General features: G+C 36.2%; 5 protein-coding genes and 1 pseudogene across 8 annotated transcripts; 5 read left to right on the top strand and 1 right to left on the bottom strand.

Moving 5' to 3' along the window:
• Positions 1–7,384: 7,384 nt before the first annotated feature.
• On the top strand, positions 7,385–9,166 carry LOC113302209. 2 transcript variants are annotated; one of them, XM_026551075.1, is made up of 2 exons: positions 7,385–8,557; positions 8,855–9,166. In XM_026551075.1, the coding sequence occupies exons 1-2, from the start codon at positions 7,603–7,605 to the stop codon at positions 8,890–8,892; spliced, it is 993 nt and encodes a 330-aa protein (XP_026406860.1). In that variant the 5' UTR covers positions 7,385–7,602; the 3' UTR covers positions 8,893–9,166. The 2 variants fall into 2 exon arrangements, with proteins under 2 accessions (XP_026406860.1, XP_026406859.1); XM_026551074.1 differs by having other exon boundaries at positions 7,385–8,581.
• Positions 9,167–15,031: 5,865 nt separating this feature from the next.
• LOC113302207 (chaperone protein dnaJ C76, chloroplastic-like) lies at positions 15,032–20,129 on the bottom strand. 2 transcript variants are annotated; one of them, XR_003336702.1, is made up of 9 exons: positions 19,813–20,129; positions 19,574–19,702; positions 19,224–19,353; positions 18,446–18,566; positions 17,570–17,651; positions 16,719–16,769; positions 16,523–16,561; positions 15,844–15,963; positions 15,032–15,323 (listed from the first exon to the last, which is right to left on the bottom strand). XR_003336702.1 is itself a non-coding variant. In XM_026551073.1 (9 exons), exons 1-9 carry the CDS (start codon positions 20,038–20,040, stop codon positions 15,199–15,201), a joined length of 1,005 nt encoding a protein of 334 aa, XP_026406858.1. In that variant the 5' UTR covers positions 20,041–20,127; the 3' UTR covers positions 15,032–15,198. The 2 variants fall into 2 exon arrangements, 1 of the variants encoding a protein (XP_026406858.1); XM_026551073.1 differs by having other exon boundaries at positions 15,844–15,943; positions 19,813–20,127.
• Positions 20,130–39,786: 19,657 nt separating this feature from the next.
• Positions 39,787–40,363, top strand: LOC113305818 (annotated as a pseudogene).
• A 431-nt stretch (positions 40,364–40,794) lies between these two features.
• Positions 40,795–41,744, top strand: LOC113306730 (probable endopeptidase p60). The gene is made up of 3 exons (XM_026555642.1): positions 40,795–41,130; positions 41,224–41,340; positions 41,432–41,744. The coding sequence occupies exons 1-3, from the start codon at positions 40,891–40,893 to the stop codon at positions 41,510–41,512; spliced, it is 438 nt and encodes a 145-aa protein (XP_026411427.1). The 5' UTR covers positions 40,795–40,890; the 3' UTR covers positions 41,513–41,744.
• Positions 41,745–42,128: 384 nt separating this feature from the next.
• On the top strand, positions 42,129–48,038 carry LOC113302206 (WD repeat-containing protein 53). Its single transcript, XM_026551072.1, is given in 12 exon segments — positions 42,129–42,311; positions 42,715–42,811; positions 43,059–43,120; positions 43,990–44,046; positions 44,644–44,703; positions 45,480–45,536; positions 45,831–45,873; positions 46,273–46,350; positions 46,744–46,848; positions 46,851–47,076; positions 47,148–47,326; positions 47,947–48,038. Coding segments are annotated over 12 exon segments (1,194 nt in total). The 5' UTR covers positions 42,129–42,173.
• Positions 48,039–54,454: 6,416 nt separating this feature from the next.
• Positions 54,455–59,858, top strand: LOC113302205 (cellulose synthase A catalytic subunit 8 [UDP-forming]). 2 transcript variants are annotated; one of them, XM_026551071.1, is made up of 13 exons: positions 54,467–54,870; positions 55,090–55,172; positions 55,273–55,324; positions 55,420–55,558; positions 55,656–55,922; positions 56,113–56,458; positions 56,626–56,763; positions 57,164–57,289; positions 57,381–57,593; positions 57,681–57,939; positions 58,024–58,223; positions 58,327–58,680; positions 58,907–59,488. In XM_026551071.1, exons 1-13 carry the CDS (start codon positions 54,678–54,680, stop codon positions 59,486–59,488), a joined length of 2,952 nt encoding a protein of 983 aa, XP_026406856.1. In that variant the 5' UTR covers positions 54,467–54,677. The 2 variants fall into 2 exon arrangements, with proteins under 2 accessions (XP_026406855.1, XP_026406856.1); XM_026551070.1 differs by having other exon boundaries at positions 54,455–54,870; positions 57,681–58,223; positions 58,907–59,858.
• Positions 59,859–72,089: the final 12,231 nt, after the last annotated feature.

Genomic DNA, 72,089 nt, shown 5'->3' with positions numbered 1-72,089 from the left:
GCACGTCCACAATCAACAGCCTTTTCCATATGTTTTTTATTTTTGTATTTTCCAAGGTCCACAGACACAAACCTAGGCTGTAGAAGAAAGAACACTTAAGAGGAATTTCATCAAACATAATCCATACACAAAACTTTGTTACACAGTCAAACCATTTTCCATGTGCAAAATGGCGGACTTTTGGAGTGGCAGGAAAAAAATCTATCGACTAAGAAGATGAAACAATTTAACTTCCCAAAATCTAACACTAATCTGATCATAATAATGGTAAATTAATAAACTGAAACTGAAACCGATTTGGGAGGTGATCAAAATCATCAAATGAATTGTTTCTTCCCTAGAATAAGCTTGGGGGATAAAATGAAATCAATGGGAGCTCGATTTGGCGAAATCAATGGAAATCGTACTTGAATTAATCAAAAAATACTGTATTGTTTTCGGAGAAAAAGAGATGAAAAAAACAAAAGAGGGGAACAAAAACTCGGAAAAGATTTTGCTCTAGCAGCGCTAGATCGTATTTGATCAAGCAGCACAGTAGCTGGGCATGTGGACACTTTGTGATGTCACTTAACCCATTATTTAACCACAATTATATTGTATATCCGGCCGTATTTGTAATAAGCTCTCAATTTTTTAGCTTGCTATCCAACTGTTTTTTGTTTTTCCTTTTTTTTCCGCCGGCTAACCCATTTTTCTCATTTTATTTCGCTCGATCTTCAAATGGGTATGTAGACTTAGATTTCCTTAATCAAGATGATTCATCGGTTTGAACTGCGTTTGGTCGAAAACATGTACAAATCATTACTGATTAAGCTATCCCTTACAGGTGTTTTATCATAGCTAATTAGTAATAGATAGCAGGACCTATTCCTGGGCTAAAGGGGACTAAAGTCCGGGGTGATCTTGCTAGTCCACAAGCCTAAATTTTTCTTTGTTTTTGCTTGACCAAGCTTCTAACCCGGATCTTAAAAAAAAATTTATACTTTCTGGGTCCGTTCCTGATAGATAGTATTGCATGTTCATATGAATTGCTCTGTATTCGCACTTGTGAATCAAAAGAAACATGATTACAGTTGTTCCAAATCATTATTTCATATCTTGGAGAACATGATAAAATTCTTTTACCGATAATAACACTGTAAAGAGGTATAAAGTCACTGCGTCTTGATGATCAAATTTTGATCAAACCAAAAGCTTTAACGATCAAACTGTATAAGAATATTCTACACTATTCTAGAATAAGAGTAATATGCTATGTTAGGAACATATATTAGTTTTCCTTTTACGTCTTAGTTCCCTTTTATGTCTCTGTTGGTCTGTATATATACTGGTCGTGTAGTTCGTTTCTTTATTCAATAAGATGCATAGAATTCTTCTTCACTAAAGCTATCATGGTATCAGCTACGTATAAGCCTTTGATGGGTCTAATTCAATGTTTTGTTTGCTTCCGTTGTTAGTGCAAGAGAAACGTGGTTAGCGCAAGGGCTAGATATTCTTGTTCTCCTTATAATCCTTTACTGTGGTCCCCCTAGTACTGCTTCCTGTTTTATCTTTACCTTCGAAACAAAAGAGTAAATCTGTGGTTTTTCTTCCTCGCGTTTTTAGGGGCCACTCAAAAGGATTTAGGGGCCAACAATAAAACAAGAAAGGTCATCCAAAGGGAAAATGTAGCCAGTCCTTATCTCGCGTAATTCGTAATGGCAAAATTACCCTTATATATTCGGAGGATATGATAACATTTTTATCCTCCGATTGCAATCGGAAGCCACCCAGACTTCCGATTGTAGTCGGTGCAGTATTAGAATGATTTCTGTTTCATTTTTTCCATTTCTTTTTCATTTTTGAGTTGTTAGAGTTATAGAGAAGAAGGTGAAAAAAAAAAAGGGAAAACCCATTTTATTACTACAAAAATGGATGGATATGAAGAAGAAGGTGAGAATCATGGCGAAGAACAAAATGTTGAGGGTTCACGACCGTTTAGAGAAGACGATTTGGGGTATATGTTGAATGATCCAAACTTTTGTGGAGAGGAAAACCTAGACGACCCTTTCATGGAAGAAAATGGAGAATCGCCTGATATTGAAGCTAACGATGCATGTAAAACACAGGTATTATGTTAAGAAACTCAAATACTCGATTTGCATGAGTTTGTGTGCTTTTGTAAACAAGAAAAACCGATTATTGCATGCATTGAATGCCATGAACTACCCAGATTCGGTAGATAATTTCTCGAATAAACTTACGAATATAACACACTGAGTATCAAATATGTATATTCGGTAGTTCCAAGATAGTACTTTACTGCCGAATATGAGAAAAAAACCCAAACTGGTTTTCCAAAAAAATCTACATTCGGTAGTTATGTAGAGTTATTTACCCCCGAATGGCCCCAAAAAAGAATTCCCCAAAAAAATTTCAAAACTCAGTATTCTTATCCTTTACGATCTGTAATAATTTAACATTATTTGACTGCCGAATATAACAGTGGCCTCAAAATAAAATTTCCGAAAACTTGAAAATCGGATGTTTATCGATTAAAGTTATCTCCCGGTTATTTATATTCGGTTGTTTTACTATACATTTTAGCTTCCGATTATATCATTTTTTGCACTCAGTAAACTGTGTACATTCATTTGCATAAATCGGGTGTTTTGGGTAACCGATAGGATTCCGAATATAGTATATTCGGCAGTTTGACTTATTTAATAACCTCCGATTATTGTATAATAATTTGTTTCTTTCATATGCAGGCCGTTGAAGAGTTTGTTGATGATTTCTATTTGAGGCCCGACACTTCCCTATACTATGCAAACGATTTAGTATACTCATTACTATTTTTTTTTTCAAAATTTATATGTTAAATGGTTATGCTTATTAGATTTGTTTTGTTTTATGCACGTTTAGACATTTGGAAGTAAGAAGGAGGCAAAGGAATGGCTTATGAACAAGGCAAAAGATAACATGTGCGTGGTAGTTCAAAATAATCATGTTAGTGACACTCGATTTGAAATGATTTGTGAGCGAGGTGGGACGCGAAAGAGTCACGAGGGAAAGAATAGTAAGTACGTACGGAAGACGAATAGGAAATACCGAAGCAATACCAAGAAGATAGGATGCCCATTTAAGATTGTCTTCTATAAGCCCGATGGTATTAAAGGTAAAGAGTATAAAATGTATAAAGTTGATAACGGTTGTCACAACCATGATGATCCGTTGGATTTAATTGGACATGTAATGGTTTCCAAGTTAAAATCACATCAAATGCAGACGGTGAGGTCTATGCGGATCCAAAAAGTGAGTGCGATCTTAAGTAAAATAAAGGCGGACGACCCCGACAACTTGTCTTCTTTGTCTACAATTAAGTCGGCCCTAGCTACGATCAAAAGGACTGAATGGGATGGTAGAACGGTCATGCAACAATCGGAGTGGTTAGCGGAGTTACACGGCTACACCTTGAGAAGGGAAGAAAAGGATGGTATAGTGGTTCGTATTTTCTTGGCACATCCCGAAATGATCCAATTGGCTCAATGCTTTCATCAAATTTTGTTGATAGATGCTACTTATAAGACAAACAAGTATAACATGCCGTTGTTGAACATTGCTTGCCATACTTCGGACAAAAACATGTTTACGATTGCATGGGGTTTAATGGATCATGAGAACAATGTGAGTTTCATTTGGATGTTGGAGACGTTGAGGTCCATTTATAACGGTGATAATTTTCCAAGGGTTATTGTAACAGATAACGATGAAGCCTTAATGCATGCAATAGCGGTAGTGTTTCCGGAAGCCCGAAACTTGCAATGTACGTGGCACATTCAATGCAATCTCAAAACCAATTGCCATCATCATTTCCAAGATAAAAGACCAAGGAAGGGTACCAAGAGGTCAAAGGAAGAGGATGAGTGCATTAGTAAATTAACCGTGGAAGAACGTAAGGAAGAGGATAGGTTATTTGAAGAAAAGTGGAAGGAGGATGGAATTATTTGGAAAATGTTCATGAAAGCATGGGACAAAATCGTTTGGTCGATGACCGAGGAAATTTATGAATGTAACTTGAAGAAATTTGAGGATGAATACGGCACGGACTACCCAAAACCGGTTGAGTATTGTAAAAAATAATGGTTAACGATTAAGGAGAGGTTTGTGTTTGCATGGACATATGAGTATCGTAACTTCAAGAACGAGGTGACAAGCATTGCGGAGGGGTGTCATGGTCGACTAAAGAAAATACTAATTGGTAGTCAATATATGGGTTGTCTAACCTTCTATATTGGCCCTTGGAACCACCTAGAGCCATGACATGGCTTGTTTTGAACTTGTAATATTCGGAGGATAATTTTTTTTTGTAAAGTCCCGAATGTACGATGGCCCAAAAATCAGAATTTGGGAAAAACTGATACTTTTCAAATTTTGAACTTGCAATAATCGGAAGTCAACTCAGTTACCCAAACTTCCGAATATGGGTTGTCTAACCTTCTATATTGGCCCTTGGAACTACCTAGAGCCACGACATGGTTTGTTTTGAACTTGTAATATTAGGAGGATAATTTTTTTTTGTAAAGTCTTGAATATACGATGGCCCAAAAATCAGAATTTGGGAAAAACTGATACTTTTCAAATTTTGAACTTGCAATAATCGGAAGTCAACTCAGTTACCCAAACTTCCGAATATGGGTTGTCTAACCTTCTATATTGGCCCTTGGAACCACCTAGAGCCATGGCATGGTTTGTTTTGAACTTGTAATATTCGGAGGATAAATTTTTTTTGTAAAGTCTCGAATGTACGATGGCCCAAAATCAGAATTTGGGAAAAACTGATACTTTTCAAATTTTGAACTTCCAATAATAGGAAGTCAACTCAGTTACCCAAAATTCCGAATATGGGTTGTCTAACCTTCTATATTGGCCCTTGGAACCACCTAGAGCCATGGCATGGTTTTTTTTGAACTTGTAATATTCGGAGGATAATTTTTTTTTGTAAAGTCCCGAATGTACGATGGCCCAAAAATCAGAATTTGGGAAAAACTGATACTTTTCAAATTTTGAACTTGCAATAATCGGAAGTCAACTCAGTTACCCAAACTTCCGAATATGGGTTGTCTAACCTTCTATATTGGCCCTTGGAACCACCTAGAGCCATGGCATGGTTTGTTTTGAACTTGTAATATTCGGAGGATAATTTTTTTTGTAAAGTCCCGAATGTACGATGGCCCAACTTAACTGCTTTGTGTAGTTAAACTTCACAGTCGTGCCTTGGTCGGGAAGGTTAAGAATCTGCACAACATCATCCTGGGTAATTGTCATCTCCCCAAACGGCATATGGAAAGTATCGGTCTCAGGATACATTCTCTCCACGAACGCCGATATGGCCACACGATCATGTTCCAACAATGAATTCTAGGCGGCATTAGCTAACGCCGAGTTGGCAACAATTGACTTGAACCTTTCACATTCACCGGATAAAGGCCACGCAAGCATTTTTGTTGGTGCGGCGGTAGGTTTGAGTAGACGGACCGCATCTTGATGATCCTATTAAAGTACATAAAAAAATCCTTAATACAAATATTACGATATAACACGTAGACAATACATTAATAAAAAATAGTAATTTTATTACCTCGGTTTCGTATATTTCTCTGGCCCATGAGTCTTTGTATCCAAATAACAATTTTCCTTCATCCGCCGGTAGCCCAAGGATTGTGCCTGCTGGAATACCCTTCTTCTTCAAGTGCTGAGGGACAAGATGTGATGCTTTCTTAGCAATATCCTTCTTTACACCATCTTTTCCTTTTTTGGCTTTTTGGGTACCACTTGGTTGTCCTTCTTCTTCTACTCTTGGCACTGGATCAACTGGTTCAATTTCATGGTGGGGTGTAACTTGTGGAGCAGTTGGTTCTTCACTTTGTTGAGCGGCTTTTTCAACACTTGGTTGCACCCCTTGTTCACTGCGTTGTTGTTCTACACTTTGTTCAGCACTTGGTTGCACTCCTTGTTGACTGCTTTGTTTTGTAAGCTTTGTTGAGCACTTGAATTATCTTTAGCACTCCTTTCCCTCCTAGCACTAGCTGTCACTTTCTTCCTCCTTTCTCGACTTTGTCTAAACAACAAAGAAAGGAACAATATTTACAAATTATACAATCGGAAGACAAAGTATGGAAATATAACCCGAATATACACATTCGTACGTAAGAAGACACATACTGTTCCCGAATACAAAACAATCGAAAGCTAACTAAACATATTTACAACCAAATATGCATCAATTGGAGTTCAGAAGCTCTAAATTTTTCATCCTACACAATCGGAAGACAAAGTACACAACTATAACCCGAATGAACAAATTCGGAAGTAAGAAGACACATATTTTTCCCGAATGAAAAACAATCGGAATATAACTAAACATGTTTACAACCGAATATTCATCAACTGGAGTTCAGAAACTCTAAAATTTTATCCTACACAATCGGAGGTATAAAACATTATATTGTCTTCCGAATAAATACTGGCCCCAAAATGGGATTTTTCCTATATCAGAAATTTTGAGATTTTTTCAATATATATATATATTCGGTAGTGAGTGTACTTCCGAATACTGTGTGTCTACTTAAATATATTCGGGAGCCAAAAAATTCATTAAACTACCGATTATTACCAGTTTGTATCCAGGAAGATATGGCCAACAATATTCGGCCGATAACCATCAAATATTTCTCCCGAATACTGTCGATGTTCTTGAGAAATGAAGAACACGACTATATTCGGAAGTAAATAAGCATGAATATCGCCCGAATCTGGATAAATAACCGAAAACCCTAGAATTTTTTTTTTCTCGATTCGTCGAATTAAAGCGAAATAAACCCCAAAAATGATAGATTCTTACCTAATTGGGTCCATTTGAAGTTGAAGAAGTGTTTGACTATCGGAATCGCAACCACCGACTACATCGACGGGTACTTCTTCTTCGCGTTCTTCTTCATTTGCAGCAACAATTTCTTTATTTCTTGCTAAAATCCCAATTTTTGGATCGATACCCCGAGCAACGTTTTTGGTTCTAGGTCTGTGGGTTTCATTTCCCTTATCCATTGTTTTATAAACGAATCGACGATGTTTTGATTTTATGATTCGCGACGATGTTTCGGTTGAACACAAGAACGAGGGAAAGTTTTTTTTTCTTTCACAATCGGAAGATAATATGAAACTGGAAGGAGAAGAGTTGAAATGAGTAGAATTTTTTTTGATTTGGTTTTTATACAGTTTTACCAGAAGGGCATTTATGTAACTTCAATATCATATAAGGTACCCCTTAACTAGAGTCTTTGGCTGGGTATAAATTGATGGCCCCTGAATCTTTTTGGATGGCCCCTAAAAACGCGAGGTTTTTCTTCTGTCTTCGGTATTTCTTCTCTGTCTGGGTTCTTCTTTCTGATCGGTGAAGTCTATTTCTCTTCTTTCTCTGCCGGCGTGAACTTATTATCGGTGTTGCTGACTAATTAGTGGTACCCCTTGTTTCAAATCCTCGTATTGATTCTCCAAAAGGTGATATCTAAACCTAATTTCTTCAATTGATTTCTGTTCTGCAATTAATTTCTCTTATATAACATGGCTACTGAACGTGATGACTCGTTGCAATCGATTAACGTTAGATTGAATAAGAGTAATTATACATATTGGGCTTATGTGATGAAAAACTTTTTGATTGGTAAAGATATGTGGGGATATGTTAGTGGTAATATTGTTATTCCTAATTCTAAAACTAAAGTTGAAGAATATGATAAATTACTTGCTACTTGGGAACGATGTAATGCTAAGATTATTACTTGGATCAATAATTCTGTTGATTTAAGCATTGACATGCATTTAGATAAATTTTCTACTGCTAAGGAGGTGTGGGATCACTTGGCAACACTGTTTTTTCAATCTAATTTTGCTAAACGTTATCAATTAGAGTCTGATATTAGAGAAGCAAAACAAGGTGACAGGGATGTACAAGAATTTTATTCAATAATGAATGGGTATTGGGATCAACTTGCTCTTACTGAACCTGCCGATCTTAAAACGGTTGCTCCATATGTAAAGTATCGTGAAGAGCAGCGTCTTGTTCAGTTCTTAATGGCTCTTCGTCATGATTTTGAAGCTCTAAGAGGTCAGATTTTGCATCGTAATCCATTACCTTCTCTGGATTCTGTTGTTAATGAGTTATTAGCCGAAGAAGTACGTTTAAAATCTCAAGCTGGCAGCAAAGGGATTCTTCCTCTCCCTACTGAAAGTGTATTAACAGTACCCTCAAAGCCTTATTTTAATTACCATAATAAACCACAAAGAACTGCTAGCGATGAATGCAATTTCTGCAAGAAGAAAGGTCACTGGAAGGCGCAATGTCCACAGATTTTGAAAAAACAACAGCAAGGAACCTTTCACAAGCAATACCATACTGCTGCAGCTGCTACTCCTAGAAATGAGGAACAATCTTCGCAGTCTCTTATCGAACGGTTGCAAAAGCTTTTGGTCTCACAGCAATCCCATTCTTTGAACCCAATGACTTCTTCTTTTACAGGTTTGTTTACATCTAATGCGTCAGGTATAAACTCCTCCATTTGGGTTTTTGATTTAGGTGCTTCGCACCATATGACTAAAGATTTCTCTAGTTTGTCCTCCTTATCTCCTATTTCTTTTTCCCAAACTGCTGATGGTACAATCTTGCCTCTAGCCGGTAGTGGCTCTGTTAAGACTCCGCAATTATCTCTCTCTGACATATTGCATTCCTAAATTAAAAATGAATTTAATATCTGTTAGCCAACTATGCGACTTGGGTTATAACGTTTTCTTTTCTCCTACATGTTGTCTTGTTCAGCATCCGCAGTCGAAGAGAGTGATTGGGATATGCCGTAGAGAAGGGGGATTATACGCTTTAGTGGAGTTGCGGATTCCTGATGTTGCTGCTTCTACAGTCGACTTATCATCTTTTCATCTCACTGCGAAATCCAGTAATTTTTATTTATGGCATTCTCGTCTAGGTCATGTTTCTGTTTCTCGTCTTAAATTCTTAGTTTCTAAAGGCTCTCTTGGACAAATAAAACCACATGATATCTCAGATTGTAGTGGTTGTCAACTTGCAAAATTTTCAGCATTACCATTCAATAAAAGTACTTCTTTTTCTGGTAAACCTTTTGATCTAGTACACTCTGATGTTTGGGGGGCAGCTCACATTCCTACCAAAGGAGGCTCTAGGTACTATGTATGTTTTATTGATGACTACTCCCGTTATTGCTGGATTATTCTTATGAAACATCGTTCTGAATATTTTGATATTTATCGTGCCTTTCATAAGTTTGTGCGTACTCAATTTTCTGCTGTTATAAAATGTTTCCGCTGTGACTTGGGTGGTGAGTACAGAAAAGGCTCATTTCTTGATTTTCTTTCTTCGGATGGTACTGTTTATCAAACTTCTTGTACTGACACACCACAACAAAATGGTGTGGCAGAACGAAATCATCGACATCTTCTTGAAACAGCTCGATCTTTGTATTTATCTGCTCATGTTCCTGCAACGTATTGGGGGGAAGCTGTTTTAACTGCTAATTATATTATTAATCGTATACCAACTTCTCTTACTGGTGGTGTTTCTTGTTTTGAAAAGTTATATGGTACAACTCCTGACTACTTTTCTCTTAAAGTGTTTGGATGTACTTGTTTTGTTCTCAAACCTCATAGGGAAAGAAACAAATTATCATCTAAGTCTGCTTTGTGTGTGTTTTTTGGGTATGGTGATGGTCAAAAGGGATATCATTGTTATGATGTTACAGGTCAAAAGATGTATGTTTCTGGGCATGTTGTGTTTCTTGAACATATTCCTTTCTTTTCTATTGCTTCTCGTGCTGATGTTATTGAAAAATCCGACTTAGTAAAATTGATCCATTTGGTGATTTGGATACTTTACTCTCTGATTCTTCATATAGCCCCACATCTGTTCCTACTTCTATAGATACTTGCAGCGATGTAAATGCTCCGGTTGAAGATATACCTTCTTCTTCGACTTCTTTTGTCCCTGAAGATATAATTGCAGAAGCTTCTCCTCCCTCTTCTCCGGCTGCCACATCACCTCTTGAAACTGTTGATCAAACTACACCAAGGTATCCTCCACGTACTCGTAATCCACCAAATAGATTTAGTTACTCTACCTCCCGGCAAACATGCAGTAGGTTCCAAATGGGTTTACAAGATCAAAACTAAATCTGATGGATTTGTTGAACGATGCAAGGCACGTCTCGTGGCAAAGGGATTTACTCAAGAATATGGAATTGACTATGAAGAAACTTTTGTACCAGCGGCAAAAATGACATATGTTCGTGCTCTTATTGTTATAGCCTCTTTTAGGAATTGGAAGATATCTCAAATGGATGTGAAAAATGCTTTTCTCAATGGCGATCTTTCTGAAGAAGTCTATATGGTTCCCCCTCCTGGTGTGCCTCATAAATCTGGCGAAGTTTGCAAGCTCCGAAAAGCATTGTACGGACTGAAACAAGCACCTCGTGCATAGTTTGACAAGTTCTCCTCTACTGTCACTTCTCTTGGTTTTCAGTCAAGTCCTTATGATTCAGCATTATTTGTTCGAAACAGTTCTACAGGTCGAATATTATTGCTTCTCTATGTCGATGATATGATTATTACAGGTGATGATTTGAATGGGATAGTTCGTCTAAAAGAACAGTTACACCAACAGTTTGAGATGAAAGATTTAGGTCCGTTGCGATATTTTCTTGGTATCGAGGTTGCTTCATCTCCAAAAAGTTATCTTCTTTCACAGTCTAAGTATGTTAGTGATATTCTTAAAAAGGCTCATATTTCTGATACTGATCCAGTTGACACACCCCTTGAGATGAATGCTAGATATACTAATACTGATGGTGTTCTCTTGGATGACCCCACGTTATATAGAACAATTGTTGGAAGCCTAGTTTACCTCTCTATTACGCGACCTGATATTGCGTATGCAGTTCATATTGTTAGTCAGTTTGTTTCTTCACCTACTATTGTACATTGGGCAGTTGTTATGCGTATTTTGAGATATCTCCGAGGAACTCAGTATCAGAGTTTGTTATTCCCTTCATCTTCTTCATCAAGTTTTACACTTCGAGGTTTTTCTGATGTTCGGTGGGCCGGTGATCATAGTGATCACAAGTCTACTACTGGTTATTGTGTCTTTCTTGGTGATTCCTTAATTTTGTGGAGGAGTAAAAAGCAGTCCACTCCTGCTCGATCGTCATTTGAAGTCGAGTACCGCGCAATGGAAGATGCTACCGCTGAGATTATTTGGCTCCGTTGGTTGATTGGAGATATGGGTGTAGCTATATCTGAGCCAACACCTTTGTATTGCGATAATACAAGTGCGATACATATTGCCCATAATTCAGTGTACCACGAAAGGACTAAGCACATCGACTGCCACTTCATCCGTCATCACTTGGTGCATGGTACTATAACATTTCCGTGGAAGCCATCGAAGATGCAGATTGCAGATTTCTTTACAAAGTCTCCGTCTACTCCCCGGTTTCGATTAACTCTTGATGATTAATGCAGTTCAGTCAATATCGTGAGTTTGAGAGGGGCTGTTAACAGAATATTCTAGACTATTCTAGAATAAGAGTAATATGCTATGTTAGGAACATATATTAGTTTTCCTTTTATTTCTTAGTTCCCTTTTATGTCTCTGTTGGTCTGTATATATACTGGTCGTGTAGTTCGTTTATTTATTCAATAAGATACATAGAATTCTTCTTCACTAAAGTTATCACAAACTACCTAGTTTATGTTTACTTTTTCCTTTAATTTTCAATTAAGTATGAGATTGGCTTGTGTTACTCTAGTTTTCGATTTTCACAAAATAAAGAATTCTTCTGAATTGAAGATAAAATATATTCAGATATACTTGACGGAAATAGATTTAGGATTCCCACGAATTTAGAAATTCTTCAGCCGTTGCCGTCAAAAGTAAAGATATATAAGAGAATACACTGAATATTTGTGGAAGCTGCCAAAAATACGTTTACCTAGCTATAGCTAACTATAGTTAAACATTAGATTAAGTGACATCACACGGCGCCACATGCCCAATTATTGTGCTGCTAGAGCAAATTCTTCTCGGAAAAACTCGGTAGTCTCATGGAGACAAAGAGGGGAGATTCAACGGATGAAATTAATTGCAAACTAAAGGCTAGGATTGAATGGGCGGACGTTGATTAGTTGTGTGGTGAACCAAAAAATGGTTAACGAACTTCCCTTGCTGTCATTTAAAGGGGGGAGATAATTGACCTGTAGGTGAACTATCTCTTAACCCACTGAACGATCTTATAGTTCATGGGTGCATAAACTCACTCAAAATATATATAATTTACCAAATAATGTTATACAGAGTCATCCTAAAACTATAATCTGAAACTCTAGGTTAACTTCGGTCTTTCACCGAAAGGATCACCCAGTGACACAAAACATTGGGCCCACATTTGCCCGTATTAATCCCGATGCTATACTAATCCCGATGCTAAGCACACATCGTGCCATCTGTGCGATCCCCTCTCATTGTAAAGTGAAAGTTTTCGGTGAGCGAAGACAAGCTGAACTATAATCCACCTGCGCCCACAAACTTCCTCGATAAAAACCAAGGTAGTTAGATTGTTGAAATCAAACTTCATCTTAGATCTTTATGCTCAACAATAAATCAAAATTCCGGGTCGTTACGGCACGGGTCATTTCCTAGTGTTAACAAAATTAGTGGAGTTACTTTCTTGAACTAAAAGTTTAAGAAATCATAATCAAAAGACAAAATACATCAGTGATATATCAGTGTACAAGTGAAACCTATATTATCAGTGTACAAGTGAAACTGATATATCGGTCCTTACAGGACGATACACGCGTTTTTATCGTTTCTCCTTCGTATCGCCGATATTTTCAATATCGTAAAGATTTTCTCCGATATCCTATAAAAACTTTTAATATCGGCCTATACAACCGATATTAACTACCTTGATCCTAACAATGTTGAGATTCCTCGATTTGATCTGCAACAAATTTAGTGAGTTATTGGAAGAAAGACCGATTCACGGAAAAGAGAAGAAAGTTACATATTAAGACCCAGTATATGTAACATTAGTGATGTGCCTGACCTGATGCATACATTGCCAGGCGCTGCGTCGGAGGCACCACCTCAAAGAGCAAAAAGTTATCAGTGCTAGTCTGGAGTAAAGTACTCCACACCTACCGCGCCAGTCAGTGCCAAATCGTTTCAGTTTTTTCATATCCTCGGAATCATCTAGACTCTAGGCTCTAGTAGTTTAGTTAAACCTAAAAAGTTGAATCTTATTTTAATGGCAATGCTATTCAACTCCCTATTATCCATCTCTCTATTCACCTCCCTACAATCTAAACCCCATTTTAAGAGAACGGTGAACCCCATCTGAACCTGAATGCGGATCTCGATAGGGATGGAGAGCTTAGATTAGAGGGAGGTGAACTTGGAGGTGAATAGCATTTCGGTTATTTTAACATGAAATAAGTGAAACAATACGAAAAGTAAAAAAGTAATCATAACTTTTAACCATTTTCTATATTTTTTGCAGAGGTATATCACAAAAAACGAATCCTTGGGAGCCACGTATTTTTCTGACCGTTGGCTTGAAGTGACTGCACTGTTGTTTTCTTTTCTCTACATACCTTGAATCACGTGAGTGGAAAACAGCAAACTTGCTGCCATCGACGCTGGACTTTTTTACTTCGTTAAAATGACGAAAACACCTCCCGGATTCAAGTCCACTCAACACTGACATCAAAGGGGTATTTAAGTCATTTCAATAATTATATGATTTGTATATTGTTCTTCTTGGATTCTCCAATAAATTCCCCATAATTCTCTCCATCAGGGTTCAGTCTGTGACTGTTTTTTTTTTTCTTTACTTCTCCGCTCTATCTTTTTTTCTTTTCTTTTTTTAGTATTTTTTTTCTTTGATTTTATGTATCAATAATGGAGTATGAACAAATCATAGAAGACATTGATTCTCTATGGTTCTTCTCTAATATCCTTTCACCACCAAAATTGCCATCTGTTTCATTCTCAACTGATGAGAACATCATCAGTACCCAAAACCCTACAGTATCAGATTCTGAATCAGACAAGGTTCAATGTGAAAGTTATACAGATTCTCAGTTTGAAATTAGTGCATCAGAGTCTGAATACAGTGAAACTGAATCTGAAGTACTAGAAGAATTGGGTTCGTTTGGATTGAAAACAGCAGTTGCAGAGGCAGATATAATGGAGAAGAAAGAAGAAGCAAACAGAAGATACACAAGAGGTAATGAAGAAAGGTTTGATTTTAGAGATTTAGGGTTTGATTTTAGAGATATTGGGTTTGATTCTATAATAATACCAATGATGCCTAAGCTACCAAAATCAGGAGACCCATATCTTATCTGCAAAATGCCACCTCTTAGTGATGGAATGGCAATGAAGAAGCATCTCAAATTATGGGCTCATGCTGTTGCCTGCACAGTCAAATAAACAAGATTTTGATGGAGCAAACTACATCTAACTGGTCCAATTACAGATGAGTTATTGTAGTATTCAATTTAGGGTATTTCAGGGGTTGACTGGATATTTCTTTTAACTGGTGTAATTGTGTTAAGCTCTTCAGATTGGCAATTGTATGAAGTAGGTCGAGCTTCCTAATTGAGTGACAAAGATATGCCTGCACAGTCAAATAAACAGACTGACAATTCTTTTCTAATTTGTATTCTTTTTTCTCCCAAAACTTGGTTTAGAACTTTAGGATTTATGTTGGTAGGGATGAAATATTTTTGTTATTTTTTCTTCTTCTAGGGATTGTTTGTTCACTTGGTGTCAGTGGTCATGTAACAGAGAATCCTATAATTAAGCTAATGAGGTTTGACAAATATCTCAAGGTTGTTACTCTGGAATCTTTTTCTATCTAGTTCTTTTTTACTGCGTTGAGGCATTATCTACAAATTCTTATGAAACTTCACAATTATTTTCTCTATTTGATTTCATTGCAATGTATTATAAGCGACCATCTAAGTAAACAAGACGAGATACGGATCCTACATATATTACAATGAGATACATGATTTACTACTAGATTTTTGTACAGATAAACTATATAAGGGTGTTGGAATTGTTACTGGGTTTTATTCCTTGTTGATTGATTCTGGCAATTTATATGTTGGAGGCCTATCAGCGCCCTTCCTAGAATACTCCCTCCATCTTCTAGCTGCTGCAGCAGCTCGCTTTGCTCTCTCCTGGACTTCTTCGGCTGCAACCAGTAATCATTTTCAATAGATATTCTACTACACAAACTGTAAAGCTCACAAAAGACTTGACGCAGACCAGCACGAACTAAAATGGGCCCGAGCACCATATTTCTCACTTAAGAAACACAATAACATAGACACTCAAGACTGCCACTTGGTTAAGAGAAACAACAGTTTCAAATAAGGTGGTCAGTAAGAAAGAACTATGTAAACAAATGACATGCATCGCAGCTGTTTCGTTTGATTTTGGAATTAATGCATGCCTAAAAAACATTTTGGATCTCATAGCTGATTATGGTAGTAAGTAGTAACTAAAGACACGTGCCAAATCAACAACAGATGATTGATTATGCTACAACAATTAAGTTTTCTGTAAACAATGGGTACACTTTGGTCAACAGTAATAAGAAACTAAAATTCGCATAACAAGCTATTGAAGATTCAGAAAGTTAGGTGAAAGAGATAAAACTAGGAAGCGAGAAAACCTCGAAAAATAAGATTTGGTGTGTTTTATTCTAATACCTGAAGTTTCATAGGTTGCAGGCTTTCCCCAAAGGTCATTCCAGTATGTTTCAGATTTATTTGCATCTTTTTGCTGCATCATCCTTATTCTAGCCTTTTCCTGCATGCAAATTGGGGAAACTGTTGGAACCCAACAAGTTATATATGCATAAGTTCAATATATGTTGTTTTAATAGGGATGTCTGTGTCAACGATCAAATTCAAATAGAAATAGTACACCACATCTGTATCAGAAGATATAGGGAAAGGACCAAAACCACAAGATATTGCAGGTACTGTATGGAACTCTCAATTATGTTCTGCCAAGTGGTGTAATCACTTACCCTTAATGCTACTTGGATTGGTGGGCAGATGAGATAATGCTTAGAGAGGGTTATCTAATATGGGTTGCCTGACAAAGAAATACCAGCTATTGACTTTATGTGCTTTCAGGTCCTACATGCTAGAGCTTGATTTTCCCTTCGAAATGTAAATCCTCATTATCTCTACTATTTGACCATTATAGTAAATTACCCAAGATGTAATATGAAAAATAAGAATAAAAGTAATCCTGTCGAGTATAAAAGTGGTTATTGTGCATAAGACCTAATGAACTTTAGTATATATACCACACCTAAATAGAACATAAAAATTGTGAAACCAGAAGAATGAATTAAAAAGAATAGGTGAAACTTCCTACCAAGACTTTGGATTGGCGTTTTTCCCAACGGTTGTTTGCCTGTAAACCAATGGTTAATCCTTTAGTAATACTGAGGCTATATAGTTAAAGCTTGAAAAGAACAATTTACTCATAAAACAAGTGTCAGATCAAACCCCTTGGTGATATTTCGTACATTTGATGACGATATATCAAGAAGATAGTTCTAGTGTCTTACCATTCTGAAAACATCGGAGGAAGTTCCCATTCCAGCAAGCATCAGTGCAACCTATTTCATACAAAACCTCATGTTAAGGCATATTCTGCAACAGACAGCTTTCATTCAAATGTTATTTTAACTGTTGTCGGCACCAACAGCAATTAACCACGAGTTATCATCCACATTGGCATGCTAACCACATCAAATTTCCCAATACGTCTATAGTTCACGTGAAAAAAAATTTGCAGGTTACTCGGCATAAACATATAATTCACCCACTTATGCCACTAATTTTCAAAAGAAAAAGAGGTCCACAAATGTTCGGAGCTCATTTTGCAGGTTTAAATGGGAAGATGAAGACTCTTAGCTTGTCAGAGACTACTCTTAAGCAATACAAAATCATTTCTTAAAGAAAGAGGAGAAGTGCTTCATAACTCCAAACAAGAATATCTCTCAAAATATATGCTGAGAAAAGTTAGCCAACCAGTATAGGATCTCAGCCACAGAGTAACCAAATCAGGCCATTCTGTCGTGTACACATTGTTGTAACGTGGAGGACCAAATTTTTACAATGGTATCCTTCCCAATCAACCTAGATTATTAATAAGCACAATCGATAATGTCCACCTACAAGTATGTTTGTATCTATTTGCGCTGGATAAATTCCTAAAACCACTGGTCAATGAGGTTACTGGGTTTCAGCACTCGAGCCTCATTAGTATTATATAGATTAGAAGACAGAATGGACACCTGTAGCTATACCATCTAAACTTAATAAGCATCGCAAGTTCGGCATCACTTAATCAAACTAAGGAAAGGTAATCACAACTTGAAATATTTGAAAGATTAGGTGATATAGTGTGTCTTACAGTTACTCTTTCAACCAGGCGCATTTCATCTTCGAGTAAAGATACTTGTGCAGCAGAAGTCCAATGAATACAGTCAACAGGGCTGACAAAGCAAATGAGTAAGATTGAGTTTTAATTTATCCATGGTTTGCGGAAAAAAAAAGAGAATAAATTGAACACTTGATAAAGGACAAAACAGTATGTTAAGCTCTCGTATATAAATATAAATAAATATATAAAGCAGTAATAGAACAGCAGTAAAATTCCATTGTACTTGTGGTCACCATAAAGTTCCTCAGTACAGCAATAAGACATGCTTGTGTAGTTATTATGACATAGAGATCAGTAAGTCACTGACTTAGACTAATGCCTAGTAAAAATGTTTAAATGAGCAGCTATTTCAAATTATTTCTTTCATATCTGTGAGAATGTATAGGAAAAGATAATATAATTAACCTCTCTTGTCTCTGTAATAGGATACCTGTCCTAGAAAACACAAACAACATCTCAGGAGTTGCCAGGCAACTGTATCCTATACTTTTCCTTCATATTAAACTATGTATATACCTAGCTACACCATGGATAACCAAGCGGAAAAGAAAATATTATAAAGCAGATGACTAGGGAACTTATGTATCATTATCTATCTACGTCATGGACAAAAAAAGAGGAGAAATAATTGAAAAAGCAGAGGACCTAGATTTATCATTTAAGCAGCAAGCATCATATTCCCATTGGCTTATGTCAAGAAAAACATGTATATAAAGCTGGTAGCAGATAAACATGATATATAATCTGAACAATGACTTGTAACATGGATGCGGACTTTTGATGGATATAACACTGTAGTAGTGCATACTAGTCCATCATAGCTGAATCCAAATAGTAAGCTCTTACCAACTTTCAATAGCTTGGTTAACCAAGTCAATATTGCCGGATTGGTTGCAGACTCTAGCTCTTCCAAATTCTTCTTCTATATTAAATACATCGGGGGCAACATTGGCGCAATTTTTACAACCTGCTTACAAGTAGAGATCATACAGAGCCTATTATTGTCATTGTCATTCAGGATATGGTTTTATCTAAAATGCATGTACAAAATCTTTTCTGCTTCACAACAAGTAGTAAGCATTCAGGTTAACCTATCAGAAGAGAGCATATGCACAAACTTAACACAAATGTTGTGTTAGTTATTTTAGGCACAAGTCCTATTATCTTACACCAAAATAACACCTCCATTTCGAAAATATGGACACAAAAGTAAAACAAGAATTTACTACACGATGGGTTGAAATTGCAAAATGCTCAAACCAAAACGAAGGGGCCAACAACAAAACATTCCACGATCTCATCATCTTGCAAAAGAAGGACTGTAGATTTTCCTTATAAATAGAAACAGCAAGGGCTGACGTTTCTAGTGGAAAATGCAAGAAAATGTAATTGAAGGATGGACATTTGTATGCTACAAGACATGCCAAAAAAATAAATGGATCACTGTTATATGATCTTAAAACTAGTTTGACCTTGTCAACATCCTCTTTGGCAATTTGCAGTTAAACAGTGTAGTAAAAATCCTTGTGCCTCACCACTCCAAGAAAACATGGACCAGAAAATGAGCAAAATGTTATAACTACATTACACTAAAGAAGAAGTAAAGATCAAAACCAACTCATACCTATGCAACTAAACTCATCCACAAACGCATGATCTTTAACACTAGTGTCATCCAAGAAAGGATTTACTGCTGACAATGCATATCCATGGATCTCATCATAAACCATTCGCTGCACAGGATCACTAAGTACCTGCACAACGAATCTTACTTACTAAAAATATATATGTAAAAAAATTAAACAGCTAGGTTGGAAATTCTTATGGTTTATTTTGGAGTTTCAATAAGACAGCATGTAGTTGACGACCCAATAGGCCAAAGGACCATACAAAGAACATAAAGGGTTAGAAATAAGAAGTCTGTGTAACATTCTGTAAATTAAACCATAAAATTATGAGGAATTAGATTCGAACCGTGTAGACTTCGTTGATAAACATGCAGAAATTGGTCGTTTCTGGATCATTTCCACTCAAATCTGGATGGCAAGCTTTCATGCAACTGTAATAAGCTTTCTTTATTTGCTCTGGTGTTGCATCTGGTAGCTGTTTGAACAACAACAACAACAAAACATCTGAAAATTGGTAAAATCAAATCATTTAAAGTGCTCAAATCAGATCAAATCTATACTAAAAACTGAATCTAGAAATTTTACCAGTCCTAAAACGGCATAATAATCATCTGCAATTGCATCACTAGAAAAGGATTCTTCAGCAACAGCTCTAATTCTAGAATCACGTCGTTTTAGACCGCTAAATGTTGTCAAATGGTTGTTATTGATCTTTGTTAGCATTCGCCATGGTTTAATTGAACTGAAGAATTGATTATTAGGGTTTTGGAATTTGAGTAAATCTGTACATACAGGACTCAGTAATTGAGCCATTAAATCACAGACAGATGATAATTTAGAATATACAGTGAGAAGGAGTTGTGAAAGAGAGGAAAATGTAGCGGGAGCTGTGTATTTAGGAGATATTTTAATGGAGAATATTTGAGGAGGAGAAATTTTGGTGGGAAATATTTACTGCTGAATTGGCAAATTTGGAGCCAATCGTTCTACTAGAATATTTTGTCCATGTAGTGAAGGTAGGAGTAAGAAGGCACGTAATGTCACGTGTACCAATCAACTGGCACGTGGTTAGAGATGGTGAAGTGTTTCTTGGGGACACGTCAAGCAACCAACTAGAACGCAAAAAAAAATAGTTTTTTTCTTTTGAGAAATTGAGTTAATTGACCAAATATTTTTAAACATAGTTGGACGAGTAAAAATTAATATGGGTGAAATGGACATCAAAAAAATAACAAGAATGAATCCAGATTCATTCTGGCTTAAACTTAAAAAGTAGCGAGGGCGAAATTGGATGCATCCTGATGTAAATTAAAAATAAGAAAAAATATTTGAAAATGGGTATGATGAAACTGTTTACATCCTGGCTATTTTTACATTCTTGTCTATTTGAACAGTATCAAATTTTACATGTCTTTTTCACCCAAAAATTATCGTTATTGGGGTTTAATTGACCAATTTTGTGTTTTTTTTTCTTGAAGCACAAACTTTCATTCGACAAACCAGGATTTACATAGATCCAGAATTTACTGTTTAAATTGAATTTGGGATTATTTGGTAATTACACAGTTCGAATTCTTGTTTGTCTATGTAAGGGAAGGGAGAATGAGAACCATAGACCACTTAGATGGTTCTCTAAATTCTTTTTGTTCTAATAATGAATTTAAACAAAAAAATCATCATCTTGCTTACAATAGTTTACCACAATGAACCGGGCTAAACAAGGAAGATTGTAATTTACATCTTATTTTATCTTTTCCTCTTGTATATTCAATAGATGTTGGATTGGTACCCTAAACTTATGAGTTACATCGATGAGATGGGTAAGTAGAGTTTTATTTGTGCAATCATTCTGGCACATATGGAAAGCTAGATTAAAAAGTTCCTACGGGAACAACCCCTAAATCCAAGAAGTATTATACCCTGGCAACATAAGAATTGAAGAATGACATGAGACAGACAGTACTGTCTCAATATCTAAAAAAATCTATTTTTAGAAATATTGTCAAATGTTGGAACTTTCTATCCTTTGGAAACATATTAAAATAAAGTTTGCTGCTCAGATAAACCAAAATGTAAAAATTGATGTAATTGCTCGAATTATAAGATACTCTTTTGGCTTTCAAGGAGGTCAAAATTCTGACCAACTGCATGTGGTGGAAGCATGGGTGTGCGTACATAAAAAATAAAAGGTGAAGGGTATAAGTGATGTTTAGGGTATTAAATTGAAATCTATGTGAGTTGCGAAAGGTTGAGCATGAACACTTTCGCCTAAACCAAAATTTTGCATGTTCGGAGACTGCTCTAACCATAGGGATGAAAAAATCAGGGTTATTCCCAAGGAATGGAGATGGAAAAAAATTAGATTGATTTTTGGTTACAGAAGAATGCTCTGAGAGGTGTCTTTAGTAGGGTCGATTTATGATTGAACTCTCTGATCTCATGCCGAGGGGATAAATATGAGAGGCGTGATAAGCCTCTCATCCGTGATCATCTGAATAGTTAAGCGTGCGTCGAGTTCATCCCTTAATTTTCATAAGCTCCTCGATCGATTGTTCTCTTTAGTGGTAATAAATATTGTTGGGTACTCTCGCACATGTCATGTACCGTCAGACCAAACCTAAATTATATCTCTCCATGCGTGTGAATGAGTCAACCTTCATGTGTGATGTGTGGGAAGGGTAGTAATATCTTGATAGTGGATGTTAACTGGGGTAGAGGATTATTTCTTAATTTACGAATTATGACTATTCTGAGTCATGTGGAGAGCACGAGATAACATGTGGATAGTGTGTTATACACAAGATGAATTGAGGTTGAGCATCAAATTTATGTGATCGTCTATGCATGGAACGTTGAGGTTTAATTCCCTTAAGTGGGGTCCCCTTAATGAGCGCACAGAGATATGTGGGTTTTATGTATAGTTTTGTTACGTGTTTGAATGATTTCGTATCGCTCAGACACATGATACATCTGTGAGAATGTTTATGAGGTTTTCGATGAGGCTTATGTATGATGATAATGTCTCGTATTAGTATGGGACTGATAAGCGCGTTTTATTTGACCATTGACTCTCGAGGGGACATTGTTAGGAGTCAGTCGTGGACGCGTCCATGGGAATAAGGAGTATGTTAGAGGAATGCTTGGTTGAATCCACTAGCATTGGTATGTCAAGTTAGTTGTCAAATTTAGATGACAAAACGCATTCTTGATTTAGTTTACTAAAGTCAGTTTCGGATTAGATTAGGTTTAAGAAATAGATCAAATTTATTCTTAAAGAATGAAGATTGAAGATTACACGAAGGCATTTATGAAGAACTTCATGGAAGCTTAGTAACAATACTTGATTCTCTTGTTTATTCGACATCTCTATCTATCGAAATAAGTGCTCACTCTATGGAACAATTCCTATGACGGTAAATATATATTTATATATACAGTCGAGAATATTTGAGCCCACGAATTTTGTGAGAATGGTCTTTATCACTAGAAAGGTCCTCATGTTATAGTGAATGAGAATACAAGTGCAACAAGCCAAAAATCACTCAATTCAAAGTTATAACGAATAAGTTGTGAGTGATTTATTAAAGCAACACTTATAAGTGAGACTAAGGTTGATTTCGTGGATAAGAAATTGTACATGAACTTTTGGCAACAGTTCGTGAACCTAAACCGTGATACGTGACTAAAAGATTATTTTGGTCAAGTATTTAGGTGTTTCCTAGCCTAGACAAGGTAGTTTTGTTTCCAAGCAACCTAGCCTTGATCATTCACTATAGATAAAGGTTTCATGTAACCACACAACCTATCACTTGAAAAATTGTGTGTGTTTTGCATAAGGTTGTTTTTCATATCTTTGTTCTTCACGAACAAGAGTTAGATTTCAAAAGACTTTACTTGTGGATCGTAAAGCACATGAAAGCTATGTTATTTGATAGTTACGAAACATGTTCCTAGGTGTTTTTCATAAACCATATATTTGACATATCAAGATATCTCTTGATTTTTCTAGGTGATATTGTGAAGAATAATTAATTAGGTTATGGAACCGTAAACCCTAATTGTTTTAAGGAGTATTTTCTAAGGATATTTAACGTTAGGTTAGAGGATTTTCAAGAGCATCTTCTAATTGGGTTATGCTATAAGGTTTACAAGAGGAATTCCTAAAGATAATTGGTGTTTTGCTAAGAGTTTTATAGGTACGCGAATACTACTGAAGCAAGTATTACATCTAGTCCGAATTGGTAGCAGGTAATTGGTGTAACAACTTATAATTAGTGTGCGTTCAATCTGTACCAGGTCCCGGGGTTTCCCTACAAGATTGTAGTTTTCCTCGTTAACAAAAATCTCTGGTGTTTGTGTTATTTCTTTTCCGCATTATATTGTTTTATCTTTATAATTGAAATATCATAGGTTGTTCTTATCTAAACCTTGATAGTATTAACTCAACTGTAGAGAACATACAAGACTCGTTCTTGTTGAATTTGTATCTTGAAATATAGATTACAAGACTTGTTCTCATTGTAATTTAGTTTGCGAACAGTTCGGTTATATGCTTGGTTTAGCTTGTTAAAACAATATCAAATACAGTTTTGTAACCGATCGTATAGATTGTACAAGGATTTTCCATATAGGTTACCGGACGAAAAATTTGGTGGTGTAATAGTTACCCCATGCGTTTTCAGAGTAGACCTGACTGATGAGTCTAGTAAAGATGTTGATATGAGTCAGTCATGAGGCTTTCATGAGTATGTGAGGCTTCGTGGGTTTGCACACAAGATTAGGGATAAAAACCTTATTTTTATTATGAGAACTAGAGTATGACTTTCGCTCAAATATAGAAAATCCGAACAGATTGAGTCTTAGAGTAGCACTGAACCAGTCGATCCCTAGAGTGGATCCAAACTGGTTGCGACGTACGGTATAGCCGACCTAGTCGTGGCCTGGAAATGAACTAGCTTGATTAACCCGAGTCTATCTGATGATACTTATTACAACTCTTTTACCTTCAATTTTTCGTTCGGAAAATTACTATATATAACACTATATAGACACATGCTCACATATCAGGCCGAACAAGATAAATAGATATATGTATCTAAATTCTTCTTTGATTTGTTAGATTGTTCTTGTGAGGTGGTGGTGATGTAGGTTTCCCTTTAATAAGAGTGTAAGTGTTACGGATCTGTGAGGTTTGCTAGACTTGTTCTACTGTAAAACAGATTTCCAAACCTTGATTGAAATATATTTAAAAAGAAATTAATAGGCTTTTTTTAGAGACAGATAAATACCAAAAGTCTTCGCTTAGGATGAAGGAACTCTTACGCTGTAACGGACGAAAGCTAAGGGAATCAAGTGCATAGGGTCTTGCGAGACGTACATGAGAACGACTGCAGCTGAATTGCTTGGAAGGTTAATTGGTTGCAACTACATTCTAGTATGAAGTATGATAGTGTCTTTAGCGGTTTAATAAAATGTGGTGTTTGAACTATGCTAGGTCCCTGGGTTTTTCTGCTATTTCAGTTTTCCTTCTTACAAAAATTATTGTGTGCGTGCTTTTTACTTTTGCGCATTAAAAGTTATTCTTTTGATTGCTAAAAGTACTACACATGTTCATTATTCTATCAAATGAAAAAGTTGGTGGTGTACTTGGTACCTTCTCATTTTCAAAAACTTGATGGTTCATACAAAATAATTGAACTATCCAAACTTCGTTTTTTACTTATAAATATATATTTTTTAATGATGTGATTGTATGATTATTGTTACTACGGTGAAATTTACAGATTTTCTCAGATTCCTGATTGCATCTTGCACGAGCTTCCTCGCCTTTTTTTCTTCTGTCTTTTTTTATCGTAAATAACTATTGGCTTCCTCGGCTTTACCTGTTGCAACTTCCATTGATTTATATTATGTTAGTTCTTCTTTCGAAACATTCAGCATTTCTTTTAGCTCACATACGTTGTAACCCACACTTTCAGCTTCAACCAGCAGTTTTGTGTTACTGTTTAACTCAGTAAACATAACATTATACACACTAATGGTACCAAATGTTTGGAGTTTATCGATACGAAGAACTTATTCTTGCAACTCTGGAGGTTTGTTGTATCCGCCATCTTCATATGACTGAACTTGCCAATAAATGAAAAAAAAATATTGACTAATACAAGATAAATGCATATGACATTTCTTGATCGAAGGCCATGCAAATCAAAAAAAACTTTAGTTTTTTTAGTTGGTGAGGTAGTACGGTAATTTAAGTAGTAGTCTGCCAGAGATGAGGAGTTGTGTTAGCATTAGTTTTTAACGAATAATTCTTCAACTTGAAAAGGTAAATAATCACAAACTCTTTGAAATATTTCAAAGCAATTTAACCTCTTTTTTCTTTCAAAGGTACATAAGAAAACTTTGTTCTTGCATGTAGAACGTGTAGTAACATTGTCGCTAATGGTGTTACATTCTTTAGTTCATAAACATACTGTTGTGTAACATTCTATTGCTCTGACTATTGAAATTAAAAAATTTAGGGATAGAAGCAGAAATAACAAGACTATTTAAGGATGAAAAGCGATACTAATCTTAAAAATGCAATTTCTAGCCAGTTCTAGTACATCATTGGATTTGAAGTTAAGTGAAACCTTATATACACAACACCCATACTCTTTCATAAGTAAATGAAGGGAAGAAGTGCCAGAATGATTTTGTCAGAAATACCAAATAGTACATATTAGACAAACACTCGACCGTTTCATATTCAAAAAGTAATTTGGTAACTTAATCATACAAACAACATATAATATGAACCAATATAAATTATTCTTCAACTGTACATATAAACCTACCAAACTAAAAATGAAAAATCAAATCCAAACACGCTCAACCCTATTATGTCCCAGTAAGGTTTTTTCTTAAAAAAAAATCATATAAAATAATTAAAGTAAAACAGTACTGAGCTAAACTATGAAATTCAAATTCAAGTTTCAAGATTATGAACAAAAAGGAATGATATAGGATAAAAACAACATTCATAATGGGTGCTTAAGAAAAAAAAAACAGTTTTATTAATAATGAAATAACACCAAAGTTAGTAATCATTCACCTGTTGTTTATAACTCGCGTTCATATGTGGAAGGTCTTCAGGTTCATTGTTCTATGGTAAATCATTAATGTCGTCATAAATGATGATTATATATTAATAATATCTATGATTTTATTTCAACCACACAAGAGCTTGACTCACATATTCTCAGCATACTACAAACTCTTTTGTTGATCTACTATCAGTCCTCTTTATGGTCAAAATTGCAAACAAAATATTATGGTTTACATGGTAGCACAATATCAATTGTTAGAGCATTGCTCGGTCGAACTCGCATGCGTTGCTATCTCAAGCATGTTTGTCAATGTTAGTGATCAAAACTATAAGTCTTGATTTCTAGTCTATTATAGCTAAGTCTCAGACTAGGATAGAAAGTGTATAAGCTCAAGAACTTCATGGCGATTCATCATACAAGTAGAAGAACTACTCAAGGAACCGGTGGAACTTCTCGACAAAAAGGTATGTGAAGACTTGAACTTATCTATCACTCAAAAGTCTATCTACTCTATCTCCTACTCTTTGAGACAAGAAGTCATGTGTTATATATATAGACTTGGATTATACACATTTGGTATTTCGAGCCGAGTATATCTCGCATATCTATATCTCGAAATATGGGTTGGTAAGCTTTTCACTTCGATCAAGTTTATCTTTACCATGTGACGAAAATCATGATATGTTTCAATCATCTTGAAAATTGCTTTGACGATAAATGGTGTAACAACTATATAACGTCCTCTAAGAATGTTTTAATGATTGAAATGAGAGTTTAGATTACATATCCAATGGTGGACATAAGCATTATTGTGGATACACATTTATGTATAAGCCATATTCCTTGAACCAAATTTTGCGAACTTTGTTGATCAAGAGAACCGGAAGAATGGCGTGAGCCAAGTCCGCGAACTGCCGAAGTTCTCAAACCCGAGAATTTCTGCTGGAGTTTGTAAACTCTGCCGGTAACTTAAGTCCGCGAACCTAGTCTGCAAACTTGAGAAGGTTATATATCTGAAGATGATTTCTGAACTTAAACTTAAAAAGACTAAGGAATGCAGTTTGCAAACCGTGCCTATAAAAGTTCATGAACCGATTCAAGTGAATTAAATCATCTTTGCTTCAATTGTGACTTGTGTAGTACATAAGATTTCCTTGCAATTGAAAAACTCTCTAACTAGTTCATTTGAAGTCATTTGAACTAGTTATGGTGAAGAAGAACATGGTTGATATAAAATGCTCATATTGCTAACCATTTGGTTAACTATTGTTGAACCAACAAGTGCATATGTATGGGTATGGTTAACAAACCTAGAAGCGTGCATTGTCAAGTGTGTGTAACAAGATAAGTTTTCGATCTAACGGTTGAGAAATATTAGCTTGAATCTAAATCAGGTTTTCATCTAACGGTGAATATTGAATGCTTTGTTACTAAGCTAACATTGATTGCAAACCCTGATTTGAAAGACTATATAAAAGGAGACATCTAGTATTGTGCAAAACTAATCCACACACCTTACGTGTGATACTAGTTTGCGTGCTAGAGTCGATTCTCCTTTAACCTTTGGTGTTCTTCCTTTAAAACCAGGTTAACGACTTAAAGACTTCATTGGTATTGTGAATCCAGAGCGATACTACTTTTATCGTAGTTGTGTGATCTGATCTTGCATCTTCTATCGTACGAGTACAATCATATTGATTGGCTTGATATTGATATCTCTGATAGGAAAGATATAAAAAGTAATCACAAACATCTTCGTCTCATTGTTTGTGATTCCGCGACATCTTGTTTCGCTACCATACGATTAAGATTATTGTGAGGTAATTGATAACTCTATGATGTTCTTCGGGAATATAAGACCGGATTATCAATTGGTTCCTGTTCACCTTGATTATTATCAAAAGACGGAACAAACCCTTTAGGGTTTATCTGTGGGAGACAGATTGATCCTTTGATAGACTTGTCTGTGTGAGACAGATTTGTTTATTGTCAAATCCTGCGATTTTGGGTCGTAACAACTCTTAGTTGTGGGTGAGATCAACTAAGGGAATCAAGTGCGCATTATCCTGCTGGGATCAGAGGCGTTGGGAGTGCAATTGTAGCTTGGATCAGTGGGAGACTGATTGGGGTTCAATTACAGTCCATTCCGAAGTTAGCTTGGAGTAGGCTAGTGTCTGTAGGGGCTTAATACAGTGTGTGTTCAATCTGGACTAGGTCTCGGTGTTTTTCTGCATTTGCGGTTTCCTCGTTAACAAAATTTCTGGTGTCTGTGTTATTTTAATTTCCGCATTATATTGTTTTATCTTTATAATTGAAATAATACAGGTTTTGCGTTAGATCATCAATTAGAGTAATCCAACCTTTGGTTATTGATTGTCATTGATTGATTCTTGGATATTGGTCTTTGGTACCATCCAAGTTATTCCTTGTGTTTGATTAAAGATTCGCTGATTTCTATTAGCTTGATTAAATCAAAACAAGAGAGAGATATCAACTCCTTGAGATACTTTTACCTAGATTGAGTCTGACTGTCTAGTTGATTCTCTAAAAAGTATTTCGGAGTTAGTCCACACAAATTGCTAACCGAAATATTGAGTGGTGTTGTTAGATGGTAGGACTAGAAATGATCCTAAAAATTCTAACTGCAAGTGCACAGTGTCGGCAAGCAACACAGGGCAAGCACAGGTCAGTTCCACAGGGACAAGGGGGTGCAAGTGCTATTTTTCTTATTGTAACCAATTTCTAACTGATTACACTAACCAGGGCAGATTACTAATCGGACAAGTCAAACTAACATTTATTTTTTCACTAACATTAAACAGAACTAACATTAACTTGTACCAATCATAACTATCAAACTGAACTCAAAACATTCATGGCATTAACTTCAGGCTAGCATTGGATTTCTACTAACATCAAAGTCAACACAGCATTTATTTCTGATGCATTAATCACTGACTACTCATTCAACATTAATCATTAATCATTAACACTAATCATTTATATTAACTGAACATGCAGATTTGTAGGCAGAGCATTACACTAATTCAATCATGGAAATTGAAGCAAGGTTACAAAGATAACTAAAGGTGAACAAGCAAATATTGAGGTTAAGATTTCTGAACAGCAATGAAGAGATGGTGAATCTGATGAATGGGAAACTAGGGTTTGAGAATTCACCTCTCAGCCCATACTATCATGTTAGCTATTGCACTACTCAGCTTCTTTAAGTGGATAATTTAACTCCAATCACTAAATCACGGCAAGCATTAGTTGTCTGCTTAAAGAACAACTAATCAAAACACAATAACAAGCATTTGAGAGTAAGTGAACATACATAGAAGGATTCTAACTACCTAGGATGCTTGACATTCTAGGTGAAAGCAATATGTTGTTCATCAACAAAAATATATCCTACACAGTGATCTTAGCATAAATCAGTAGCAATAAGCACACATCCTAGCATTAAGGCTAAGGGTTTCATCTAAACCCTAGCTAGGATGTTTAGTTCATGAATAGAAGACCTAACATGATACTAGCAGGGTTGGTGTACATGGAAAAATCAACAGTGACAGGACAACAACCAATTGCAAATGAATTGATAATTTTTCACTCTAATTAACTTGGGTCTCTCCCCCCATGCTTCACAATGTTACACAGTGTACAATTTATACCAGAACACTAACCCTAATTGTAAATCCCCAAATCAGAAAATTAGGGTTTTTTTAAATTACACAAAATTTAACTTACAAACTCCCAAAATCTGCTCGACCCATGCCTCCTCTAGTCCTTGATGCTCTTCCTCTGCTCCTATTGTCCCCTAATTTCGAGTTATTTTACTCACCCCAAAACCTAGGGTTTCAGAGGTTGTGAGATGAAGAAAATAACTAGGCTAGGGATATGGGGGTGTTTTCGGTGAAGAGATAGTAGTGGCAGTGATGGAACTGGTGGTGGTGACGGAAGTGACAGCGGCAGAGAGGGGAGGTGGTGGAGTTGCAGAGCTCTGCAACTGTCGGGTGAAGGAGATGAAGTTTTGGGGCGATGGGTTGTTTGGGTGGATAATAGGATTCGGTGCTAGGGTGTGAAGCGGGAGCATCTGGTTCGATGTTTGGCGAGCTGAGCCGCTGGATATGGAGATGGTAGGTAGATCGGACGGCTAAGAGAGAAGCAGTTTGTAGCGACCGTTGGATGTGGAACACAACGAAGTCAACGGTGCTAGATTAGGTTAGGTGCTGTAGTGTTGGGCGGAATCATCGGGATTTGATGCACAATGATGTGGTGACCGTTGGATGACAAGATGGATCCAATCTGACGGCTCTCATGGAAATGGGTATGGATAAAGGAAATGGATTTGGGTAAGGGTTTTGGGCCTTGGGTATGCCAAGCCCATATCTTCTTTAAGAACAATTCTTCCTTCTTGAGCCCATTCCTAGCTTTTTGGTCTTGTGCGCACATTCTTCGCGGCTTCCTTGCGTAATTCCTCCCGGCTTTTCACTACTTTTCTGCTCTTTTTGCTCCGCACTTCATCCAGATTTTATTTGTTACCTAAAAATGCAAAATTAAGTAAGAAAAATATTTATTCTTGAAAACAATGAAAATACAGAATATGGGATAAAATGTAGAATTAATGCACAAAAGATGAGTTAAATGCCAACAAAAATATATATAAATATGCACTATTTAGCACTCATCATTAGACCCCCACTTTTTCATCAATTACATTCACATCTTGTAAAAAAATTGATTACGTGTCCTATATTTCTACTACTGCCCTTTTCACTCTACACACAGACATAACTTGGTGCACGTGAACTATCAGTAGTTTCCCTAGCCCGACGAAACGAGATAACTTTTCTGGTAGTTTTCTTGGATCCATTTTGTTAGCTGCATTATACAATGATCCTTCTGGGAGTATTTGGCTGTACTTCTTACACGAGCCACAAAGTCCTATCGATAGAATTTTAGGAAACTTTGTGTTACATTCCTCACACCAACCCCACTAAAGCTCTTGTAGAGATTTTTCCGAACCTTTGTGCATTTAAAGTTGTAGTGGGGTTAAATTCTAAGCTACGCTAGAACATGAACTTCTATACTGCAAGGCATTGATAGCGAGTGCAAGAATCCTTTGTTGCAGTGTACGAGATGCATGTTGTCATAGAGCATCGATCACTTGTAGTGAGATGTAAAACTGGTTATGTTGAATGATTTTGATTTCGAATATCCCTGATACGTGTAACACCAAAAGATATTCTTAGGCGTTATATTAATTATTACTGGATGTAAGTGTGTGTAAGTTTTTTCAGCCAAACAACATTCGACGTTTTTTCCTTCTATGAATATTTATCCATATCTAACAACTTTTTTATATTTTAAGATATTATTTTTCAAATGGTTAATTTTTTTCTATTTTTTCCATGTACCTTGTTTTTTTAGAACAAGTAAGACACATTTTGATCATTAATTAAGTTAGTATTAGTATACAAATAAGATATGAAGAATGCATTATCAGATTTTTTCCATGATTATATTTAAAATACGTTTTGTAATACTTGATAACACATATATTGTGTAAAGAAGACAAACTATTTGCAATTTCGTATTGAACATTGTGAATTTAGTCATTTTAATTTATTAAGCTTTAAGAAGAAAAAAAAAATCACACGGAGAGCATCATCAAGGTCGAACCAAATACTATCTTTATATTTTTTAAACCCATGACTAGTCAACCTCTACTCCTTATTTTGCAACGTGGTTTCTCGGATGCCTTTTGGATCTTCATTTATGATCTCTTCTAAAATTAGTGTTATGAATCATCAAGTCTTCAAATAAATCCCACAAATTATCTTGCCTCACCCACTTTTAAACTCGAGTGACAAAACCAATGAAAGAATTAAAGTAGGGTTTGATGTATCTTTTATTAATTTTTTAAATAAACTTTAAAAGTCTGTTAATTCATCAATGGAAGTAAATGAATTAACATAATGAAATCACGATCTTAGATGCATAAGAGGAGCTTTAGAAATAGATGAAGAGATCAGACTACTACAGATATGTTATTCACCACTGAAGTGATTGAGGTGTTCACGAGAGAAGGATATATAACTATGATGTTTCGATCTATATTCCCGTATAATGGTGCATATTCGAGATAGTTGAGGGTTCGAAAGGTTAGTGAATGCCAATATTTTTACACCTAATGATGTATCATGATGGATGCTTCGCCCGAGACTTTAGATTTCGTTAATTTGCATTAAACTCATTAACTGGGCGACTCACCTTGTCACTAGAGTCAATTAATATAAAAAAATATTGATTTGAGGGAAAAAAATTGATAGAATCTATTGGAGACGCGGTTTGATTTGGGGACAACTGGTTAGTGTCAGGTGTCTCTTATGGTGCAATGCATATAAGGGGTACTCGGGCTTATTAGCACACTAGATTGAAGGAGCTCGTAGCCATGGTCAATCAATTGGGGTCGCCTACTATCTTCTTTACCTTAAGTGCGTCATTTTTGCAGTGGCATGAACTGTATGCTCTCCTCGACCCCAAAACACATTGGAAACTCCAAAGCCGATCGAAAGAAGACGTGAAAAATGAAGGCTGCTGAAAGAGAATCCACTTGTTCTGTCTTGGTTTTTCCAGAAAAGTGAACTTATATTTTTCAAAGAGTAATTGAAGAACTAATTTTATGTGGTAGATCAATTCAAATCTATGTTGTTTTTCCCTAGTTATCAGTTCAAACGCATAAATACACTAACAGTTGGGCAAAGCACAATTCTACTACTGCGGGCAGAAGAAGGTATTACACAATTAGGGCAAAAAAAAAAAAAAAAAAAAAACTGAATCCAAAAATTACCAATTCAAATTTTTTTTTAAGAGAATTAGAGATAAAATATACTCAATTCGTACCTGATATTTGTGATAGGAGGATTTAGGAAGAAAAACGAAGAACCAATCTCGATTTTGAATTACAAGTATATGATTGAGTGGAAAAACCTAGGGAGCGACCATGTCCACGGTTTCTTGTGGTTATAAGGATGGACCATAGGTTTCTCATATTGCAATAGATGATCAAGTACGTCGTTCGATATGAGCATACTTTGACAATATGGTGTGCACAATGAATCCAGATTATATATTCTCATCCAACATGCAGAATCATCCTTGTGCGAAGAAATTTTCTTTGGATTCTAATTTAGATGAGGATGAAGCTGATTATATATCTCTTATGACTTGTATTATGTGGCACACCCGATATGGATACTATTATTTGCCAAAAAACAAGGCGATGGGGTGTACATCAATTTCTTATTATCGAGGATAAGAATGATTAAGTAAATGCCCACGAACCATCTCCAAGTAATAACCAGTTAGGCGAAAGTTCAGTCAATTATACGCAATTCGAAACCAAAAATGAAAGATCGTAAATTTATGTTAATGTGTTTCACATATCTCAATTCAGCATAAAAAAATCGATACGAATAATTAACACTATGGGAAGATTTATAAATGAGTATTTGTGAGCGCTATCAAAATATCTCATAACTACGTATTATTTTTATTTTATTAAAAAACATAACCGTATTAATGTGGTTTGAAGAAAATTATAATACAATGGAATAATTTAAGGATCTTGTGTATAAAAAAGAAAAATTGATTTAGTATGGTAGTTTAACTTATAGGAGAAAGACAAAAAATTGTAACTTATGAAGTATTTCTTAAGAAACAATATTATAGACAACAATTAAGCCAAATATACTTAGAAATCACGATTAAATCGTCTAGTCTAAAAATATCACGTGTTATATCCGCCATTCATCCAATAATAGGTAAGAATTGATCTGTTACCGTTTTTAATAAACTGTCTCTGTTTTCCGTTAATAGTCTCAAATAAAGGTTACATAGTGATCAAGTATATCAAGAAATAAAAAATAAAAATAACAACGTGCTTGACATGGTACATATTTGTAAAATCCGACAGCCAAAAAAAAAACTATCTAAAACAAGCATGATATACCCGATTAATTCGGAAAATGGATGGTCTTTCAAGGGGTAACCTGACCATTTGATAGATTTTTTTATTCCCACGCTAAAACACAAGTAACATGATGAACATCATGTTACTTGAAATTATCGTCATAGTTGAAAAGTAATCTGACCCGGAATAAAAGTAATATGATCGGTTATATCTTTTTTCTCTCTTTCTTTTTTTGCTAAAGAAAAAACATTGTATTATTTACAAATGTTGTGGGAGTAAATCAGGCAAGATTTTCCACCACTCATTAAAAGTATTAAATCTTCTATAACGCTTAGCTGTTTTATCAGCGTACGAATTAAAATCTCTACTGAGATGACTAGTTTTTAATAAACGTAAAGGAGTCTAACAACACATAACAATCATTTATGATGGAACTACTGAACCAACATTCCAAAGTAATCCATAATTTTTTTGGCATCATTGTAATGCATAATGGAGTTCGAATTTCTACTTTTTGCCCATTTTATGGCTTCCAGCATAGCTAAACTCTCGGTCTCTTTTGGATTCCTCGTTATTCCTGCGACTGTTTTGCATCCCTTATAGGTACCTGCGATTGTAGACATAAAAATACCAGTACTTGTCGTATTGGTATTCTTATCACATGACGCATCACAATAAATTAAGGTCCATATGCACAATATTAAAGGCTATAGGATTGTGATTACTACTAATATTATCAGAAGAAGTAACTAGTTGTGCACTCTCAGTCGAGCACGAAGCTATGATATCATGAGTTAATTTGATGGCTAGTTTATCCGTATAAGAAGGCTGAATATATTTGTTTTGAAAGATTTTGAAGCATCTTTCTCTCCAAATACTCCACGCAGTAGTGTGGATTTCTATTTGAATGCTTTCATCATTACTACAACATAACCATTTCTATATCCAATCCTTGATGTTTGGATTAGTGCAAGAGTCCTGCAAAGTAATATGTCCATTTGGTGTAGAAGACCAACATATTTAGCAAATTGTCAATGTAATAAGAGATGCTCAGAAGTTTCAGGTTCATTACTGCTACACATGCTGGAATTAGTACCATTATTATTCACATATTGAGATAACCTAACCTGAGTAGGCAAAATACACTAATGCATTTTTAGAGAAAGAGCTGCACTTTGGGAAGAAGTTAGCTTTCCATAATGCTTTAAAAATATGAATATGACTAGAATTTGCAGAACCTTTAGAATCATCACTAGACAGAGTTATATATGAAGATTTTACTGAGAAATTACCATTATAAATAGATGTCCAGATCAACCTATCTTTACTTGAATAAGGTATTATGATCTGCCTCATTTTATTTGCATTCTTCGGATTAAAGTATGCGTTAATCATGCTTTCATTGCATTGCTTAGTTTTTCGATCTATAAAATCAACATCCACTAAATTAGGGTTAGAATATTAAATGCAAATTGGATGAGTAGCATTAGGAATCCAACTATCATCAAAAGCATTGATATTATTACCTTTTTTAACTTCCCAAAAAATGTTTTGTTCGATATTATCTAGACCTCAGTATATTGCTTTCCAACCCCAGACGAATCCTGATTTTTCTTATAGTGTAAGGGACGATTATTGCTAAAGAACTTGTACTTCAAAGTCTTAAACCATAACTCATAGGAACTATGAATTAATCTCCAGTCCATTTTGGACAACAAAGCTAGATTAAGCTTTTTAAATCACGGAAACCTTGAACCCCTGCATGCTTATGGATACAAACCTTTTGCCAATGTTTCATATATATATATATATTCCTTTATGATTCAATTGTCCCCACCAAAAATCTCTTTGGGATTTTTTATTTGATAAATAATAAGGTTAGGGATAAATAGGAATTCATATGATAAACAGAGGATGACTTTGATGATATTTTGCACCATGACATATTTATATGCTTGAGAGAAGTGTTCCCTTTCCAATTTGTTACACTATTATCAAAGTGATTAGCAAGGTAAGCAAAGGATTCAATTCTAGATTTATTAATGAAAAGAGATATACTTAAATATTTATCATTTGAGTCTATTTTCTTAATATTAAGAGTCCTTATAAGGGAAACACATTTATCTAGATGAACTTTTTTGCTGAAAAAACATCCAGAGTTCTCAAAGTCAATCATTTGTCCGGAGACAGAACTAAAAAGATTTATAGCCTCTACAAGGTTATTTGCTTTATAGTGAGTTGCCTTAGTGAATAAAAAACAGTCATCAGAAAATAAAAGATAAGACACACTAGGTGTCTCATTAGTAACTCTAGCTCCATGGATCCAATGTTTACTCTCACAATGCATTAAGTATCTGGAGAATGACTTCATACATAAAATAAAAAGGTATGGAGACAAGGGATCACCTTGTCTCAGATCCCTACTTGGTTTATACACATTGCAAGGGGATTCATTCAGTAGAATGGATATGCTAGTAGTACTCACACATTGTAAAATCAAATCACACCAATGGTTAGAAAATCCAAAACATTTAAGAACATCAACCATAAAGGACCATTTCAACTTATCAAAGGCCTTAGACATGTCGAGTTTAAGGCCCATGATACCACTTTTAGCTTTAGTCCTTTTCATAGTATGGACTATTTCATAAGCAATTATAACATTGTCATGAATATTCCTATTAGACATGTAAAATGACTGAAAAGGATAAATACTTTTGCTAATTAAGTAACGATTTCATTGTGGACTATAAGTTTAAATATAATCTTGTAATTTGTGTTACATAAAGAGATAGGTCTAAAGCCAACAAGTGATAAAGAGTTATTTTTCTTAGGGATGAGATACATAAAGTGTGATTCATTTCTTTTAAAAGATGTTTGTGTTCAAAGAAATATTTAGTTGTTTTCCAAACATCTTGTTCAAGAATTTCTTTGTAAAAACCCGGAATGAAACCATCCGGGCCAGGTGCAGTCTAGGATTTTATTTGTTTAATGGTTACCTTAATTTCATCTAGAGATATAGGTCTTAACACCATAACATTATCCTCATCAGTGACACAAGGAGTTGTACAGTTAAGGAATTCTCTCTTTTGTATAAGATTGGTAGTAATACCAATACCACTAAAGTGATTAACTAATAGGTCCTCTAGCTGTTTTCTGTCATTAGACCATTGGCCATTACTAAGTTACTGGGATTCTATATGATTAAAATGTCTTTTTATGTTCATAGAAGTATGGTAGAAATTGGTATTTTTATCATAGCATTTTATATAATCAGTTGGAGACTTTTGCGCATAAAAATCTTCATGCACTTTTTGCAAGTGCTCAAAACCAAGTTCAACTTGTTTGATTGCATCCACATTTTGAATATATTGAGGTTGATTATTCAGATTATGGAGTTGTTCATTTAGTTGTCAAACCTTGTGATCTATATTTCCAAAATGCAAAGTATTCCACAATTTAAGCTCATGTTTCACATTTCTAAGTTTGTTAGTCATTTGGTAAGCATTGGAACCTCTTACATTCTTAGCATAAGCACTTTGAATTAAATATTTACAAGTTGGATTTATACCTCAATATTTAAAGTATCTATAGGGTTCAAACCTATTATGGGGTTGGGTTAGTCACCAAAATAATTAGGATATGATCCGAGCCTATAAAATCAATATGAAATACTTTGGCAGTATCATAATGATTAAGTAACAAACCATTACCCATAACCATCTCAAGTCTAGCTTTGATGATGTTATCATTGGATTGTATGTTAAACCATGTGTAAGGTATACCAGAGAAACCCAAATCATTTAAGTGATAACTAGTTATTATTTCTTGAGTAAACGAAAATTCAGAAGTATTGGGTAAAGTATTGGTTGATATTTCATGAGTGTGCATTGATATCCAATTCACCCATGAGAATCCAGGGTGGTTAACCCTCATGCCAATATCTTTTATGTATTTCCATTGACAATCGCTTATGTCTAATTCAACATAATCTGCACATGTGCTAATTTGCTAACTAAGTAACTAGCATTACTTATTCTTATTTAGGAGGATCCCCCCGTACTCTTATTTTCACACTATCTCATGCGTTGGACACTATTTTTTTTTTCTTCAAAAAATCAAACTATAGCGTATTTGAAGATAATAATTTGGGAATACGTTCGTCTTACAAATCTCTGCATACCAAAAAAGAAACGAGCACATCCCGAAATATATAACTTCACCATCTACTACTTAATATATCAACCATAAAAAATCAACGAATTTTGAACCGCTGAAATCGAGATTGGTAGATGGTAAGGTTTGGTATTTCAGAATGTGCTCATTTTCTACAAGATTTTTTTGTGAATGTCTCGTACTTATAGAAACAATAGTAGTTTTGTGTGATAGTTTAGTGTATTTTGCTTGCAAGATGTTGCTGGAGTAGTGCGATATGACGAGTAGTTGTCCGGTACAGTAAAATTAAAGAAAAATAGAATAAAATGTTGGATGCAATGTAACTGAATTCAGCTTCTATGCTTGAGCAATAGAATAAAGTTATCTTGTTTTATGACTTTTTCACCCATATTGTGAATCTAATTATAGTAGCATAACCATAACAACTCTAAGCCTGGTTTACAATGTCAGATATCCTGTTTGTGATTTAAGACTTATTAGTCCTTCTCTTTTTGACATGACAGAGGTACTCTATATATGTGCATTACATTTTCCATTATATTTATTTATGTCTCATGGTGAAATAGACTTTCAGTTTTGAGAAACCGATGAATGACAAGGTAAAGATATGTAAGTTACCATATGGTCAAGATGTGTATATTTATGGTACTTTACATATATTTATTTTTTGAAAACCAGACCACACTCGGTAGACCTGCGGTGGATAACCCAATGATAGTTTATGCTTGGTATATTGGTTCCATAATTTCACTTTATATATTTTTCTGCATGTCAATATGGGTTGCCCGCTCTTCTAACTTTTAGGGGAGCAGAATCTATCTTCTTTACTTAAAGAAAGTTGGAGTTGAAATATAGGGATCGAGGTTGACTAGAGATGGGGGTGGGGGGGGGGGGGGGATAGATAGAGCCTGACATACAGGTGGGTTTGAGTTAGTTATAAACAATGTTGTTTGATAAGTGATAGAAACAACAAGATATGATGGTTAGCCAGTCGAATATTAGGTCGTGTTGTTAATTTATGTTCTAGGAGTTTTTTAGATGTCGAAGTTGGGCATTTATGTTCTAGGAGTTTTTGGAACATGAGTTGTAGATTTACAAAGAAGCTTCACCATTTTTATCTATTGGTTTGGAAAACAAGATAGTACAAAATAGGCATGCTGTTGTTGTTGGTGGTGGTGATGAGTTTGTTAGAGATTGTGTGATTTCTTGAATATTTTGTTAATGGAAAAACATGCCTCTAGCAAAAATGAGCTCTTACCTTTCCCAATTTGGAAAGTCCAGTCCACAGAACTTCTCTAATACTTGTGTAGATCCATGGGAGATGGTGGAGCAGTTATTGACATCCGCAGGTTAGAGCATCTTTTCTTTTCCAGTCTAGGGTTTCTATACATTTGTTTACCACAATCAGGTCAGAATTTCTTGAGTTCGAGCCTGGAATGTTTTATATAATTCCACTGCTTTTTTCTTTTTTGTCAGTTAAACCAAATCATCGTTGCTAATATGGTTAAACACATGTAGCAAAGATGACACCAAGGTTCTAGGAGATCCCTTTTCATGTGGCACTTCCAATTCAGGAACCTACATTCATCCTGACCAGAGAGATGGCGCGAGACAACTCGGATCACAGATGAGACCACGGAGGAATGAAGAAAACTCTGTTCCCGTCACCAACCTCTCTGAAGATACTCGCGAGCCTGACTTGCTTGAGCTGTTGGGAACATTTGGTGCTATCACTCGTGTTCATGCTGCTGTAGATCATAGGAATGGTATTAGCCGAGGATTTGGTTTTTTGAACACGGAAGATGCTGAGAGTGCGATTCACAATTTCAATAGGTATGGTTATGACAATCTCATCCTCGGAGTAGAATGGGAGACTCCTAGGGGAAATTAGAACTAAAGAAGAAGCTTGTACCTCATTTTTCAATCTTAAAATCACTACAGAGTTGGGTGTTACTTTTCTCATTAGCGCATACTATCTGTTTTCAGTGTTAGCTAATTTCGTATCTCCTCATTTAAAGGTTACGACACTGCTTTTTTTACACTATCAACTTAATACAATTTTGTTTTATAAATTAGAATTATGATAAAATTTGTCCGAACATCTTTTTTACAAGAAAGAATTCCTTTACAAATTTAAATCCGTGCAATCACATAGTGTTGTTTCGTGAACTTCTTCAGTCGGCCCTGTGCAATCACATAGTGTTGTTTCGTGAAATTCTTCAGTCGGCCCTCCCAACGTGGTAACGGTGGTACTAGTTTGTAAAACAAGACAATTAAATATAGTTGGATGACTTATGGCTCAGACCTAACACAGCACTTGAATACAAAATCGAACCCTCTCTTTCTCAAGTCTCAACTCAGTTAAAGAAACCCTCTCCGTTTTCTCTCTCAAAGTGAATCCCTGAAAGCCGGTATACAATGTCCGAATCAAATTCGAATGGAAGCAACGGAGATCATCATAATGGATTTAATAAAGACAAGGCCTTAGCAAAGACTGCCGGATTCGTAGTGTTCTCAGGTATCGCTATTAGTATCCTCAAAGCCCTAAACCCATACAAACAAAACAACAACAACACATTTCAAGAATCTCCACAAATCGAAAAATCTCCAGCAATTCCAGAATCAAAATTTACTCATTTTGAAGAACCTGTTACCAAGGTAAGCAAACATTTAACAAACAAATCAAATCTTCTCGACACATCTCTCAATTTGGGGAATTTTTTTATTTTGATTTTTTTTTTGTGTGTGCAGAAACCCCAAATTGTTCGTAATGATTCGTCCCCACCACCGCCAGCATCTTTGTTTTCGGGTAAAATGGTCGAGATTGTGAAGGGTGATACTCTCTGGGCTCTTTCTAGAAAACATGGGGTCAGTTTCTTCATTTGTTCTTCCAGTTTTGAGAACATCATAATACATTTTTAAGCTTATTTTTTCCGAATTTTGTTTTTGCTATTATTAGGTTTCTGTTGATGCACTGAAAGAAGCCAATGGACTTGAAGGGGACAAAATTTATGCTGGAAAGAAGCTTATAATTCCATGAATGAAAGGATTGTGAGAGTTTAGCTTGTTTGTAAAATCAGTTTTCATTTTGGTTGAGGGTTAGGTCCTGTTACCTGTAGGTTGTAGCTAGTTGGGTGAATGAGAGGTTTGTAAGGGCATCTTGTGCTGATTAAAACAATGTCTAAAGTCGCATAACTTCATAGTTATTGCCACTCTATGTTTTTGCGAACACATCTCCATACAACTCCAATTAGCTTGATCATCTGGAATTATCATATTGTTTTCTGTCTGGTGATTTTATGCTACCCATTTCAGGTCAATTGTGAAGCCTAGAACAAAAATATCAAATCTCAAAAACTATACTCTGAGTGGAAACACAAAACTGGGAAACCAAAGACAAACATACAAAAACCCATTTGAAAAGAATTGCACCACGCTACCAAAAACTCTGACCAAAAGCGAGATTGTACAGTTAAACCGGATTTGTTGCGGTCTTCAAATTGCACGATGCTACCAGTGCAAGTCTAAAGTAATGTACAGTATTTTCTATTCTACAAAACGCTTCCCGTGGGGGTCGAACCCACGACCTATCTCCCTAATGGTTTCCCTACCCTATGTACTGTGACTGTGTTAAGATTGTCTTCACTCTCGTCTTCCATAAGGGTCTGCCAAAGCCATAAAATCATACCGCTCTGGTTCAAATGGAAAAAGCAGTCGGAGAAGAACGAGAGGCAACTACAAAAATGCAGAAGCCGAGAAGATTGAAAGGTCATAAAGGCACTGTTACCTGTTGTATCGCTTCTCGAGATAGACCTGGAATCGTAGCTACTTCAGGAGAGGTACTTCTCCTTCCCACTTATTCAATTTCTCTTTGATTTTTTGACATCAGTTATTTTGATTTGAATGCATTCATTGTGATTAACATTCAGTCAAATTGAACCATACCCCTAATATCATCAGTTATATTGACGAGTTAAGTTTGCTTAAACAAGATTATTTCCCCCAAATTATTCTTTGTGAAATTTGTTCTTTATACTGATTTAGGAGGTGAAATAAGTGGGTTTGTACTTTATAGTTTTTATCTATTGTAATAAGCATATAAGAGAAGGGGCTTCAATTAAACTAGTGTTTGAGCAATTAACTTTTGATGGATGATTACTGGGTATGCTATAAGAAGGTGTGAAGTTAGACGCCAAATGGTTCATTGACATGTTCAATTGACCTGCCGATTCTGTTGAACAGGATGGTCGCATTTGCTGGTTTGACATGCGTTGTAAAGATGTGGTACTTACCATGGATCTCGACAACAAACCTATCTCATCTGTATGTTTTAAGTCTGGTGGGTTTTGCTCATCTCCAGTTGCCTCTTTTGTTTTAAAGATTATTACTTTTATGTTGTGAACTAGGCTTAGGTGATGCATGATTTAGCAAATGTATGTCTGATCATCCTTGTTGAATTACTCTACAAAACAAGGAAAAGAGAATAGAAAAATACAGTTGGTAGTACTATGGATCCTCCACCTTCTTAACTGGAAACGGAGCAGTTAATTGGTTTCAACCTAATAAATAGTTTTTCCTTGTTCCAGGAAATGAAGATGTTGTCTACGCTTCCTCAGGAGCAGAAGTAATGTTCTTTGACGTGCATATGGTACTTTTTATTATCACCTTTTTGATTTTTTTTGCTGTTGGTGAAGGAAGTACCCCATGTAAATCTTTTCCACAGAAGTTGTTCTAAGAGGACATGAAAACCTCAACTGATTGTAGTTAATGAGTTAAACACAACGAATGTAGCCGATCTTAATTTCCTGCCCTGTAGGAATCCTCTGCTAGAATGATTGGCAAGCTTACGTAGCTATTAGCGAGCAGTTTTTCCATTCATATGACCAAAGTTGTACAAATTTCATCCTTTTTCCAAGGAAATAGGCTGCATCTGATAAACCATATCCCACAACAATAAGATAAAAAAATAGAGGAAGAAGACTCAGGATAGGCAAACGAGAGAAGATCAATGTGATCGCTCAAGACTTGCAAAGTCGTGTTAAAGCTTTTCATTAGCTTGTCATTGCGAAGTTGTCCAAAATCTCATGTGTTTATAGAGCAATTAATCACTTAACCCATGTGCTCCGACTCTTTGTTCTCCCCTCTGAGTTAGTTTTTTTCCGCAAGTATGAACTTCCCAAATGTATATGCAAGTTAGTTTGCATGAAAGTATAAGTATAAACAAACTCTGAACAAGATCTTTAAGGGAGTATCCATAGCTACAAACTGTTTTTCTCAGTAAAATTCTTATATTGCATCGAAACTTTTGCTTTGGATTCCTACAACTGTTAACAAATGGTATCTGCTACCAGTTAATTCTTTAGCGTTGTTATTATCTTACCAATATAAAATTTAATTGCTCGTAAAAAAAGTTTTTTCTATACTCTATTTGGAGCATCCTTACATTCTCTATATTTTGTTTTATTCCGTAGGCTAATTGTTATTGTTTCGTACTCATTCTTTCTGTTTATCTTGTAGGCATCTTCCTGGAAGCAATTGGGAAGCTACAGCTATAACAAAGAGGAGATAAACCAGGTGCACATTTTGTGACTTTTTGAATGGCATTAGAGGTTTCCCCTTTTCCCTCCAATATATATGGTTCCATTTAAATATGCTTAACTTTTTTTTTATATTTCTTGATTACGATTTGAAGAGATACTAAAGAGAGTTCTTGTGATCAATATCGAATCGTAAGGAATAATGTTTTTTTTTATTTATTCTTATCATGTTTGTTAAGTCTGTACTGTCCTCCAGAGAAAACTAATTCCTCGAGAACCAATGCTAATGAAGATTTTAAAGTAGTATTAGGCCTCTGTCTGAGATCTACCTACTTCTCTGTAGAGCTACATTAAATCACAGAACTTATGAAACACAACTAGTTCATGGAATAATATTAAGCTTTCTAGAGGTTCTGCAGATTACAGTATTGATGTGGGATTATCTTCCTACTCTAGCATGGTACTGAGACCAAATACGAAGTAACTTTATAATGAGAAGTGAAAACCATATATTAGCATGCTTAGCACTTGAGCTTATAATTAAAAAATGATATAGAACTTTCTTTGCTTGGTTGATACTCAAATAATTTTTTTGATATCCTGAAGCTTTTGAACGTGATATTCTTCTTTTCAGATTACTTGCAGCTCGAAATCATCTTTTATTGCCGCTGCAGATGATAGTGGTGACATAAAGGTATGAAAGGAACCACATAAACAAATCATTCTTTAGCAATTGTTAATTGTGCTGATTCTGTCTAAAGCTGGTTATGAATTTTAACCTACCCGTTGTTGTCATCAAATCCCTAGGTCAAGTATTATGTGCAGTCAATGCTGATTTATGAAATCTCCAGATTTTAAATCTCATTTCGAGAATAGCATGATGCTGGATTGGTATGATGCTATCTAGCGAACTTAGAACGTACTATGTCAAGTTACCAGAATACTTAAACTCAAGAGAGCGAAGTAGTTTCTGCTCTCTATAGATTTTTCAGGTGGCAGCTTGGTCATGGTGACAAATAAGCGCAGTTGTTTTAGATTGTTACTAATTGATTTGTTGGCAAACTATGGACCTGTAAAAAGCATACCGATCTTAAAGTTCCAGATGTAAATACACGACCCACCCCTTCATTGCTACATCCTGTATTTAACCATGAGCTCCAGAGGCTGTGTAGACACTATATTAACAACCACGTATTATAAAATGGTAGAATTGTGAACCTCTAAGATGGAGGCATGATAGCAAACAAATAACAAGGCTGTAGCCAAGTGACAGGAACTTAGGATCACAAGCCTTGTCTCCCTCCATCCCTCCCCATACAGATACTTATATACTTAAATTCCTGTTGGTAAGTTAGTTTCTCCCATTTGCTTATGTTTCCGTGTTGAAATACTATTCCCATTAGCTTATGTTTCCATGTCGAAATACTACTGTTTTTCATGATGTGAATGCTGACTTTGGTTCACTGGCAGATAATTGATGTAAGGCAGCAGTGCCTGTATAAAACTTTACGAGCTGGTCATACAAGTGTATCCTTTTTTATATGAATCATACAACTCCGAGGTTAATATGTGATAAGATCTTTAGTGTTCTGATGGCTGATTCTGCTCTCCTCATTCAAGTTTATGCTTACTGAATTTATTTTTATATGCTTGATCCTGGTATGGTGCATAGGCGGACCACATCCGAATACGAGTCCCAGTCATTTATCACGAGACAAGATTTTTATTTTTCTGTTTTAAGATGTTTTTGCATGTGACACGTCCTGTTCAAAAGGAGTGTCAACATGTTGGATACTATCTTTTTCTTAACTCTATACGTAGATTTGTAGCAGTGTGCAGTTTCTTCCTTGGAGACCTTGGGAAGGTATACATAATGTCAATTTTCTTAGCAATGCACTATTATATTTTTTTTTATATCTGTTCCAAATAGTTTCTGTAAGATGGAGAGAGATTGTTTTGGAGGAATTCAAAACCTAAGGTTCTTGCTTTATACATTTAAGAGCTGGTAGGTGCGAGTTGGTTGTGCAGAATTTGTGATTTCATAGGCAGTTCTTAGCATATAACTTGGGTTTCTTAATTTGGTGAATCTGTAAATGGCTTAAAACTTCCCTTCTCATGCAATATATGAGAAATTATTGGATGTGACTGTCATGGATGTGACTGTCATGGATGTGACTTGTGAGGCACCAATATTCTCTTGCATTAATAAATGCTAATAACTTGATGGTGTTCTAACGTAACATATTACTGGTACTTCTGACAGTTATAACTGGTGGTCTTGATGCTAAGCTCGTGATGTGGGACTTCTCTAAAGGGAGGCAGTGCAAAATTGTGGATTTTGGTATTTACATGCCTGGCAACTGTGTATTTTGTGCTTTGACTTACCAGATTTTCTCGTGTCCATGTAGATTTTTAAATGTGTCACCAAACCATAGTTTTTCACTATTTTGAGATCTTAGAGGTGTGCATAAAGGAGGTCTAAATGTACTCAATGTTTTCGTGGTGGACGAATGCTAGTCAAGAAGTGTTTCTTCCTCTGAAATTTATTGAGGCAAATGGGCCATCCAGCCCCTTTTCCGACTGAAGGAATCTAGGGTACCATTTGTGGAAGTTTTATCTCAATCCATGGAGATGGGGGAGCTGTATTTTTCAAAATATTATGTTTGGTTGATGGTTTCTTTTAGGTGTTGTGCCAGGAAGTATTTGTTGATTACCTTCTTTAAATGTACTGCAGCCCGCCCTGACGCTGGCAGTCAAAGTAATGCAGGACAATGTTTGAATCCTGCTTTTGTTCATGCATTGGTGATTCCCGAGGTTGATATGTTGGACAATTCAGGGAAATCTGTGTTGTGGCTAGGGCTGATGGTGTTGTTGATGTGATTGATATTGAATCAGAGCTAGCTGCTGCTAACTCCAAAAGTTCCACAAAGTCCAGCAAGGGATCACAATCGAGACGTGGAGGCAGTAAGCAGCCTACTACAAATGCTGAGGCCTTAGATCAACACATAGGAAAGAGGTTCTCGTTAGACTATCCTTTGGGAGGGCACACTGCAGCTGTTTCCTGTGTGTAAGTATAATCTGATTATATGGTTGCATACCTGTGTTTAATTTGAACGAAGGCTAAATAAACTTTTTCAGGTCATTTTCACTGTTTGGGGAGAGAGGGAAGTTCATAATATCAGGTGGGAATGATTCATCTGTGAAGGTTTGGGATTGGTCTAAACATCTTGATGCTGGGGAGAGCAGCAGTAGCACCAGCAATGATATCTTGCGTCTAAACATTCCCTTGAGCAAAAAGGTGAGATGACTCTTCTATCGTTCAAAAATCCACATTTGCGTCTTTTATGAACCTAAAAGACTAGAGAACAAGAATGAAAAGAAGAAGTTCCGTGATGTTGCATGAATGACGTATAATTTGATTTAAGTTCCTTACTGTTTAATTTAGTTGTCCCACTTAGATTTCGAACAGTGCTCCTTTACAAAATAAGATTTATCTGCTAAAGAGGGTTCTTATGTGAAGGAGTATTAAAATTCTGTATGCGGAGTTCTTTATTTGGAACAAGGTCATCTATATATGACCATACACACAGAAACACACCACTGCATGCGCATACACACGCGCTCATGCACACATACTACATAAGCAAAGAATCAGCCACCATAGAAAGGAGGCCTTGTAATCTGCATCCTGAGTGAAACATATCCAGAAGATCACAATCTCCTTCATTGCACTTCTTGTAGTTTTATATGGTGATGTGGAAGATTGCAAAGTTTAGGTTAGAGGTCCGTCTATCCTTCTTCCGTATGTACTATGCTCTCCTTAATTTCATGATATCCAATTTTTTCGTATGATGTACTGTTGGTTCTGAGAAACCTAAGTTAATTTAAAAGTATATTAGGAAATCATTAACCATATTTAAATTTCACTCTTGTATAGGTAAAAATTGGCTGTGTACCACTCCAACTGATTCAGAAAACATTATCGTGTGCGACACATCCAAGGTGGTAAAGGTTTATTCTGTTACCTAGACTGAACCTGTATATATTCAAACCTATTATGCTAGAGGCGACTTGAATATGTAAAAGGAGCTGCAAGTTTATGGTATTCAGATATCTCCTCGCAGTCTTCAAATTATATGACCAGGTAATGACTTATTTTCACACTTAGTCATAGCTCATAACCATGGGTAAGAGCTCCAATTTTCTCCTGAATCATAAGTTGAACCTTTTCATACTTCCAGATTTGGCGTGCGCACATACAACTTCACAAGTTAGGTTCTTTAGTTAGTTTTAATTTCGGCTCCGTGGCTTCTGCACGTGTTTGTTATAGTCGGGCAACAAAGTGTGTGCATTTTGTAGAAGTTCCTGTGTTTCTTACAGTGATGATTTTGATTTTCTTCCTTTAGTGTTATTCTAGTTGAGATTTGAGTTCTCTAGAAATTTGACAAGTGTGTAGGTGTAGCTCAGGTAGATTTTCTAATCTTAGATCAGTAGTTTTTTTTTTTTTTTTTTTAGATGCAACTACGATGGTATTTAATCAAGCATCTGGTTTTTATGGAACCTGGTTGAATGAAGATCAATCGTCTTGTCATTGATGTCTTCTGCCATGTTTCAGTAATACATTAACAAGTAGACAACTGATGCCTGACATAACAAGATCCCTGGTGTGAGATATACTGAACATTTATGCGGTAGATAAACGTGAATAATGGAAGAACTACACATTATGTGCTCCTGCAAAAAGTTCTGCTATTTTCTTTAACTGCTTAATCTGTGTTGAATTCAGATTCCCATATCTGATTCTTTGTTCCAACTACTCAATGTTCTTCATCCATTATATGAATTCAATACGCTGGTCGATACCTCTACAATATTATACCCTAAGTTAACCCATTGGTGAGGATCTCATTTTCCCTGGATTGAAAGGTTGTGATCAAAGTATCACTCCTCTAGTTCAGGGCAAGAGCATAATTGCCTTTCCAGAAGGTTTTCAATTTTCTAAACCATGCCTTTAGTTGATGCATATCGGTTGAAGTAAACTTTGACACTATACCAAGGTTGCATAAGCTAGTATCTTGTGATGACATCTACACCATAGGCAAAGAATAGGTTCTCCGAATTATATGTGGCCGAGTCCGACTCTGACAAGTTCTCGACAAGTTCTGGGTTTCTCATTAAATCAATGTGGTATTTATACATTCAAGTCTTGTCCTGCAAGATATAAGACGCGAATTGCACGTATCTAACTTTCCAAGAATAGACAAATATACTCTATTTCCTAATACCCTCCCTCAAGATGGAGCATGCAGATGACAGATGCCCATCTTGGACAAAAGAAACTGAAACTGAGCTTTCCTTAACGCTTTTGTGAAGATATCAGTCAATTGTACCGTTGTAGGAGTGTAGGAGGGTGATATAATCTTCCTTATAATGGGATCTCTAACCAGATGACAGTCCACTTCTATATGTTTTGTTCGCTCATGAAACACTGGATTCTGAGCAATATATAATGCTGATTGACTATCACAAAAGAGATTCATCCCATGAGTATGATGAACTCCTAAATCACCAAGTAACTGTTTTAACCACTTCAATTCACATGTCATTGCCGCCATAGATCTGTATTCCGCTTCTGCTGAGGAACGTGACACTGTGTGTTGCTTTTTAGTCTTCCAAGAAACAGGAGAAAAACCAAGAAGAACAAACCATCATGTTAATGAACGTCTAGTCAATTGACAACTCGCCCAATCTGAATCACACCATCCTTTTAAATTAAGACTACTATCAGAACGCAGCAAAATTCCTTGTCCAGGGCTCTTCTTCAAATATCTGACTACATGAAGTGCTGCTTCTCAATGCTCCATTCTTGGTTGTTGCATAAACTGTGATAAAATGTGCACTGAGTAAGCCAGATCTGGTCTTGTCACTGACAAGTAAATCAAACGACCAACCAATCATCTATACTTTTCCACATCTTCAAGAATTTTGGCCTTTGCCAACGCCAGTTGATGATTCGTCTCCATTGGAAGTTCTGCAGGTTTAGCACCCAATAGTCCTGTCTCCATTATGATATCTAATGCATATTTCCTCTGGCATATGTAAAAACCTTGTTTGCTACGAGCCACCTCCAATCCTAAGAAATATTTCAATTTTCCCAAATCCTTCATCTTGAAACACTGTCCCAAATAAGTTTTAAAATTATGAAGTCAACAAGATCATTGCCTGCCACAATCAGATCATCCACATAAACTAAGATATTAAGTTACATTTTTCCTTTTGTCATAGTAAAAAGAGAATAATCTGAATACAATTGTTTAAAACCATAATTCTTCAAGGTTGTGGACAACTTTGCAAACCAACACCTAGGCGCCTGTTTTAGACCATATAATGATTTTTTTCATTCTACAAACCATATTGGAATTTCCTTTGGCAAACCCTGGAGGTATCTTCATATACACTTCTTCCTCCAAATCACCATGAAGAAATGCATTATGTACATCCATTTGATGCACTTCCCAATTCTTAACTGCTGCAACAGCTAGAAAAGTCCGAACTGTTGCCACTGGCGCAAATGTTTCATTATAATCCAATCCTTCAACTTGATGATTACGAAATATCACCAATCTTGCTTTTAGACGTATTAAATTCTCATTTTCATCACGCTTCTTAGTATAAATCCATTTACTTCCTAATGCCTTCTTACCAGGTGGTAATTCTTCTAAGTCCCATGTTCCTTGTTCTTCAAGAGCTCTTATTTCTTCAGCCATGACTTTTTGCCAACCTGGATGCTTCATAGCTTCTTTGAAGCTCTTGGGTTCATTTCCAGCCGTTATAGCTGCAAGGTATTTTCTATGCACAGCGGAAAAACGATCACAACTAACATAATATGTCAAAAGATAAGGCGTACCCGAGGTTGATGATTGTGTAGGTTGAGTGGAAGGTGGACTATTCTCACACACTGTATGCATCACAAAACCTTTTAGTCTGCTAGAAGGAATTTTCTGACGCTTTCCTTTACCCATCTCACTGCTGTTATTATCAATCACAACTTCAGCCGAAGTTTCATTGGATGAATCATCCTGTTCAGTTTCCTCATGATGTTCTTGAGCACTTCTTTGCAAATCTTTTGTTGCACATTCAATACCAAGCTGTGTTTCATCACTTCTTTGTTGTTGCTGCGTCTCAGGCTGCTGAGTTTCAATAACTTCTCTAGACAACCGTACTTCTTCTACATCGTCATCATCACTCCAACACGTTTCCATACTTGATGGAGCAATATTATTTGACTCCCCAACATTGATTTTCATATATGGAAACTGGTGTTCATAAAAATCTACATCTCTTGACACCAAAAATTGTTTTGTGTCTAAGTCATATACTTGCCACGCCTTTTTACCAAATGGATAGCCAAGAAATACGCACCTTCTTCCTCGGCTTGCAAACTTATCTCCATTACTATTTTGATTATGCACATAACACAAACATCCAAATACTTTCAACTGATCATATGGAGGTAACTTTCCAAACATAATTTCATAAGGAATCTTGTTGTTTAGTATAGGTGTTGGTGTTCGATTAATCAAGTATGCTGCAGTCAATGCACACTCCCCCCAAAATTTTATTGGCAAATTAGCTTGAAATCTCAAAGCTCTAGCAACATTCATTATATGCTGATGTTTTCTCTCAACTCTTCCATTTTGTTGGGGTGTGCCAACACAAGATGTCTCAAAAATAATTCCATTAGTCTTAAAATAGCCACGCAAAACATTAAATTCCGTTCCATTGTCACTTCTAACATTTCTAATTTCCTTGTTAAATTGACGTTTAATAAGAGCAATAAAATTAAGGAAGACCAATTCAACTTCAGTTTTATTCTTGATTAAATAAATCCACACACCTCTTGAAAAATCATCAAATATTGTTAAAAAATAATGAGCACCACAAGACGGGGGTGTCTTGTAAGGCCCCCATAAATCCAAATGAACCAATTCAAATATGCAGCTAGCTTTACTCTGACTATTAGGAAAAATACTTCTACGATGTTTTGCTCGTGGACAAATATCACAAGCATTATTATTCTTCCTAACTAACCTTCTCATAACTGGTATCTTTTGTAATACTTTCTCAGATGGATGTCCCATTCTTTGATGCCATAGCTCGTACGAATCTCCCCGAACTGCAAGTACTTTAACTGAAGGAACACCACGAAACAGATATAGTCCACCTTGTCTCTCACCCACTCCGATCACCTTCCTCGTCAACCGGTCCTGTATAAGACATAAACTGTTAGTACATTGCACAACACATGCTAACTCATCGATCATCTGTGTGACCGAGATCAGATTACATGTTATTTGAGGAACATAAAGAACATTGTGAAGCTTCAAACCACCAAGAAGAATCACAGTTCCTATTTTATCAGAATTTGCATACTTCCCATATGGCAAGCCTACTGAGCATGCCGTAATTTATTTTACTTCTATCATGTCAGCAATGTTATACATGACATGATTCGTAACCCCTGTATCCACAATCCAGGAAGTACGATTTTGTTTACCTTGCAATTGAAGTTTAGATTTGTTTGAACTCAAATAGTCTAGCATTTGTTGAAGATGTGTCGATGTTACGCCAACCAAGCCAGGTCCATCTGCAGAAGTAGTACCATGGTGTGCTGATGGTACATTCAGATTATTAGCCCGCACCGTATTAGCACTGCCATAACCTCTGCCACCTCTGCCGGATGTATAATTACCACGACCCCTACCACCAGTTCTTCCGCCTCTGGTAACTCCTTTTCCACCACTGCCTCCACGGGATCGTTCACCCCACCATTCAGGGTAACCTATGATCTGGAAACACCCATCTTCAGAATGTCCAAATCTATTATAGTGCTTACAAAACTTCGTAGCATCATAAGTGCTTGTAGTTGCTGTCTGATCAGGCTGCACTTTAAACGCCATCACATTCTCATGCAACTCTTTAGATTGAAAAACATCTCTCGTTCTCAATCTTTCAGAATTCACCACAGCTTGATAGGCATCATCAATAGTTGGTAAAGGTTCTCGTGCTAACAATTGTTCACGCGGTGAGTTGTACATACCATCCAGGCCAATCAAAAAATAGTGGAGATAATCTTCTTCTCGCAAGTTAGTTACCTGAGTTGCAATATTACAGGTACACAGACCACAGTTGCATTGTGGGATTTTCATATATGTCACCAACTCATCCCAAATTTTGTTTAATCGTCCGTAATAGACAGCAACACTCTCAGACTTTCCTTGTTTACACTCACTCAAAGAAGATTTGAGTTGACAGATTCTTGTGCCATTGACAACACAAAATCGGTTCTTTAAGTGTGTCCATAGAAGACTCGCGTCATCATAATCTCCTAACATGGATCTGATTGAAGAATCCAACAGCGACCCATTCTTCCAACTGTTCAGGGTCTGTTGGTTCTTTAATGGTACCATCAACAAACCCAAACTTCCGTTTAGCTATCAAAGACCTTCTAATGGCTCTAGCCCATTCGTCATAGTTTGTTCCCTTTAAAGTGATCGGAGTAATTAGAATACCAGGACATCACTGGATCCAAGATGGTATACCGAATTTTTCTTCGGCAAATCATAGTCCGTGTCTTTTCCTTTTGTTCCTTTTGAGGACTCTGTATCATGTTCCCCCATTCTGTTTCGAGAACTTGAAAGAAAAATTTAGGTTTAGGTTTAGGGTTTTAACCAGGCTCTCGAGACCATGACAAGTTCTGAATTTCTCATTAAATCAATGTGGTATTTATACATTCAAATCTTATCCTGCAAGACATAAGACGTGAATTGCACGTATCTAATTTTCCTAGAATAAACAAATATACTCTATTTCCTAATAGACTCACCAACTTGTCCATTAATGTCTGTCCCACATGAATCACATGGTTTCACAAATAATAAGTCTAATGAGTAAGGTAATCCTGGACCCCATGGAGCCATATCTTCCCTCACACTTCCTAAAAATTGGTTGATACAAGTTTGAACCGGAGTTAAACCAAGAAGCTTCTAGATCCAAGAAATGTTGGAAACTGAATTCACTGTATCTTCATCTTTTACTTTCACTAGTCATCTCATCAGAGATGAAAGAGTCATGATGGTCCCCTACACAGGTGATAGTCCCAGTCAGTCTAGGCATAATTTGAGTCATTTGACACATATATAGTCCCCTAACTCGGAGGGTAACGATTCTAAAACACAATGTGTGCTGGTCGAACGAACGAGTCACACTCAAAATAAGAATGAGTTTGTTTTCCTTAAGAGGGAAGGAGTAAGTTAGCTGAGATTATTAGTTAGTTAATTAGCTGCAACGTTTCCTTCCCAACCGAAACCCCAATTCCTTCAAAAGCCCGCTTCATTTCAGAATCTGAAGAAAAGAAAGAAAAAAAAGACGTTGCTTCTCATCTTTCCTTCTTTTCTCTCTCAGTAGTAACAACAACACTCTAACTTCCAACCAGTCACTCTCACCAACCTTACACCATTACAAAGATGGCAAGAAGAGGAACTTCTTTTAGACACAAACAACAAACCCTAATAGTCAGGGTTAAAGAGATTTGCAAATCAAAAATAAGAGATTCAGTTGGAGAAGAAACCCTAGATAGGGTGGTGGATAATTGTATAGGAATTAAGAATGATGCAATCAGGGATTCCTCTTTGTAATTCCTGTGGTGAATCAGTTGGATTAGGTTCTAATGATGAAGCTTTTATTGCTTGTCATGAATGCAATTTTCCTATGTGTGAGAATTGTGTTCATGATGAGATTAAGGAAGGGCGAAAAGTTTGTCTACGATGTGGGAATCCTTATGCTGCTGCTACTAGCTTGGGTAATTCATTAGTTTTTCTCTGCAGTTTGAATTGTTACATAACATATCATCTTTTTTGTGTTTTTGAGTTGAGTTTCGTTAATAACGATTCGAAACTGACAACAAATGTGTATGGAAATTGTGTAACAACGCTTTTAAGTTGTGAATTTTATTTTAATTTTTTTATTTTGCATTGTTTTGTACTATGCTTGACTGAGAACATGGTAATGGATTGCGCAGTGAACCCAACAGCAGATAATGTTGAAAAGGATGATGTATCTGTTAATCGTTCAACAATGGCACATCATATTGAAAGCTATCAGGTTCAGATCCTTTTGCTTTTCTTGGATATCCTGATTCAGCATTTAACTCACTAGATATTTTTGTGGATTTAGAAAATGACAGTGTTTTCTCTATGTGCAGGATGTTGGAGTTCATGCTAGAAGTATAAGTAATTTCTCTGCACTTGAAAGTGGTGAGTGTTTTCCTGCTCCTGTATGATATGTATGGTTGTTAGTTTATATTTTCTCGATCTAAAAGGGTGTCTAACATTATTTATGGTGTTTTTAGAGTCAAATGCTGAATCCGGGAACCCAATATGGAAGAACAGGGTGGAAAGTTGGAAGGAGAAAAAGAATAAGAAGCAGGTTATCTCTAAGCGCGAACAAGAACCTCAACTTCCAGTAGAACAGCAAATGGAAGAAAAACAGTAAGTTCATTGTAAATCATTTAGATAGTTGCATTAATTGAATTCCGCTCATTGTAAGCAAGCAGTGATTTAACTGAGATATGGTATGTTTGTTCAGGCCAATGGAAGATGTACAAATACTTTCCAAAACAATTCCTATTCCTTCCAACAAGATCACTCCATACAGGATTGTGATTATAGCGAGATTGATAATTTTGGGGCTTTTCTTCCACTATAGAGTGACAAACCCCGTTGATAGTGCATTTGGTCTCTGGCTTACTTCTATCATTTGCGAGATCTGGTTTGCTGTTTCATGGGTGCTGGATCAATTCCCTAAGTGGTCTCCTGTCAACAGAGTGACATATACCGACAGACTGTCTGCAAGGTATAGAAGAATCTGAAGAATTGTATATTTTCTCTTGATTAGTTAACAACATGGGTGCAGTTTTTGTTCTTTCATACTTATGAAAGATAATTAATGCCATCGAAACTCTATGTTCTCAGCATCTATATTTATAAGCTTGATATATATCTTTCTTACAGATATAACAAGTTTAACTTCATCTAATATCTAGGTTTGAAAAGGAGGGTGAGCCTTGTCAGTTGGCTCCTGTAGACTTTTTCGTCAGTACAGTTGATCCACTAAAGGAACCACCATTGATTACTGCTAATACAGTACTCTCAATCCTTGCTGTGGACTATCCTGTTGAGAAAGTCTCCTGTTATGTGTCTGATGATGGGTCTGCTATGCTTACATTTGAATCTCTTGTTGAGACGGCGGAATTTGCAAGAAAGTGGGTTCCATTCTGTAAAAAATATGCAATTGAGCCACGTGCTCCTGAATTCTACTTCTCTCAAAAGATCGATTACTTGAAGGATAAAGTACAACCATCTTTTGTGAAGGAACGTAGAGCAATGAAAGTAAGCATCTCAAGTTCTTTAGCATCACATGGAATTGCCATGTAGCTCAGATATCTATATGTTTTAGTTTCCGGTGTCGATTACTTAATTCACATAGTCATCTTGCATGCACATGCACATGCACATGCACATGCATCTCATTTTTTATTTTTTTCATTTGCATACAGAGAGATTACGAAGAATACAAAGTAAGAGTTAATGCTTTAGTAGCAAAAGCTCAGAAAACACCAGATGAAGGTTGGACGATGCAAGACGGTACATCTTGGCCAGGAAACAATCCTCGTGACCACCCTGGCATGATTCAGGTACTGCTGCTATAATTTTTCTATCTCATCTACAGCCCTCCAATTTATTTTCCAATGTTTTAAGTTCGAGCATGATTCATGGTTTATGGTGTGGGTCAGAATTGTAAGTATCGTTTATGTTCTACTATATCTTCCTAGAAACTTCAAAAGATTATTATCCCAATTATGTCACCTAAGTTTGTAAGTTGTTAACTTAATGTCTAAAATAAGTACGAGAGTTGGTCCAGGTCAAACTCCTTTTAACAGACCTGATTTATTTTTTTTCCAGAATTTCTGTTTTATATCCATTTCGAGATCACCAGCTTTTGGTCAGTAACCTGTTAAACGATCATCTTATAGAAATTCACGAGCATGGCTCATTTTATTTATTTTTGACTCCTCACCTGCGTTTGTCATCAAGGTTTTTCTTGGACATAGTGGTGCACATGACATAGATGGAAATGAACTTCCACGGCTCGTATATGTCTCCAGGGAGAAAAGGCCTGGCTACACACACCACAAGAAGGCTGGTGCCATGAATGCACTGGTAAAAAATCTACACAATTCATGGCAAATATTATAAAGAAAAAGTTTCTGTCATGTGTTGTAATGCATGTTGAAATGTTGGTTTATTGCAGGTTAGAGTGTCTGCAGTCCTCACCAATGCTCCCTACATTCTTAACCTTGATTGCGATCATTATGTCAACAATAGCGAGGCAGTTCGTGAGGGCATGTGTTTCATGATGGATCCACAAGTTGGTAAAAACGTCTGCTATATTCAGTTTCCTCAGAGATTCGATGGTATTGATCGAAGTGATAGATACGCCAACAGAAATGTCGTTTTCTTTGATGTGAGTTTTAATCAATGATCTTCCTTTTTAGCACGATTAGAGTTGCTCATATCAGATTTTTAGAAGTCACTGTGATTACTGTTTCAGGTTAACATGAGAGGATTAGATGGTATTCAAGGACCAGTTTATGTTGGAACTGGTACTATGTTCAATAGGCAAGCACTTTATGGATATGGCCCTCCATCTTTACCTAGCCTTCCCAAGTCTTCTTCATCTTCCTCATGGTGCTCTTGCTTCTCTTATTGTTGCCGTTCCAAAAAACCTTCTAAGGATGCCTCAGAGATGTATCGTGATTCTAAACGGGAAGATCTTGATGCCGCCATTTTTAATCTCAGAGAAATAGAAAGTAAGCGGGCTTCCCAAAGCCATCAATGTTTTGAGATGCTTAGTGGTGCTTCTAAATTACTGATGATAAAATCCATTTCTGCAGACTATGATGAGCATGATAGGTCTCTACTGATTTCTCAGATGAGCTTCGAGAAGACTTTTGGCTTATCTACAGTATTCATTGAATCTACTATGATGGAGTATGGAGGAGTAGCAGATTCTGCCAACCCATCAACTCTGATCAAGGAGGCAATTCATGTCATTAGCTGTGGATATGAAGAGAAAACTGAATGGGGGAAGGAGGTGAGGTTTCCATATACATTTTCATATCTTAAAGCGACATTAACTAGTCTTTTCTTGTATTGATACTTCGAACTGGGCTTTTGTGCCATCTATGCTTTATTAGATTGGTTGGATATATGGGTCTGTGACGGAAGATATCTTGACGGGTTTCAAAATGCATTGTCGAGGGTGGAGATCAATTTACTGCATGCCCGTGAGACCTGCTTTCAAAGGATCAGCTCCCATCAATTTGTCTGACCGGTTGCACCAAGTCCTTAGATGGGCACTTGGATCTGTGGAAATTTTCCTCAGCAGACATTGTCCCCTCTGGTACGGATGGGGAGGTGGCCGCCTAAAATTACTGCAAAGACTAGCATATATAAACACAATTCTGTACCCATTTACTTCCCTTCCTCTGATTGCTTACTGCTCACTGCCTGCTATCTGCCTTCTCACTGGAAAATTTATCATACCAACGGTAATTTCTTTCTTTCGGTTCTTCAATTCCAATACCGCTGTTAAATGTTGTTGTATCACTTTTACTGATAACATAAAACGGTAGCTGATATGACACGTGCATGAAGTCTCTTTATACCACATCCACATTGGCTAACATATGCCAAGTATGCATATGCTGCTCGTAATGCCTCCATACTAATTCATACCTGATTTATTACTTATTAGATTACTGCATTTTGTGACAGCTGTCAAACATTGCAAGCATTTGGTTTCTTGGTCTCTTCACCTCCATCATCTTAACAAGTGTGCTCGAGCTGAGGTGGAGCGGTGTGAGCATTGAAGACTTGTGGCGTAATGAACAGTTTTGGGTTATTGGAGGTGTTTCAGCTCATCTATTTGCCGTCTTCCAAGGGTTCTTAAAGATGTTAGCTGGTGTGGACACCAACTTCACTGTGACGGCAAAAGCTGGTGATGATGCCGATTTTGGTGAACTATACATGTTCAAATGGACTACTCTTCTAATCCCTCCTACAACCCTTCTTGTTGTAAACTTAGTGGGTGTAGTTGCCGGGTTCTCCAATGCACTCAATAGCGGTTATGAAGCATGGGGTCCACTTTTTGGCAAAGTCTTTTTTGCCTTTTGGGTGATTCTTCATCTTTACCCATTCCTCAAGGGTCTTATGGGGCGTCAAAACCGAACTCCAACAATTGTAGTTCTTTGGTCAGTCCTTTTGGCCTCTGTCTTTTCGCTTGTTTGGGTGAAGATTGATCCCTTCTTAAGCAAAGCCACAACAATCACCAACAATTGCATTTCTATCGATTGCTAAAGAAAACTCATCCATATAAGTTGCTGTGTTTTTCTCTATCGAATTTGAATTGTGAAATGAGTTGGGACTTCGATGCTGATTTTTGGGTGAAATGAGTTGGGACTTCGATGCTGATTTTTGGGGATTAAAGGGTATTACTAAGTACAACATCTAGCAAAAACGGGTTCCTGCTTGGCTTTATTTGGAGTTTCAGAGTTCTTAAGTTAGTAACTTAGTATCAATGTTTGCAAGATCTTGTAGATTTAATGACTGTATACTGAATATTCTGACACAAACAGGATAATTCAGGAAAAATTATATTTGTTTTTCTCTCTATTTGTGAAGATTCAGTTCCTTAAATCTTTTATGAAAAATTCATTCAGTAGTGCAGCTTGTCTTGTGTACCAAACCCAAGCTTTTGAATTATAACTGCTGAGTAGTTGGTTACTAGATCTCGTCTCATAAAATTTGAGGAAGCCTTGCAGGCTTGCACTGTGGATTCACTCCTTTAAGGATGTCAATGTGAAGCAGGCAGATAAATATGGCACAATATAAACAAATTTTTATTATAGAATAGTGCAGCGGCAAAAGACTTTCTAGACAGCAGCAACCATCACAACGATATCAACCATTTTTCCTTATTAAACAAACCGAGCGAAGCGAGGGAGGATTCTATACATGTGACTTTGTGTCAATGTGAAGCATGATTTTTTTTTAAATTTGACACAAAAAAATTGGATTTGGTGTAACCAAATCTTTTATGGTCGTTTTTTACTGGACAAAATTGTCCCTTCTTTTTAGTCCAATTACTATAACATATCTAAAAATCCGGACCTTGCAATTTTACAAATTTTATCTCGTTGGAACGGATTTAAAAAAATCTACGCAATACGTACAAACAACAAAATTGTCCATTCCTTTTAGTCCAATTACTTATAACATATCTAAAAATCCGGACCTTGCAATTTTACAAATTTTATCTCGTTGGAACGGATTTAAAAAATCTACGCAATACGTACAAACAACAATACCAAATTTAGAGTTTTTACGAAAAAATCGAAGGTGTTCATTATTTTAAGCACATTTTTCGAAAATTAAATGTATATCCATTATGCAAACCACCACAAAGGATACATAATACTTTATGTAGCCATATTTTGGTTCATGCATCAACTTATTTTCCGTTGCAACTAATAAAACGACGTACTCCCTATGTTAAAATAAATGATACTTTCACATTAGGCACAATTTTCGAAAGTTGAATGCATAGTCGTTATGCAAACCACCACAAAGGATGCATAACATATTATGCAACCATATTTTGGTTTATGCATCGGCTAATTTTCCGTTTTAGAAAAAGTGATACTTTCACCCCGTGTCAGAAAAAATGATACGTTCACGCCGTGTCAGGAAAAATGATATTTTCGCGTCGTATCAGGAAAAATGATACTTTCGCGCCGATTTCTTCGGTCGGCCGTCCCACCGTGGCAATGGTCATCTAGTATATAGAAAACCTTCCATCTTTCCGCCATTTTCATGGTCAGATTTCTTAGTGATTTTAATTTCTATGATTGAATCTTTTACAAAAATTGATATGTCAAGATAGTTGTGGAACAATTTTGATGGATCTTTTAATTTTTCTCTAATCTTTTATTTTCTTAGAGATTTTTCTTCGTTTTCTAGATCTATATTTTCTATTTCTTTATATTCATGTTCAAAATTCTATCTTTAACTAAATTTTTTCTCACATGGATTTCTAATCTTGTTGAATGTCTCCTCGCATAGTGTTTTGTGGGGTATCCAGTGGTGGATTCAGAATGTTGCAAGCTTCTGAACAAAGAATAATGGTGTTACAGGCAGTGGTGCTAACCATCTTCTTTTGTATGATGGTTCATACTAGCATATCAACAGTGGGATATTCTTCCATCATGAGTCTTTCTCAGTTAGAAAGATTACATTGTTATCACAAAAAATCACATCAACTACTTCATAATCATCGAAACCCTGATCTTAGATTCAATCAGAAATTAAAAATTAAAAATTAAAAATTTCTTTCCCCCCTAATCTGATGCAGCCTATTAGCCGAGATGTTAGCCTAATCTTCAGCTACATGCATTTTTCAAAATTGTTAAGTTCTTATTCAAATATTATCTTTCCTTTTCAATCTCTAACCAATTGTGTCTCCCGATATATTGGGTATATGCACTCTAGGTTTAAGGAAAGTCAGTTAAAGATACATCTCTGAATATTTTATTCAGCCAAACCTAATTATACAGCCTTTTATATTTCTGGTTCAAGTTTTTTTCAAAATCAAGAAGAGTAATCTTTGATATCGATTTTTAGCATTAAAATCATGGCCTCAAACTCAGAAAACCGAATTAAGCTTATTAGTAATTTTCAAGTGATCGAATGATCAACACGAAACTTTCCGAGTTGACATAATCATCTTTTGACTTATATCAAATGATTGTCTCACACAAATCATGTAAGATGTTTCAAGGGAATTGTCACATGATCATCTTTTGACTTATTATTTAGTTTCCAACAAATAACTTGTTTCCAACTAAACTCGTCAAGAATATGATGAACGTAGCTAAAGCAAAATGCTTCCAACATATATTTCGAGAAATAGATAACCGAGTTAAGCTCAGCTCGACATATCAAATGTGTATAATATAAAAGTCTATATAGCTAAACGACTTAGTCTTATTAGGAGATATAATATAATATACTTATGAGTGATAGATAAGTTTTAGTCTCCACATACCTTTTGTTGATGAAGTTCCTCCAAGCTCTCCTCAGTAGATCTTCGTCTTCAATCGTTGAACGCCGTGAAGTCTAAAGCTTAACTGCACATTCTATCCTAATCTAAGACATAGCTATAAGTAGACTAGAAATCAAGACTTATAGTTTTGATCACCTATATAAACTTGAAAAATAAGTTTGAGATAGCAACACTTGTGAGTTCGACCAAGCAGTGCTCTAACAATTATTATGTTGATAAAAGTGCCATTGTATTATAACTTTGAAATAATACTACGGTGATATGTTTTACTCCCCCTTAGTCAATACTTCCATCTTTTACATAATCCACTCCCTCTTACATAATGGTCCGTAAACCATATCATTGTAGTGTGAACTACTAAATAATTCTCTCCCTTTTTTCAATAGAAATTGGCAAAGGTACGAAAACTATGGAACCGCTATGAATTCTCAAAACATAATTCATGACTAAAGAAGCATATCAACTTTTCTTTAATGATATCACATAGTCGAAACTTAGTGTTTTCATCAATGAGTTTATTAAGATACAAGTTAACCTCTACATATTCCATAACCGCTCTCCCCACAAAGATATAACAATTACGCACAAGTTTATTTAAGAATTACGCTCCCCCATTTGATGTCATTCCCAAAAGAACAACATGAGCGACCTTACTTTTACAAAAAAAGAGAAAGATTTCTTTGGACATTAACAAATCACATGGATTTGTATCCAGCAATCATCGAGTAAATTAACCATAAGAATTTTGACTAATTTAACAGATATTACTCAACATAAGAAGACTTACGAAGTAATATGCAATACTTTCACAAAACTGGATCTAGGAGAGATCAATACTACGGAATATCTCAAAACGTTCATTCTGTCTTTTATCAATATGTGCATAAAGACATAATAGATTTAACTTTTGAGAATTTATGAGATAATAGCACAATTCACAAGGTAAAGGCACATATATCTCATAAGACAGTTGCAATGTATAAAACCAATAAGATTAAATACCGCAAATTCATCTTCCAATTAAACAACTTAGAATTTAAATAAATAAATCTAAAAACATGCACGATTGTTTGAAATAGCTTGTGAAATCACAATATATGCTATACCAAACCCTAGTAATCCTTCTCGAACACAAGAATAAATTCTCACAAGAAGTTTCCTAGACATTAATATTCTTGAAAAATTCTTTATCGTCCCCGAAATCCTTGTCGTCAACATTCATTGGAACATACGGTTCATGGAGAAAAGAGTCAAGTCCTACAAACCTTTTTGACTGTTGCCTGACCAGGGCCTTTTGAATCTCCAGAGATCTTAGTACAATGGCTTTTAGTTCTTGCATCTTCATCCTGATTTCCTTTAACTCTTCAAGAATAATAAAAAACTTTTGAAGATTTGAGTTGTTAGATCTTGGTTTCTTTATATTCTTCCTTTTTATTTTCAAAGTTGAATTTAAAGAATGGGATTTCTCTTTTTCCTTCATGGTTGATGAATCAACAATCATACAAACATCTTTTCCATTAGATGAAATAGATTGGCGTCTCCATGATTCGTTAGAATATGGATTTGTGAATACACAAAAAATACGGCTCTACACACACTTTTGATGAAAAGAGTTTAAATAAAGAAATAAGAAAGCAGGATTATGGAACCTATATACAGGGTAAATAGGGTTCATATACAATCAACAGAAATAACCCTAAAAGGATAGAAAGGTGGATTTTAACCTTTTATTCAAGTAGAGTGAAATCTTTTCAATATCATAGCTTGAAAATAGAAAATTATGAATACGAAAAAAAATGGAAATTCAAGTAATAATATTCAAGATATAAACTAGATTAGTTTCTGACCCTAGAGCCTGGTTGTGCAAGGTTCTTGTCTCTTTTCTTTTGGGCACATGAGACAAGATGCACTTTCAACACAATTAGGTTATGTTGGGGTGAACAATAGTTTGTTCACTGCAAGGTTCATGCACAGAATTATCAAAATCCTTCTTTGGAGATCGTTTAGACCTAGTTATTTTCTGCAGAGATCTAACATTTTCCTTAGAAGTCAACTTCTTAGGAGAAGAATTAACTTTACATACCTCGGATAGTTTCGACTTCAAAACAAGTTTGAGCTTGTTTTCTAATCAAGTGGATCTCCGTTGCAATTTGTTGACATACCTTACTTTATGTTTGTACTTGAAACAATTAGAGAGTTCGTGACCCTTAAAAGTACAGAAAGGACTTGTCAATGTGGAGGAAGGTTCAAACACCATATCCGAACATGTTGCTAAGCCTAGCTGAGTACCTGAAATATTAGGGGTAGAGTTTTCATTAGTAAATGAAAAATCCATTACATCCTCCAACAATTTTGATAACGTATCATCAAGAAAATTGTCAAAATTGATATGAGTTGCAACAATTATCAAAGTTGATATTTTCACCAAGGAGTGCTACACTTGATTTCTCATCCTCCGTCGAATCATATTGGACATATGTCTCATCAAGGGTTGCAGCAAGAACCTTGTTGCCAGTGTATTTTCTACGATTTGGGCAATCATTAGAAAAATGACCAAAACCTTTACATTTGAAGCACTGTGGCATATCCTCATCATCAGTACCGAGAGTATCCCTATTTTTAGGAGGAACACGATCATGTGGATTAACTAATGATCTGGGTTTATCTCTAGTGAAGCGTTTACTTATCTTAACAAGAAGATCTCTAAGCTTTCTTGTGATTAGAGAAACTGAGTTTTCAAGATCTTTATCTGATGATTCAGTTTCAACCTGATCGCTTCACCGAGTTGCCAATAATTTTACTTTTAAAAAGTATATCAATGTTCTTTTGTGCTTTGAACGCAATATCCTTTCCAGCCTGGGATGGACATCCGTGATCAAATATCTTTAGCTTTCCAACCAGAGTATTTCTGGAAAGTGTTTCAAGGCTGTTTCCTTCAACGATGGAGTGTTTCTTAGAATCGTATCTAGCTGGTAGAGATCAGAGAATTTTCATCACAATATTCTTTTCAGGAATGGTCTTACCCAATGCAAATGATGAATTAACAATTTCAGACACTTTGTGATTAAACTCATGAAGTGGATCTTTGTCAGCGACACAAAGATTTTTCCAATTAGAATTTAGGTTTTGAAGCCTAGCTTTTTTCTCAGAGGTATTCCCTTCGAATACGGTTGTTAAGATATCCCAAGCATCTTTAGAATTAGTGCGCGTAGTAACATGGTGCTGAAGATCTAGGATTAGTGCATGGATAATAGTGTTTAACCCGTCGGAATTTCACTTTGCAGCACTAATCTCGGGTTCACTATATCTTCCTATGTACTTTACAACAGTTACACTATCTACTAGAACTGCTGGAGGACCTTAGTCGTTTACAACATGAGCCAATGATTGAAAATCACGAGCTTGTAGAAAAGAACACATAGAAATTTTCCACCATAAGTAATTCGAGCCATCGAAGACTGGTGGTACGTTTATAGAGATAACACTTATGTCCATATAGTCAGATTGCTTCAAACACAGACTTATGAGGTCTTAGCGTGTTTGCCTGCTCTGATGCCAATATATTGAAAACGCGGGGGTTACAACAACTACACCCAACTTTTTGGTTCGGAAATATTTATGGACTAAACTCCAATATAATTTCGAGAGTAACAACTTAATAAAACTCAATAAGGGAAAGATATCAAAGAACGTTATCTCTTTCTCAACATAATCAGTTAATCAAACAGATACGAATCCTTGAACCTGATTGACGTGAGAAAAACTCAGATGATACCAAAAACCAATATCCGAGTGTCAATCAAGTGTCATCCAACAAACAAGGTTGGATTTATCAACTGTGATTGAACAACGCACAACCTATGATATTTCAATTACATAAAGAAAATATGATGCGAAATAGAAATAACACAGACACCAGAAATTTTGTTGACGAGGAAATCGCAAATGCAGAAAAACCCTGGGACCTAGTCCAGACTTGAACCACATTGTATTAAGCCGCTATAGACTGTAGCCTACTGATAAGATAACTTCAGATTGGAATGTAGTTGATCCCTAACCCATTATCACACCGATTAAGGTACAGTTGCGTTCCTTACGCCTCTTGAATCTCGCAAGACCCTGCAGACTTGATTCCCCTATATAATGTCCTTTATAGCCTAGGAGTTGCGACAACCCAAAGTCGAAGACTTATAAACAAATTTGTCTCCCACAGATAAGTCTATTCTTATTTTTGGTTTTCATCTTAAGATTCAAAGATCAAGGCGTTGATGGTGGATTTTCGACAAGGGATAAAATCGTAAAATCATGATACTACATGTTTCTAACCCAGCTTCAGGAACACATGTGACGATTCGTGTTTTACGATCCGTGAACCGTTTCACAATCTCTTACCGAGCGAACATTCCTCTCAGAGCCACGATGAATATGTTTCTCGAAAGGCCTCCCAGCTGAGCGTTCGATGCTGCACATTTCACCGTGCCCTCTACGTAGAATAACATAACTGGGCGGTCCTTTAGACATAATTGAATGAGAAATACTTGCTTAAATGCTCGAATATTGATACAGTTCTCATACATAGTAGCATACCCTATGAGAACGCTAAATCCACCAACTAGTGTATAATATAGGAGTGGCTCACCGAATGAAGGATCGAAACCAATCCCTGCATTAAGGTATTAATGCACTATTATGCGGTTATCAATCGTTGGAGCAATTTCAGAAGTTGTGGGAACAGTTTCTGGAGCAATTTCAGAAGTTGTGGGAACAATTTCTGGAGCAGTTTCAGCAGTTGTTGGAGCAGCCTCTTCCATTATGGGTTCGGTTTCTTCTACCCCGATGATGATTTGAGCTTCATTCTCTTCAACAACTTTAGTAGAAATATTCTCATGGAATTGAGGTGCATAGGTGGTAATATCATCAACTCGATTCACCATGAGGTTTGAATCATCATTGGCTCCATTATTCTCTACTTCGACATTTGGCACCTGACATGAAGATTACACTGGATTAGGGGTTCCATGCATGGAATTCAAATTTCAATCATAAAATTCATCATGTAAGTGAACTAACACTATCCAAGTTCTTTACTATGCATCCAAGATATGAGCAAATAACGTAAAAGTCATAAAACACGTTTTACAACAAGTTCGTAAGAGATTTTACACTTCCCTGTATAAGACGACTAACTGGGAGCAATTAGTGAGGAATATAAGGTTCAGTCATATACCATTCTCTTCGTATGGATGTTCTCTACAACACATAAAAATTTCATAACAATTGGATAAATGAGCAAAGATATGTGGCCAAAATATTGGACTACATGCCAGCTGAAAAAGTTCTGGAAGTCTCCTGGAAGTTTACTGTTTCACGTACTTCGGTCCCTAAACATGCTCAAAACTCAAAAATCTTCTGTCAAAAAGCTTGGAAATTTCCTGGGCATGAAAAAACATAGGTAGACCGCGAAATCCGACATCGGACGGAGATTCTACATCGTTTTTACTGAAAGACTGAAGTCTAAATTTTTCTAGTGACGTATTTCGGCAAAATTTCTTACATACTCGCGTGGATTCTCATTCATTCATTCATAATTCAGCACTTTCATACTTCTATGAAAAAATTACAGGAGGAACACTTACTTGAGGAGTCTCCAAGCCGTTTGAAGGCCCAACATTGTTGAAATCACCGTTAGTGGTATCACTACCTCCATTCGGTTCTAGAGTTCAAGGATTCTCCGTCTCTTCGTTTTCCAAGGGAGAATGCGCTTCATCAACATGTTTATCCACGACGATCTTCTCCTGGATACATTAACAATAATAATTATCACTTCATTCAAAAAAATGCCATGGTCACTCACACGAAAAGAGATACTTACATCAACTTCCTCATCGGTGTTAGATCCCTGAATTGTTTGACCAGGAGCAAAATGAAGACCGTCAATGATTGATGAAGCAAAATTCTAAGATTTAACAAATATTTTTTTGTGATCCTAATTACACGGATAAGAAAAGTTGTTACCAAGGAAGTGCTAACAACTCACCAAAGAAGCGGTTGGGACTGTATACTATCCGACACCATCCTGTAAGTCTTTCTCCGGGGTTCTTCGCCTCGAAGACTCTCTTAAATTTCTGTGAAGTTTGTATCAACTCGAGCTTTCACTACACGAGCATCCTGTAGCAAAAGTAATAAAGTAGTCAAGACACAATCGGTATACCACCATAAAAGCTATAAGAAGAATCCTTACATGTGAACATCCTGGAAGAACTTTTCGTTTATCACCGCTGGAAGGATGCTTCAACCTTGGTCGCTCAGAAACTATCTCAGCAGCAAGAGGTTCTTATGCCGGATTTTGAGGAGTCATTATGAAATCATACAAACGATCAAGTTGCACTCTACAGAAGTCTATATATCCTGGAGTTGGATAGGCGTCCGAGTAGGGAAAGGATATAGATATTCACGCCCATTCAAATGTGTGCAATCCAAAGGATCTTTGAGCTGATCGACCGATGGTTTTTATTTTCGAACATATGGGACACACTGATCAAGACTCATCTGTCGAGCTGCTCTGTCAATATTATATTCCTCCACCAGAAATTCCCCATGCATTAATGATACTAAGTAACCAGGGGTACAACTCAGTATGAAGGATCTCTCACCGTCACTCTGGTTTGCGCCGGACTCCATAATGACATTCGCTTCATTATTGTTAAAAGTGATCAGCTGTGAGACAAAATGAGGAACCGACACCCAAGGACGAAAGTTAAACTCAGACTCTTCGTCTAAGACATTGGTGAGGCGTGTATTTCTATGAGGCTTTTTAGTAGACCAGCGCATAATCCTGGCATTATCCTTCTCAGAAAGAACATAACGAATATCAACATTTGGTCCTTGCAAGATGCTACGGGGAATTAGGGCATAATTTTCGAACCGCTCCCATAATAAAGCTTGGAGAAACATTGTGTTGACATATGTTTCAATTTTCATAAAACCATTGGAAATACTGGAATCCACAACCAAGGAATCTAAGTTGGAGAATAGTGAACCCAGAAACAGACTACCAACGGGAAGTTTATCACCCTGAGCCCTCTTAATGGAAAAAGGAATCACGAATGGCTTCAGGAAACTTCCACTATCTTAAAATACATCTCTAGATAACCACAGACACAAGAAAACAACAATGTTTAACATACCGTCCACATGTATCTCAGGAGTTTCGTCTCTCGGCCACCATTCCTTCAACCACTGAGCATAACAAGATTTGCTGGACAATTTGTTAATATCATGCATCTTAACTATCAAGATATCAGATATCGCCTTCTCATTTGCCGAAAGTGCTGCTGGGAAATTACCCGTGACTGGAAGATGCAATAAAGCAACCACATCCTCCAAAGTGATGGTGAATTCTCGCCACCTGCATATGAAAGTATGAGTAGGAACACACTAGCGAGCGAGCAAAACTACTATACCTCCCACATCATGGTAAACGTGCAATTCTCCATCTGCTTGGATAGATTGTGTCACTTGCGTATGATCCAACATGGTTCTCACATGACTATGCCCCAACATATGTCTCGCCCATCCGGAAAAGTCTGTCAAAGGTTTCCAAGAAAGCTTGAAGTCTATGTGTGAGCCGACATAATGTCTTCCATGAATACAAAATCGAATAATCGCTCGAGGAGACACCAATTTTCTCTGAATAATATCCATGGGATCTATAAGAAGACGAAACGCGGAACGTAGGGGACTTTTTTCAAGCCTATACAGAGCCACAAAGAATTCGTCAGCAGTGTTTGGAATATTATTCGGTTCAACTGCTTCTTATTCTTCTTCATCAATAGAAGTTCCATCTGCAGAAACACCATTTTCTGAGGCGGCATCTGTGGAAGCATCATTCTTAGAAACATCATCTCTGGGATCATTATCTTTGGAGGTGCCATCATGAGAATCAGTCATCTTCGCAAAGTTGTTGTGACGATCATACAATATATTCACTTCAGCACGTCATTCAACAAAACAATGGATCATGGAATAAAAATGTACATCTACAAAAATGATAACACTTTAACTCCTACCTGTTTACAGTTTCACTAGCTATAGTGATTATGACACAAAACCTCTAGAATTTGTTCGTTTCCTCAAACCTGCAGAGGCGAATAGAAATTCATTATCTGAAATCATGACATGATATTCATAAAACCATGAGCAATTCACGAATATCTTATCATATGAACGATTCACACAACTTGCACCATGTGAACAACTCTCACCGGGTGAACATTCATTAGTTTTGTGCATACACCGATAAATCACAAAACCCATACAAACAACATTTCATCGAAAATTGTTTACCTCTAACAATTGCTGAAATCAAAATTTGATGTTACATAAATTTTGAGTCTTAAAATAAAACAAACGTGAATAAGTCACGTATTTAAAATAAAAAAAAAAAAAACCCGTGAAGAAGTCACGTAAACCATTCAAAAAATAAATAAATCCACGCTCGAACGAGCGTCTGTTCGTCAAATGGGTCTTTTTATATTTTTGCAAAAGTCCACATATTCCAAAATAAATTTTGTTTCCATGAAAATTCTCAAACAAAATTTTATTATTAGACACCGGTCTATTTCAAAATCTCTCTAATACTAGGGATTATTGTTTATTACTTTAACTAACGAATGAGCGTATATTCCTAAAAGTACTTGTGTGAAAACCCACACTTTGAAAATAAAATTTTGATTTTCATGAAAGTTCATAAACGAAATTTTATCGCTGGACAAAGGTCTGTTTCAAAAAATATATACATAATTCTTTTGTATTAGGGATCATCGTTCGTTTCCTAAACCGATGAATGGACTAACGTTTGTTTGCTAAAATAAATTTCCATAAAACATACGTAGGCATGCACACATGGAATTTTGTTTTGAGCAACTCATGATGAACAAAAAAAATAAAATAAAATCGGACTTACCTAGTCGGCGCCGGCCGGACGGTGGTCGGTGACGGTCGACGATGGCTGAATTCCGGCGAAAAATATATATTTCCTCCTCTGCTCGGGCGTGAGTAAATCAAAGAGAGGGTGGTCGGTTGGTGAAAGAAAAAGAAAATTTTAGGGCTTCTTCCCTTTTATATCAATTTTATTTCCAAAACCCTAATAAAGCATGGATTTCGTTTTTGGCCTGGGCCCGCAAACGCTAAACCGACCAAAACTGAACGTCTAACTTTCCAAATCAGCGGTGCTTCATCTCTCCATGCTCACGGTATGACACTCTATCATACTTTCAGGGTCCTTACCCAAGGTTTTCTCGTACATGACATCATTGGAGCAAATCATGGATTCTGAAAGTGCCTTTGTACGTTTAAGTCCGTCTGCTTATCTCGTTTACTGGAAAATCACCATCTAATGCTTATTGCAGAACATGAATATCCCTCACTAAGTATGAGACTTAATGTTGATGGTGGATTTTCGACAAAGGATAAAATCATAAAAGCATGATACTGCATGTTTCTGACCCGGCTTCAGGAACGCATGTGACTATTCGTGTTTTACGATCCGTGAACCGTTTCACGATCTCTGACCGAGCGAACAATCCTCTCAGAGCCACGATGAATATGTTTCTCGAAAGGCCTCCCATCCGATCGTTCAATGCTACACATTTCATCGTGCCCTCTACGTAGAATAACATAATTGGAAGGTCTTCTAGACATAATTGTTTGTTAGAGGGAATAATTCCTTCAGGGCGTCGACGATAATCGTTGTTCCCTGACTACGTAGAGAGACCCCCTTCTATATAGAAGAATGATTGGGAGGTCCTCTGGACATAATTGTTTATAGGAGGACTT

Source organism: Papaver somniferum, chromosome 8 (assembly GCF_003573695.1).
Source record: "Papaver somniferum cultivar HN1 chromosome 8, ASM357369v1, whole genome shotgun sequence".
Taxonomy (NCBI): domain Eukaryota; kingdom Viridiplantae; phylum Streptophyta; class Magnoliopsida; order Ranunculales; family Papaveraceae; genus Papaver; species Papaver somniferum.
Note: the sequence above shows the minus strand (reverse complement) of the source record. Positions and strands in the feature narration are given on the sequence as shown.

Excerpts from the sequence above, each read along its gene's own strand:
- LOC113302209 (XM_026551074.1), top strand. The coding sequence starts at position 7,603 with ATGGCTACTGAACGTGATGACTCGTTGCAATCGATTAACGTTAGATTG. Across the intron at positions 8,582-8,854 it reads GTTTACATCTAATGCGTCAG|CATCCGCAGTCGAAGAGAGT; the intron begins GTATAAACTCCT and ends TGTCTTGTTCAG.
- LOC113302207 (XM_026551073.1), bottom strand. The coding sequence starts at position 20,040 with ATGGCTCAATTACTGAGTCCTGTATGTACAGATTTACTCAAATTCCAA. Across the intron at positions 18,567-19,223 it reads GGATGAGTTTAGTTGCATAG|GTTGTAAAAATTGCGCCAAT; the intron begins GTATGAGTTGGT and ends ACTTGTAAGCAG. Across the intron at positions 16,770-17,569 it reads GCCTGGTTGAAAGAGTAACT|GTTGCACTGATGCTTGCTGG; the intron begins GTAAGACACACT and ends TGTATGAAATAG.
- LOC113306730 (XM_026555642.1), top strand. The coding sequence starts at position 40,891 with ATGTCCGAATCAAATTCGAATGGAAGCAACGGAGATCATCATAATGGA. Across the intron at positions 41,131-41,223 it reads TTGAAGAACCTGTTACCAAG|AAACCCCAAATTGTTCGTAA; the intron begins GTAAGCAAACAT and ends TTGTGTGTGCAG. Across the intron at positions 41,341-41,431 it reads CTCTTTCTAGAAAACATGGG|GTTTCTGTTGATGCACTGAA; the intron begins GTCAGTTTCTTC and ends TGCTATTATTAG.
- LOC113302205 (XM_026551070.1), top strand. The coding sequence starts at position 54,678 with ATGATGCAATCAGGGATTCCTCTTTGTAATTCCTGTGGTGAATCAGTT. Across the intron at positions 57,290-57,380 it reads CTGGTGCCATGAATGCACTG|GTTAGAGTGTCTGCAGTCCT; the intron begins GTAAAAAATCTA and ends GGTTTATTGCAG. Across the intron at positions 58,681-58,906 it reads GAAAATTTATCATACCAACG|CTGTCAAACATTGCAAGCAT; the intron begins GTAATTTCTTTC and ends ATTTTGTGACAG.